Below are 72,089 nucleotides of genomic sequence, written 5' to 3'. Positions count from 1 at the left end.
AGTTTCCTCATCTCATGGAGGAGCTCAACGCAATGGGGACCATTGCTTCCTAAGGGGGGAGGAATGATCCAGGTGGATATTGGTGGCCACCTGCCAAGTCCACCTGGACCCCCACCATTGTCTTTCTCAGCATTTTCAGTTTCCTTAATTGTAGCACAACTTACTATTTTTAGCAGTTTTTCGGGTCCTGAACTTCCGGAGCCGTTTTGAGGCCCTAAACGACGTTTTTTGGGAAATCTGGGGGCAACATGGGTCCATGGACCGATGTTTCCCTTCCCAAAGTGGTAGTGCTCGGATAGATCTTTCTAACGAGCTATTGTACGCGTCAAACAGAGATCGTATGCCAAAGTTACGACCCCGGGAAGTTGATGTACCAATTTACCCAAACGGGGCCCACAGTTTGGCGTTTCATCTCCTAGGGTTAGGTTTTGGAATGTTAAGGGTTGTCCATTGTTTCTCAACAATAAATAGGCCTTCGAGCCTCATTGTAACACAGTTCAGAGGCATGTAGCCATCACATCTCTTCTCAGAGATAAGCTACCATCGCCCTAGCTAGTTTATTGCCATTTCTGTTTGTAAGCATATTTCAGTATTTTCCATTAATGAAATGAAGTATTATTTCCGCTGCATCTTTGTGTATATGGTTATCTCTGTAATTTGTTGCGTTCCTGTTTAAATCCGGATCACGCTTGGTTGAGACCACCTGGGCCTATAACACTACTTGGAAAACTACAACAAGTTTCACACCCTATGAGCTGGTCTATGAAAGAAGGCTTTTCTATCCATAGAATTTGAATATAACACATTGAGGGTTGCAGCTCAGTTGGACCTAGATCTCAGCCATGCACAACAGGAAAGATTGCTTCCGCTGAATGGATTAGATGATCAAAGAATGCAGGCCCTTCTCCACTCAGAGGTAATCCAACTTCAAAGAAAGATATGGCATGACTGATACCTCAAAGAAAAGCAATTTTAGCTAAGAGATTGGGCACTACTATATGATTCAAGATACAAGGATTTCAAGGGCAATCTGAGGACAAGATGGCTGGGACCATGTATAGTGGAAACATGCAATGACAATGGTTCAGTCCTTATTTGGACCATTGACGAAGAAGCCATCCCCATGCTCGTCAATGGGCATAGATTAAAGATCTATAGGAAGCCCTTTTCCAAGCAAGAGTTCATTGAGACTCTTGGTAAATCAGTATTGGAAGTGGAGCAGGTCCCTGTCTCCACTCCACCTACACCATGAAAAAACAAAAAAAAGAGAGAGAGAGAAAACAGAAAAAAAAAAAAAGAAGAAAAGAAAAAAGGAATAAAAGTTCCTTGGGTGAAAACCTCTTGGAGGTGCCCAGGGCAGACAATGAGGGTGAAAAACTCCTGGAGGTGCCCTAGCTATCTCAAACAAAAAAAAAAAGAAAAAGAAAAAGAAGAAAAAGGAGAAAAATAAACCTAATTTCTGTTAAATAAATTGCAGGTTGCAGGAAGCTCATTATAGGTTTTAGGAGGATCGCACAAGACAAAGACAGAGGACATGACCAGGATGCATGCATCCCTCACAATCCATTCCTCCATCATTGTTACCCTTTCCCAAGATCTGGTCTCATTTGGTCCGAAATTCCACATCCTACAAGAAGCTCTGTATCTTCTACAGGAGGATCCTGTAGAAACTACAAAAAAGCCAAAATCAATCTCAGAAGAGGACCCGAGGGTTTGAAATCTGTCTATGAGGCCTATGAACCTCCCTGCCTCCATCCCTGACCATATTTTATCGTTTTCCATCTCTGTACACCTCCATTACACTCATTTTTATGTCCCTGCACAGTCACACACAAAAATCCTGTTTTTTCATGTTGCAAACAAAATTTTAATGACAAATAAAAGCAACAGTTTTTTTGACTCACCATACCTGATACCCTCCATCTATGATTCCTTGTCAGCCAAGACCCTCGTCAGTAGTTGTAGCCCTACTTATTTTAGCTTGAATTTCAGAAGGAGAATCAGCTATAAGAAATCCTACAGGATTCCTGTAGCACCTGATACCTCTAAAAAACATACTACAGAGACAGGGACAACAAAGTATAGCATATGAAACATGCACGGAGCTCTATTTTAATGTGTGAACATTAGCAACAGCCTGAGGCCGAGCATGAAAAGTGCAAGCAGCAACAGCAATGAAAAAATGGGTTCCAAAATCCGTAATGTGCATAACACGGCCGCGACCACACAGGTAAGTGCCTAAACCTATTCCTCAATTACATGAATCATATTCCAAGGTTGCGTGACTATGGGAAGGGTTCGGTTTGAATGGAATCGGTGGCTAATTAACTAGCCACCCTCGGTCAGTTACACATCCTCGTGGAATCCAAACGAGCCCCGTCAAATTCAAAACTGCCAATCAGATACGCAGCCAGCACATGTGGAATGTCCATTCAGGAAGAAATATTCGGGACTGGTAGTGGTGGCGGTGGATAACGGGAGTAAGGGAGGTGATGGTGGTCAGACGACATGCAGAAAAATTATGACCGTGACGTAGGATCAATGGTCCGATCTGGCCACCTCATCTCCTCACCACGAATCACGCCCGCAGTTAAAAGACAGCTCAGTTAAGACATTCACCACCATTTGTTCATTTTGCCTTCACGACGTTCTCGACTAGAGTAGACATCTACCACTTCCAGAGCAGCTAACCAGTCGTCCTCCGCTAGATCTCTGCCTGTTTTTTGAAAATATCCCACCTATTGGGCTCTATAGGAATCATAGTTTCATTCTACAGGAGCTGAGTGACTTCTACAGGAAGGGTTCGACAGGAAAGGCAGAGAACAACTCTGCAGAAAGAGTACCCAGGATTTTCATCGAATTTCAAGCTCAAAATGAGGTAGGCTCAGGAAAACTTCTCTGTGCATGATTTGTTTGTGTAAGGTGGTGAATTGAATACGGCATTAGATTGAAAAATGAGAGTGAAAGTCTACCTGCATATTTCACTGAGTCTTACCAGTTTCTTTTTTTCTCTGCATCCAAAATCTCCTCATCATTTTTCAAATTCTCCTCTAAGGATGATACATGCAGCAATAGAGGCTAGCCTATGTGTGTGAAAAAAATAGAATTTGCATATCTATCTACGTGTTGAGAAAAGAACACGTGTCCTTATCCTCTGTTCTATAGAAAAAAAATTCTTTTCATAAACAAACAATCAAATTCCGAGTGACAGCAGTTTAAAACAGGGGAATTATTGCCATTTGATGTTGTAAGGAAGCACACGGAAAATTCCTTCTTGGGTTTAGAAAAAAACAAATGTGGCTATCCTCTGTTTCAGTGATTGACTATTTTATTTTTCCACCTGAGCATTTTCTTTTCTAGTTAAAACACAAACTCAACACCATGCTAGGAGGATTCATGAGGAAAGAACCCTTAAACTCTAGCAAATTATATGAGAACCCTGAGGCGGTGAACCTTTTCACCAAGGCAAACTGGATATCCTTCTTTGACAGAATTCAGGGTTATGATGAGGAGGTGACTGAAGAGTTTTTGATGTCCCTAAGACCACATTCGAAGACACATGCCATAGTTAGTTTTAGGGGTTTGACCCTAGAACTTACCCCTGATTTCATCAGTAGAATTACTGGTCTACCATTGGGGCTCCCTTGGAGCAAAGAGGAGAAATCATTGGGACAAGTGGCTAAGAAAACATTTTTTTTGTCTGAGGAGCATCCTATAGAAGACAAAAATGGGGTCAAAAGGACAAGCTTGCCTCCTCTTTGGAGTGAAGTTAGTTTTCAAATAATGAAGTATATCACATGTGGAGGGAGGTTTAGCATCATCCATGGTTATCATTTCAGGTTGCTACATGAATTGAGGTATGGAATGGGCTTGCCTCCAACTAAAAAACTGAGCATCCCATATTTCCTCCTTCAATATTTAATTGAATGTGGTACAAAGCTAAATGCAAGAGTCCCAGATCAGTTAGCCCACCATGGACTCATCAAAATGTTGGTGGAAGATGCTTTACACACTTATACTATCCCCATAGCTCGGGAAATCTTCAGAAATATGTCCAGGGATGATAACATCAGAACTTTGGCTGAGAACATCAGCCCATCCAGTAGTGATGAGGGGGAGAAAATTGAAGAAATTGAGAAGAATACTGATGGGGGAGCACAAGACATTCAAGCAGAGGGAAAAAAAGAGGAAGAATAGAAGGAAAAAGAGGAATTTGACAACACTGTTGAGCCTAAGATAGAAAAGGAGAAAACAACAAAAATAGAGAAGGGAAAAATGACAACGATTGGAAAGAAAAAGGCCAAGAAAGCCCAAAATAAGGCTACCACAGCCAAGGTAGGCACCCAACAAGAGAAAGAAAAGACACACCCTGAGATATCAGTGACACAAGCAGAAATAGGGGGCATAGAGATTTCTACAAGAAGTGAAGAAAAAGAACACCAGAAAGAGAAATCCCCTGAAATGTTGGCAAGGGAAGCAGTAGCTGTGCTTGCTACATTAAGCACACCTACAAAAAAAAAAGGAGAAAGAAAAAGGCAGACCTCCATGTACTTTAAAGCTAGAAAAAGCACAAGGATCAAAGTGGGAAAACCCTAGCCAACATCTAAGGAACCAATTATCATTGAGGACTCACCCACTAAAAAGAAGGAAGAGTCTTCTTCTAGGATATCTATCACCTATGAAAGAGGAAGCCCAAAAACCTCCACATGGAAAGAGAGAATTAAGTTGATGGACTCAAAAGTAGTTCTACAGAAAGTTAAAACATCTCTACAAGAAACTCTAGCCAAGTTAAAAGAGACTGAGAAATTGGAGGAGAAGGCAGCCAAACAGTCATAGGGGGAGAGCAAGGCTAAAGAAATACCTGAACCTACCCATCAGCCTAATTTGGGTTCATATTACAATCTGTTAGAGGGTGGGAAAATCATCCCACAGAAATTTATTGTACCATTATTTTTCGAATTAGAGAAAGAGAGGGTCAGAACACACACATGGATGAAAATCACCAAGTCTAAAGGAGTTGAGGACATAGGCCACATGGAGGATAAGCTAAAAGAAGTGAGAGGGGAATTGGCCATGGTGAGGCACATAGAAAGTTGCAAAAGAGCCCAGCTATAGGAGGAGAATGAGTTGCTGAAAATGCAGTTGCAGCTACAGGAAGTCCATAAGGAAGATAGGCTGTCCATTTTGGGAGGGCAGCAGTAGCAAGAAGGACCTCCAGCAAACAAGGAAACAACTGAGAAATAGTAGAAAGAGGGAGAGCTACAAGCTAATGTGGAGATGCTAACAAAACTGCTACAAGAATAGGAGTCTAAGGCAGCACAAGAAATACAAGTTTTAAAATAGCAGTTGCAAGAAAAAGAAGCACAATTGGTCTACATGGCCAGTTGGGCAGTATAAGACTTACAATGTAGGCAACCTACTAAAGCCTATGCATTATATCTTAAATACCAATGGTTGCAATTTCAAATTAACACATTGGCCCAAAGGGGCACCACTCCATTTCAGAATTACAATCAGTTTCTGCAATTGTGTGACAGTAGCTCAGCTGAAGATAAGGCCAAGTTAGCATAATTCTATTTACACAACTTGGTGCTTCCTAACATGAATCTATGGGACCCAAAAACTGTATTAGGAGATCTAAAACTCATGTCCATGGCTTCTTGGTTAACCCATGAGGAAAAGAGGGCAGTAGAGATTCAGAAGATTATGGCCAGGGAACTAAGTGAGCCACTCATGATCAGGGTAGAACTAGAAGATCCCTCAACTCTTATATATTCCCATCGGTACCTTGTAGACAACCCTCACATCGCACTTGACTATGTTGAAAGGCAAGCTCAGGCCATTTCTCACTTTGAAGACATGGAAAGACTGTTTGGTGATAATTGCATTCATGCTTGCATAAGGAGATGGAACACATTCTCCCATAGTCTGAAAATAAGAGAGTACCACTCCCAAACCAGAATGAGGGAGGCTATGAGAAGAGTACCCCTATACAAACAACCAATGCAAAAATTGAAAACCAATTGGATTGGCCTTAAGTTCAGCCCTCCACTAATGCTAGGGTTGTTAGAAGGGGCCAAGGAAGAAGAGGAGCAAAGACAATGGGAGGAAGTAGACAAAAAGGCAGGTTTTCATGATAGAGAAGAGGACATCACCTTAGAGGCCTGCGATGTTAGAGAGTCAATAAAAGCGATCAAAGATGATGAACTAGATTAGTTGCTCACAGGATGAGCAACATATTCAGCAAGGGGGTGATGATGAGCCCCGGAAATGGGTAACTATATGGGCTCATTTTGCCTATTATTCTCATTTAATCCACAATTTTCCATAGTTTTATGCATGCTTTTGAATATATTTATGTTAATTGTGTGAATGGGAATAGCCACTTTACCACAAAGCCTAATACATGCTTATTGCAGATTTTTGAACGTTTTTGGACCAAGACCAGGCATTTATGAGCAGATTGGTAGCCAAATACGAAGAAACAAGGCTGAGTATTTGTAGGAGGGGTGTTGATCCGGATTTAAATAGGAACGCAATAAAATATAGAGATAACCGTAAAGACAGATATGCAGCAGAAATAATACTTCATTTCATTAATGGGAAATACTGAAATATGCTTACAAATAGAAATAGAAATAACCCAGCTAGGGCGATGGTAGCTTATCTCTGAGAAGAGATGTGTCGGCTACATGCCTCTGAACTGTTCCGAACTGTGTTTACAATGAGGCTCGAAGGCCTATTTATTATTGAGAAACAATGGAAAACCCTTCACATTCCAAAACCTAACCCTAGAAGATGAAACGCAAAATTGTGGGCCCCGTTTTGGGGTGAGTTGGACAGCCAACTTCCCGGGGTCGCGAATTGGTTGTATTATCTCCATTTGATGCACATGATAGCCCGTTGGAAAGATCTCTCCAATGACTACGATGGAAAAGATGATTTTTATCATAAAAATCGCTTAGCAGTAGATTTCCAAAAAAACGTCGTTTAGGGTCTCAAAACGGCTCCGGACGTTTAGGACCCGAAAAACTGCTAAAAATAGTAAACTGCGCTATAATTAAGGAAACTGAAAAACTGAAAGAGATAGTTGTGGGGGTCCAAGTGGGATAGGTGGGTGGCCACCAACATCCACCTAGATCAGGTGTCTCCTACAATAAATGACCCCTTTCTCGAGTTCTCCACCATGAGCTCGGAGTTCAACAGCCCACCAAAGATGATTTCAAGGGGCATCCGAGCAGGTCTACTGAAGTGGTTGATTAACTGCAGTTTTGGGCAGCCAAGGTCCTAAAGTTAAGGAGTATTGTTGGGAGTCCTCGCTTGCATAAGGAGGAAGGCTTCAAGCCTTAGTAGTTTAGCATTTGTTAGTCTATTTTTGCACTTTAGTGCAGCCCTGTATCAACACATTTTCGAGCTTCTTCTTGTAGACAATTTTTGGGATGTAACTATTATTTTTTTATCAATGAAGATGAATCTAGCTTTGCACCAGCTTTGATCTTTCTTAGGAGGTTGTAGCTCTTGGGGTTGGGCCCAACCCAAGTGCCCAGTACCTCCTTTGTGTACTTTTATGTGTTTTTCTTGCATTCATAGAATAGTTTCTGTTATTTAGGTTAAATCCTGCTTTATTACTTAGGTTGTTTTTTATTATTAAGATAATTGTTCATGCTTCAGGTTCATTTGAAAATTTGGTAACAGAAAAGATCCATAAAAAGGCTACCAAGTAGTCCTTGATCTCATCTCTCCCTCGTTCGGACCATGAATTGAGATCGAGGCACACTCGCTGCCACAAAAACACTGTTTTTGCCTTCCAATGAAATTTCTAGTGTTAGATTTTGAGTTGGAATAGTTGATATTAGTTGTGTTTTCATGCTTAAATCTATTCTTGCTCAGTTTCCATAGCTTTCTTGCATTATTTTCTGTCTATAAACTTCTATTCATCACATTTCTAGTTTTTAGGGCAGATTAGGTCAAAATAGATAAATCTCCTTTTTTTTTAGTCTTTGTTTGGATCAGTTTTAGAAAGCAGTGTGCAAAGAACCTGTAAGACACTCCTACCTACCCCTCCTCCATCATACAACCTGCTCCAATCCTTTTCTCAAGATTTCTTTCCCTCATTCGCCACACTTTCCCAACTTGCCCTAATTTCTACATTTTTGTGCAACATTGCTTTCTTCATCCTTGAACAAATCCAACCATATTCATCACTCCTAAGCTTCATTTACCAGGTCATAAACCTCTTAAAATCCTTATCCATCCTTCATTTCCACTTTCCCACCATTTTTCCACCATCAACCCTCTAAAAACCACTTTCGGCCTGTTCCTGTAGAACTTCCTGTAGATCCCCTGCAACCTCCTGTAGAAGTTCACGCGAGTGATTTTTCGAGATATGAGCATGGTGGAAATCTCTAGAAGGGTGATAGGGACCCCTTAGGTCCTCTCCACACCTTCCCAACCTCCTGCAAACACCCACTCCATTTCCTTTCACCAATAAACCTCTGCACAGTAAAAAATAGTTAAAACACATGCATAATAATTCTGCATAAAATTGCTCAAGAATACAAAAAGATGATTTTTCAATGTTTACCTTTAGAAGTAGCTTAAACACATTCATTTTACCTTTTCAATAGTCAATGGCATCCAGTTCAATAGTCTTACATCTCTTTTCTTGCACAAGTAGGGTTAGTCGGTAAAACTAGGGTTTGCTAGGGTTTGCATTTCCTTTCAGCTTTCATCTTCTTTCTACAAGTAGACTAGCCTCTTTTGAGTTAGCTTTCATCCATCACAGTTAAAAGCTTCTTCTAAGAACTCATAGAGGTTGGATTAAGCTCCTAGTGAAGTTGTGCCAGCTGATCAAGTGACAGCCTACAGTAAGAGCTAGTACTTGTGCATATAGCACCGTCGCTTCCAAGTTTGTTACGAACTACCAGGTTGATAAAAATAAAGTAGGGAGTCCCAAGAGTTGCAACATCATTGTTGCAATACTGGAGGTCACCTAATGGTACATAAGATGATAGTCTATTGCTAGAAAAGAAGAAAGCCTCTATCCACTGACATTATTAATATTCATAGTCTTTGGATCTGTGTGGGGTAGTACCCAGCTAAAGCTGTTTACACATGTAAAATCTAGATATCTACATATAATCCTGTAAACCTGACCATTGGACATTGACATACACTTGTTGATCTTACAAATCTTCTTTGAAGGTTCCTGGTGAGAAATTTCATTCACCGAAATGGTAATCAGTAATGGGAAAAAACAAGAAAAATAATGCAACACTTGTGCAAGGTGAATGGCGGACCGAAGCGCTTGTAGAAGCTAATATACATTAAGACACCATCACCCATGAAAAGAAATAAGTAAAAAAACACTCAAAAAAGACAAACGACAAAAATCGACAAAAAAATGGTGAAAGCAAAACTCATCTGGAAAAGTGTTAAAAAATCTACCGAAGGCTCCTTAATCTACTTAGGAATTCTAGAGAAACGTAATAGAATATACAAATGATCTCTAGGGGTGTCCATTTTATAGATCTATATTGATTAGGGTTTATGACGGGTATGCCTAAAATCAAGGAAAAAGTGACACTTTGTGGAATGTTATATAAATAGTAAGTGTGCCAACTTCAGGAAACTAATTAGTGAATCTCTATTTTCTATGGATGTTTTTTTTTTCTTTTTTCTTTTCAAGAAAACTTGCATGCACATTTCAAAGAAGGATTACACAATTCCCGAGGACTAGAAAACTTCTTGACTCAATGCATTGCGTAGTTCCTCAACTCACAGGATGCTTTACTTAATTTCTGTCATCAAGGCTAGGCTGCCATCAAGAATTGTCCAATTTTCATGCTCAAGGTTGCCCTGCTAGGAAGAATTGCGTAGTTTCTAGGGGTAAGGCTAGCCTGCCTTCCAAGATTGCACATTTTCTGGAGGCAAGCCCAACAATGTTGCAAGGTCAAGTTAGAAGCTAGCTTGTGTTTAAAATATATCAAGTTAGGATCATTACATCATAAACGAAGCATGGAAAATAATTGTTTTCTCATAGAATTAATGCTTGACGACATTAAAAGATAATCTCTTGTGGATAGAAGGGAGGCTCAAAAATCAAACCATGGGCAGAATTTTTGAGGGTGGTTGTGGCAGTTACAATAATTTCTTCAAATACATAGGGAATGTGGCAAGGTGCATGTCATTTTCCTCTAGGGTCTTAATCCTCATCTTCATGGTCCTAAAAACCATCATTTCATACTTCAATTGATTGTTGGCCTTGGAGTAAAGATCTCGTGGCTTCTTGACCATAGAATTTGTCTGATGCATCTATTTGTGCACCAAATTCAAATCCATGCGATTTGTATAGAGAATGTTATCCACATGAAAATATATTTGATGCACTCAGTAGTCTCACATGGATATCAATGTCTCCACTTTGGATTGCAGCACAACTAGCTTGAAAATTCCCTTTTCATAAACCAATGCACTCTTAAGCTACATGGGAGGAGGTAGTTGGTTCTTCATCATTCATATGTTTTTCTTCCTATCTTTAGAGGCTTTCTTGGCTATTTCCATGAATTATACTACAATTGACACGTGTGCAGGATTGGAAAACTTCCCTAACTCTGTGTCCTTTGACGCAAACATGGAAGAGGGAAAGGTATTCATGCTAAATTCTTATTTCGATGGAGAATCCAGCTGAGTTTTATATAGTATTAGATCATGCGAATTTGTTTCTCATCATATTCATGATCGTAATCTCCCGATGATTTTACTATCCTATATTTCTTAGATCTAGGATCCTCTCCTTCATCAACCTCCATGGACTCTAAAGTGCCTTGTGTCTTGCGAGAGAGGTGAGAGAATTTTGACTCAACAAGACTCAAGATGGGTCTTACCTATTCCCATGTAGATTTTTTTTTACAATCATGTACTATGGAATTTGGATTGTGATTTTGGTTCTATTGATCCTTATGTTTTCTTAGTTCATAGATGATATTGTTTGGATCATACCTCCAGGCTCTACATTGTGGGAAATCAAAGCCTTCCAATACCTTCTCACTAGCTCCAAAACATTCCTTGACTTCATGTAAAATGGTCCCACCTAATGACAAAGGTGAAAAGTGATAGGTGCTTTCCTCTAGGAAAAATGTATATTATCACTGGAAAACCTTTGTCGGATGTACTCCAATGCAAAAACTGAAGGAGTCAAGAATGTCGACAACTGGTATGGTTGGCCCTCAAACCCATAAATTTTGATGATTTTGTAGTCCTTGAAAATTTACCAATCACCAACTCTAGTATCTAGAGTAAATTGCATCTTTTTCCTAAGGAAAGAAGGGACTCTTTTCATTGATTTACTGTGAAATATGGTCTATAGAACTAACATAAACGAGGAAATATAACCAAAAATCCCCTCACTATTTTCTTGTTTTCAGACCATGTCTAGCCACTCATAAACTAGTAATAAGGAATTGTGTTCATCAACCATTATGGGTTTCATATGGTCTAGGTGGGAGTGTTGTTGATGGACGAATAAGTGGACTAGGTATGCTTCGTAATGGAAAGACTTTCCTTCTCCAAACTCTACCATTTGAGAAAGAATTTCACTTAACAAGAACTATGGGAAATGAAATCTGGTGTAGGCCTTGGTGGCCAAATAACATAAAGATACAAAGAGATCAATATTTCCTCGACTATATTGGCATAAGTGTCTAAACCAAGAAATTGAGAAACCATGGAGAATTATTTATTTGACATGGAATAAAAAAAACATGATATGATAAGGAGGGTGAATAGAGGGAGGAACCACTCCTTCTTTGAAAAAACCAGTGATCATCCTTTGTTGGACCTCTTGTGTAAGGCTAATCCATTTCTCTTCAATTTCTTCCTTATTTAACCTTTGTAAGTATTTCATATTGGTGAATGATAACATGTTTGCAATGGAATATAGAGTTATTCTAATTATTTCCCTACCATGTTGGGATGAGACAGTCACTGTCTTGTCTCGTAAGTACCTTTGTGCACACCACATCACCATATCCAGAAAACATGACACCTACAATATAATGGCGAAGACTAAATTTGATGCGTGCATATTTTTTTGATCTCTTATCACTTCATTAGTCTTCAAAATTATCTAAATGGATTCCTTCATATCATATTAGATTAACATTGGGTCCCGAACATTTTCCTTTTCATTAATAAAATCTAGTTCTTTGTCTTTCCCTTTTTTCTGGACATCAGTGGAAATTTTAGCTAATGAGGAAACAATTTAAAACAGAAACTTGTTAAGAGTAATTGGTTAACTGATGATGGATAATAGAAAAAAAAAAATTCTCAAAGAATGAAGAGGACCAATGAGGGTGTGCGAATTGGTAGAAGAGGATTGGTCAAAGGCTAAAGGGAAAAAATTTTGAAATTTAAAGAACCATGGAAATGGATAGCACACATTAGTTGAAATGTGGGGCTTTCTTGAGCCAAATAAACTTGGATTTAGAAATTTTCAATGGGAACTCACATCATGACTATGCCTAAAGGAATAATTTGACCTGGAAAAAAGTTTTTTCCACAGAAATATGGGGTTTACTAAGTGAAGCATGTGCTTTTTGAGATGAGTGTGAAGGTTTAACCTTAGATTCCAAATTTCATGGCTTTCTCCAAGAGGGAGGGATTCAAAAAGTTGAATTCATAATCTAGGAGTGAGGTGGTAGTTATCATTTATGAATTTGTGCTTAAAAATCATAGAAACGAGCAAACTAGTTTGACAAGCGAATGAGATGAGATGGAGATTAACTTGTGCAAGATGACAATAACAACAGGCACATTGGACTTATATAGAAAAAAATGACATGCATGTGTGGCAGGTTCAGATTGGAGAAAATTTTGGCTCACGTTATCCTAACATCATGATTACATCAATAGGAAGCGAGCCCAACCATGTGGAAGGTTAAGTGTGTTGACTAGGAGTGGTAGGTTGGGTGGGAGGGTTTGGTGGTGATGTGGACATTAATGTCGCAGGGTACATGGCAAGCTTCATGTTTTTTCATAAAACTTTGGTTAAATTTATCTATGGTGTGAAATGCATGAGGGAGTGTCATGTTTCTCCCCTTATGCCCCTACATCAGGCTAAATGGCATGTAGTTTGGTGATGTGAAGGTACATGGGTCATCGGATCACCTAGTATGACCATTCTCCAATCTAGTGGTGCGCACCTCCTAGTTTTGGTGCTATGGTACCCATGAAATTGTGTGTCTATGCCAACACCCACTAGGACTTCATGCTTGAGCCTACCCACCAGTACTTGCTAGATAGTGTCCGCTCCTTTGAATTTTTTTTTCCCTTGAAACCTTAAACCTTACATTCTAGCACCCAAAAAACACAAATTATTTTGTCTTATTCTTCAATTTTTTACATATATTTCCATCAACTTACTTGATTGATGAAACAACCCCCAAAATTTGAAATCATCCACTTGAAATAGGCTACAACTCAATTTAGGCACCAACCTAAAAAATGTACACGCACTCACTTGCAATAGGCTACAACATGATTAAAGAAACAACCTAAAAAATGAGCAAGCTTTGACTTGTTGAAGTCTTGCTTTTTATTTACGTACTAACCTCAATGTAGGCACCCACCTCCTTCTTCAATCTAGTGTGGACCACATTTCACAATAATTCAAATTGGATCCACATGCACCACAAATAATATAGGTCTTCATAAATTGATCATGCTAATGCTAACAAAATGTTGTCATAAATTGTTTATCAATCTATTTCCCTCATAACTTGATCAACATAACAATTGGTTCATCAATTTTTCATCACCCTATTCATCACAACAACCTATTCGTCAACCTAGTACCATGAAAAATTTCCCTCATCTTGATTTCTTCATACATCCAACACCTACTCAAAAATCCTAAACCTATTCATAACCCCCAAAACAAGAAATATATATTTACAGTATCAAAAATTCATTTTCATGACTCTTCATAGGCCCTAGAAAAATAACCACTAAAATATGATCATTTCCCCTCTTCTAGAATTCAATTTGGCTCCAAAATCTTTCCAAACAACCAACAAAACTATATTAAAATTAATTAGTCAACAAAATAGAAAAAATTGGGTGCATTATACAAAATGACCCTTTACGATTTATCCATAATGTCATTTAAGGGCTCGACAAGATTTACTTACCAATGCACCAATAAATGTATAAAAAGAAAATTTCAACGTATATATATCATATCTCGAATGACCAATATCCCACAAAAAAACCACACAATATTCCAAATTTTGTTCTCATATTCCATGCCCTGATCAATATACCAACATCCAAAAATGGTTTTTTCAGTTAGAATAGTTGTCAAAAAGGGTCTCACCTACACACACCTCTCAATGATATGAGTCCCATAGAAATTGCAATGAAACCAATGAATAAACCATGAAGTATGCCCTTGGCTAGGCTCGACTATAGAACCTCAGACAAAACTTATTTTGTTGTGTGACTAAGGGGCATGGGGTCAACCTCGAGGACAACATTTAAATGAATATTCCATAGAATTCCCACATGACCTGTAATTAAACATATGACCTTGTCACTCTTCATACACCATGATTCTTTGGGCCTAGTTGTTTATGCCATGTGACCTGATCCTTAGGGGTCATTGTCATTTTTGTGCTAACATCATCATGACATCATCACACCATATGAAATTCCATGAGAGGCGCCACGTGTCACTTGAAATCAAGCCTATTGGTTACTCAAAAAATTTCAGCTATACCTACCATGTGGTAGTCATCTGTACTGCCACATCACCTTGCAAACATCATCATGCTGACGTGTTTTTCCACTTCATTTCCATGCCACCCTTTGCTTATATTTCATACTCCACTCTCATGTAACCATCTCTAAGCTTGTCACAATATGCCACATGTCATTACCATTCAACCAATCTTATCCTACCACCCATATTCACACTAAGTTTCTGCCATGTGTCACTACTTCATTGGTCTGGTTGGGGTGTTGGGCGTCATGCATCTTTACATACCATCCACCACACATGCTTTTTATCATAATCAAATCAGTCAAAAGGTGCAAGTTATCTAACAGTGTTAAACAATGCACATGTTTAGCACGGGGGCTTCACTCAATGAACCTCTAACCTATTATGTGCATTCATGACATATTAAACAATACCCTTAATTTGACTACATATTGGAAATTACCCCTAAAAATCACATTATTTAACCCCCTACAAATATGAACTCAATAAACCTTCCCAATTTAAAAAACCCCTACTTCCACTATATATTGTAGGTATCCATTTTTTCATTAACATTTTTTATACCCATTTATATTTTTTCATTAACTTTGAGCTCCATTTGTTATACTTGCCAATATAAAAACTCTTTGCCCCTATATATCCCCCAATACATTATGTCATTTTTTCCTCAATATATATCCCCCAATATGAACCCATGTGGTATGATATTTCTCCCTTGGTAAATCCCCCACAACATCTAGGAACCTAAAGCCATTAATTAATTTCCACTATTTGGATCAACCCTCAACATATGCAATATTTAACAAATTTGGTGATTTCAAATAATTTTGGTGTTTCATTCCTCATTACATCTTCCAACATCAAATGACTATAACTTCTCATCCTAGAGGAGTTTTTCCATGTGTTATATAGCATTGTAAAACTCTCAAAGAGGAACATCGAACCATTTCATCCATAGAAACATTTGAGGACCAGTGCTTTGATTCTTTTTAATTAAAATTAAGAACAATTTGTCTGTATGTGATGAAGGTATTCAAGGGATCAAACTAACATACTACTTCCTTGGATTCATGAATGATACTTCTACTTCCATAGACATCCTCGCTGACATCAATGACACTGGTTGCCATCAATGACAGCATTATTTCCAACAATATCCACATTTTCTGTTGATGGTAACACCACCATACATTGATAGTCATTGATGGAAATGGATTGATCTCCCCCTAAAATGTTGATGGGAACTCCCCCCAACTAGTTTTGAAGATTCTTCCTTCTTGATCCTTCTTTCTCTAGTTTCTCTCCTCTTACTACTTGTTAATCTATGCATTCTCTCCCACTTTGACATCAAGGGAAAAGAGATGTTAATACTCACCAATGCTCCATAATTTTTCCTAGACTTTGCTGGGACCTAATCTCCTTGTAAATGGAATATCCCCCTAACATCTGCTTCCTTTTATTTTGATACCAACCTATCAATTATTATTATTCTTGAAAGGACTTCATTATGTACGTCTTCCTTCTTTATCATATATCACTTCAACAACTCTTCATGATCGACTACATTAGTCCCAATATCTCTCCCTAAAATATTTGATTTCTTTTTTCAACAGATGTTGCATCAAGTGTTTTTCGACTATCTTTCGATTTCCTATTCTTATGAAAGAAATTATCCCCCTATGTATAAGTCTTCTATATACCATTTACAATGGTGTTTTCCACATTCCAATAATTACTTGACTGCAAATTATCATCCCGTGTACATAATATTTCTTCTTCAAGTTTATCTTCAAACAATTATATTCTTGGGAAGGCCTTCACCATTGGATTAGATATGAGGGATTATATATAACATAGGTTCTTCCGTTTTCAATCTCCATTCCTTGGTGTTCATTCTTCAGTTACAATACATTCCCTCTCTCTTGTGCCATCTCAAATTAATCATGCATTAACATGCTATGTCTCTTTCATTATGGAACATGTAACATTCTACATTTGGTATGAATATTGGTGGAAATTACCCATACAATATTTTGATTTGATCCACATATCTCAACCCGGGCATTTCACCATATCCTCTACACCTTATATAATCTCATACCTTTTGTCTAAGTTTTTTGCAAGAAAAATAATGGCCATAGAATGTATTTTGATACCTAGTGGCATTAGGTTGTCTTGATGTGACATACATTCTAAAGTTGTTCCTTGCAACTGATTCATTCCTTTGTTGATTGCTATGATTTTTCCATTGCTCATTATCGATCATTTGTGGATATTTTCTATAATCGGAGGCTTCATTTTCTGATTTCTTACATCATTTTGAGAATCATTAGGAATGTTGAAATGAACATGCATTTGATTCATCACTTGCCTAGAATCTTTGCACAAGTTTTTTTGGATCCAATGAAAGTATGATCGTGATTAATACGATTATCTTCAATTTTTTTTTAAAGACATTCATCTTGGGATGTCTTGCAACCTTATTGGTAACTAAAGCCTCCTATAATGAGAGGAAATATTTGAATGTTTGGAATATGATACAGAGATTTAGATCCTTTAAGAAGCTCAATGTTGTGTTTGATTTGTTCCGATTCTTCTTTCAAAATAACAACTTATTCTTCTAATGTTTCATAAACTTTTACCATTTTATTCAATTATTCTACCAAAGACTCCTTTACGATTTTGACTTCTTCTAAATCTACCTTGAGGGCGATAATGGAATCTCCATCTTGATCTCTAACTTGGATTTTCCACTCTAGATGTCCCACCCTCTTTCTAAGGTTTTTTATTTATTTCAGTGCACCTATTAGTTCTCATCCATAATCTATTTCTACTACAATTTATTCTACTTTAGTGAAGAACAATATTTCACCTCTTTCATCATTAGCCACACTTTCTTTTCTCTCATAATCACTTTCTTCTATTGAGGAGAAGTTCTTCTTCTTAGCATTCTTTTTCTTATTTCGATCATAATATTTGAATCTTATTTCATCATCACTATTATTCATTTTTTTATAAGGATATTTAGAAGAATAATTTTCTATTCTTCCATAGTCAAATCATTTGAAAAGAAGTTTTCCATTAAATTTTCTAGTTCCCCTCTTTAGCTTTCTAACAAACTTGGCTTCTTCTTTATCACATTCATGACTATATTTTTCTTCATTCTCATTATTTCTTCCTTGTTTAGATACTAAAAATGTTGCTTCTTTGATCATTGACTTGTCCTTTCTGTCCTTAGTTCATGTCTTGTGAGTGTTCTAATGAAGAATTTCCATGTTCAAATTATCAATGTTTTATATCTCTTCAGATGATGATACCTTGGGATTGAATCTTGAAGGTAGAGATATCAATATTCTTCGAATGACAACATCATCCTTGAATTTTTCATCAAGACCTTCAATAGAGTTGATGATTTTGTCTACTCAAAGGAAATATGGAGGCAATATCCTCATCTTCTTCCATTTTCAAATTTTCGAATTAATCCATGTAAGATTGTAGCTTAGCTTCCTTCACTTTACTGTTCCATTATTAACAATTCTTAAGATTCTCCCATAGATCATACGCTAATATGAAATTCATTATTTTGGTTACGTGGGGCCTGACCGACGTTCAGCAGTGAGTTTAGCCAAGCAAATCCCAGTACTACTGGCCCTTTCAGCAATAGTCCACGGAGGGTGGACTGAGGTCTCACCTGAAGTAGTATGGGAGGGTGCTGGAACCAGGTTTCCACACCCCAGGGATGTCTTGATGAGGGTTTTGGAGGTTTTTGATCCTAATATATGCGCTATGCTATTCTGCACAGCTTTCTATTCTTCGCAACCCGTGCGCACCTTTGTGAATTCAATATTATTCCATTCCAATCCTTACTGTGCTATTATATTAGTGCTTAACATAGTTTGTGTGGGCCCAATATTCTTATTATTTATTCACCTTTCAGATTAGTGTGCGTATTTGAAAACAATACAAATGCATAAAGATAACCAAAACATAGAAATACAGATCTGCAAATAGACACACAATATTCTGAATCAATCTTATCTTTGTTAATACACAAGTTCAGTTACAAACCCGCCTCTGCCCTATGCACTCAGCTGCAAGGGTTCGCGCACTCAGCTACGGACTCTACTAGGCCTCTGCGCACTCAACTGTAGAGCCTCTACCTACTACTACGACCCAATACATTTCAGATTCACTTCTCTCTTCTAACAATGCCTTCGCATCTATCTATTACTTCCTTGCTAAAAAAATTGTCTTTACACTTAGAGCCTAGCTCTATTTATACAATCCCATGGTCTGTGGACCATGGGTAGGCTGACACACTTTACATTAAATTACATTATTTTAGGGCAGACAACCCTAGACTCTCTCACTCTGTACCTGCATTTCATGGGGTATTTACATTACGTTAACAAAAACGCAGGCTGTAAGCCCCAAAAACATGCTATGGGCGGGATCTGCTGCCCAACAGGCCCCCAACACAATCATCGTGACTCGTCTCGAGTCACTGTTGGTGTGGCGATCTTTGCATGAAGCCCCTGCAGCTGTGTCTATGCTACGTGAAGGACCATAGTGCACTATTCTTCCGTCTGCTAGATCTGCTCTACTCTTTCTAGCAAATGCTCGCTTTCAGAGGCAAATCCCTATCTTAAAGCATGCATCACCTTCATTTGTACAAGCTTTTGTTTGACATTGGCAGTGATGTGGAAAGCCTCATCAATCCAAGGCTGGATGTGCACTTTAAATACTGCCTCCTTCTATCGTGTGGCATCCACCTGTTCCTTTAATGCCATCGCCTACTATAGCTTTGCGAGCCACATGCTCAAGACAACTGTCTGTGTTGTTCCACGCACACTGTCATATCGTACTTGAAGCTCCCGCACCTTTGTTTCCAGGCGTTGTATGGTAGGGTCCTCCTGTAAGGAAGTGAGGACCACGAAGGATTCTTCTAACATACCTGTACAGGTCTGTACTACCTATCCTATTTCCTCTAACCCTTTTTGGATAGCATTTGCACACTGTTCTCGAACTTCCAGAGGTGTGGACGACTGCTCCTTTAATCGTAATTCAGCAATCTGTAGGTTGAGGTCTAGCTAGATCCTCATAGCTTCCTCCTTTGCCTCGCAGAATCCACTGGCCAATTTGTGGATTCGTATTTTGATTGGCAGGTCTGTCGCAATTTCTAGCTCTAGGGTGTGGCGACATGCTTCCTCTACGATCTGCTCCAGCTACTAGTTCTGCACCACCACTTCATCGCGTTGTAGGCTAAGGTGCTCAATATTGATTCATTGTTCACTTAGCATTTGTACTGCGCATCCTTAGCACAGAGTTCTACTGTTGTTCCATCCTACAGCTGGTATAAAATATCTTGCAGAAGGGCAGCCATGTTTAGGCTGAGTCCCTTGATCCGTCCTACCATGGCTCGACCATCCATGTTGTCCATTGTCAGTGCTCCTTCTGGTAGCGTGACGGTGTTAGCCATTTTGGCCCGCAATAGCTACTCTGTTGCCGACGTTCCCGCGGCACTGTAGGTGACTACCATTCCTTCTTGTGGGGGCCACACCTGAAGTCCCTGGAGTTGTGCCTTGAGGGCCCCTAACACATTCTATTGCACCATCATTGCTTCCTAGAGTGCTTCCCTGGTGACCTCGCAAACTGTCTCACTGATGTCATATAAATCACCCTCTGTTAGTGTAGTAGGCTCCCCATCCAGTTTGGATGCCTTGGTCTTCTTCCATGGCCCTATTCGTTCCATACTGCGTGGTCATTTCAGTTGTGTTGATGTCATGCTCAAGTCCGTGCCTTCTGCCGTATCATCTGTCCCCTATCCTCTGGTCAGATCCAGGCCTCTTCCCTCATGCATCGTGGTTGCCCCAGTTGTCGGAGCTATTGCTGCTTTGTCTGCAGCCTTGGTCTGCTCTGCGGTGGCCTTCGCTACCTCATAGGAAGCCCTTACCTCCTCAACAAACTGCTCGTTCCGCTTCTATTGTGCCAGTAGCTTGGCGACATCCTTCAATCTTTGAATCGTCGTCTCATCGCGTGCTGCTAGATTTTGGGCATGCCAGTCAGGTGGCCATGAGTCGAGCACTATGCAAATAGTGTCATCAATCATGATGAAGTTGAGTTTGGTCCATTTCTACTCCAGATCCTTCCGCGCCCTGATATACACATTGTGCATATCTGCCTTAAAGTCTGCAAAGCTCTGCAGACTGTTGTATACCGTGGGGGAGAGGTGTGGCTGTTTGTCGATCCACATCCATATGCTCGCCTCCATGAGTATCCAGGAGATCTTGGTCTTGTAGACCCACGTGGCATCCTTGTCGCCCATAGAGATGCATATTTCACTGCCTCTGGTCAGTCCTGATCAAGAGGAAGAAGCTGACTGTCCTCCGGCAATTCCCCTGCGACCAACAAGATGGATAATAGCAACCGCGCATAGTGGAAGGACTTACCCTACTCTTGGGCCTCCTTACAGTTCGTCAGGAACTCCTCACAGAGGAACTGCACCCAGTTGAATTGTACCCCCTCAGCACATTTCTCTTCCAGCGCGATGATCGCTGCCAGTACCTCATTGCCACAACATTTTCTCATCACTTTTCCTACCAGCAACTGGGTGGCTATGTGCACCCCTTTGTCTTGAATGCTAGTAATGACATAGCCCCTCTGCTTCTTATCCAACTTGTATTTCTTATTTATGGCCTCTGCGAGCGCCAAGCCTCTGCCTTGGCTAGCTATTCCCATGGGGTCCCTTCCCATACAAGGAAGCCAAGAAATCCTATGAATAAGCTTTGCTGTGATTGGAATCAGCTCCTCGAGCCACAAGTACCCATCATGCACTAGGAAAATCAATTGCCTAATGATGAATATCGTGATTGGTGCCCAGTGAAAGTGTGGAATCCATAGTAGGTGGAGTAGCCCAACCTCCTCCACCCCGCGCAGGCATTTCTGTGGCTGTAGCGCTGTAACTGACCCTTCCTTCATTTGTTTCATAATTTGGCTAGTCTCCAAATGTGGGAAATTTTCACTGTCCGTGAGGTCCCAATCTTCAAATTTCATCATGGGCACACAACCCAGGACTGGATCCTCAAACAGAATTCCATCTGGGAGGAGTGGGGTTTCAAGTGCGTTTTTAACAACATCAACATCCTTAGGTACTTTTGCTTTCGCTCTCCATGGGGGGACATATTTGGGCAGTTTTGTTGTAGTGCGCACTGGCTGAATGTCTTCTGCCATTTCTTCATCTAGTTCAATCTCTTCTATGAAGGCCCGGAGACCCTCCTCCTCATCGTCTGTCTCAAGATTAACCATTTTGACCTTGTATTCCATAGACAGTTTACCAAACCTTGGATTTCGAGGGGACATGCGAACCGGTCCTGCTACCTGTGGATCCTTTTTGGGCCTCAGGATCTTGGGCGATTTATGGATTTTTGATGCATCCCCTACTGGCGGCATAGAGTTCTACCTGGCTTCCTTGGTTGTGGACATCATTATGATTAGGAAATTTTGTGTCTCCTTCGGCAATGTCTCAAACACTGAACTTGCTCTCAAAACCTCCAAATTCATCAGGTCCATACCCAATTGATAAAGCAACAATTGAATTCTCAAAATGCCAAAGGTTGTTTGGTGGAGAGCCACCTGTAAATTATAGGCCTTTTTGAATTCAAATTTGACCATTCCCCTCTTATTCGGCTCATTAATGCGAGATTGGTGGCAATTAGTCCCAAGTCTATTTCTGACTTCGTGTCTTAATTACCCATTGCGCGCTCCTCGTTGCCGTAAATTGGACATCTTGTCATGAAAAGTGACACCAATGGTCACTTCCCAACCTACCCGTGAAACAGCTCAGCCCTCTATGCACAGACAGTACCCGTGTGTCATACTAATCCTATGCACAAACCCCTTATCGTGCAGCTCCCATATAGACTCTTTTATAGTCCCACGCTCTCTTTCAACTACTTAGAGCACTAAGACTGTGCTTCCTATGGATAGTCAGGTGGTCGCACCACCGGTGCGAGGCTTCAAGTCACCTTCCAACCTGGTCCATGGGCCTCCTTAGTTACCCTTGTGCCATTCAGTGCCTTGCGTTCTTCCTTAGGTGGTGTGCTCCCCTAGTTACTTTGTCTGATCAGGTGCAGTTGCAACCATGGTAGTAGAGCCAAAAATTCTCGGTGACAATCTTCTAATGTGGTAGTATGGCTGCCCATATCTTGTCCTGTCCTTCTATTGACGTGACGTCCTTGCGTGATTTCAGTTTCTAGTTTTCTGATTTTTCCATCCATTAACATGCTTTTCTGCTTCAGTTGTACCTGATCTTCTTTGAGTTCACAAAGCTCAAGGTTCCCTTACCGAATGGCTTCTTGAATCTGCATATGTTCATTCTTGCACAGTTGCATAATCTATTCATTTTGGTCCTCACGTGTTGTACCCATTATGGGAGTTATTGCGCGAGGATTCTTTTCCAAAGCTATGGCCTTGACTCTACTCGTAGTCTTTAGAATCATTCCCACACTCAGGTTCCTGTGCATGGCCCTATAGGCCCATCAGACTGCTGGTACGTGCATGTCCCAATCAGGTTGTCCCACTTGGTAAACCCTATTAAGGATTCTGCATACCTTCTTGAATGCTTCTACATAAAACCTTTGTGGGGCGTGTCACTTTTCCTGCTGCTGCATTTGGTTCCGACTTTCGATCCTTAGTCTAGGGTGTGCTTGTGTGGATTGCACGCCACATGTTTGCACCCATCAACACATGTGGGCACGCAAGCTGCTTCGTCCTGGCTACCCTACTCTCGTTCAATGCTTGGGGCTTCCAAACTACAAGGGCATCTGCCTTCTACATTCACGCAAGTTTACAATGGCCTCCTGATGTGTACTGCACCATCGTGAGGGTGTTGTGCGCAGTGCCCATTCCAGTGCACCGTACTGCTGCTGTTCCGGTACTGCGCTTTCAAATTTTTCCAGGAATTCATCCACCGATGTCACTCCATAATATGTTGGTAGTTCCCTTGCTTTTGTGGTCACGTAGCATAGTGATCTAATCATCATGTTGCAGTTCAGCATTTTCACTTCGTGCAACCAGTTCTGTGAGCATTCTACTTCTTCGTCTGAATCTAAAGTACAGGAGCTATCACGCTCCCATGAGATTCTCCCATCTGCAGTTGGGTTCACCTGATCCTAGTCTCATGCCGTTATCTGGTAAATATAATCCAGCTCATCATCACACACTAGTTCAATGTAGCACGTTCCTTCGACTAGGTCTAGTGGGACTACTACGAGTAGGGACTTTTTCTCGAATATCATCTTCCACTTCTTTAGGTTGATGACTCCATTCATATCAGTGGCCCATTCTATTCCTAGCAATGCGGGATAAGGATCACTGTCATCAAAAATCTCTATTACTTCAAAGTCCGTCTGTGTGCTCGCGCCTTCGATATCAACTATTACCCCTTGCAACCTCCCCATGGGAAAAATCTTCTATTGGTTCACCATTCATAATTGAATAGGGGACCACTGCAACACGGGCTTGCCCATGCATTCCAATGTCTGCTTTCATAACACATTTGCGTCCGATCCCAGATCTAGGATGATCTGATCCATTTCGTACTCACCAACCTGCGTAGTCAATCTCATTTCCCTTCCGATGCGTAATGTGTGCTTTCCCAGTTTTTGGACTACGTGCGGCTCCCTTGACCCTGCACACCTGGTGATCAACTCCTGTAGTCCCTTAACTGCCTTATTGTCATGTAGCAGTTTCATGCATGTCTCCAAAAAGGTAGTAAGAATAGAAGGATCCATCCCTGGCTCTAGTTGATCCTTACTACTTGAAGTGGAGGCCTCCACGAAGCTCATCTTTGCTTCCATGAATGTCTCTGTTGCGCATTCTAAGTCAAACTTAGGTTCCTTTGTAGGAGCCTTACGAACCCAGGTATCTTCCTCGGGCTGCTTCCCCTTATCCTCCCATGTGGTCGCACCGCTTCTGAGCACCTTGTTCACGTGGTTCAAACCTCATCATTTAGATATTTTAAGTCGGAGAAGGCTGGAGTACCCCTTCCTCGTGCATCTGTGTGATCAAATTAGGACAATCTATCATTTCATGATCAAACTGAGAACAGTATGAGCAGGATGTTCTTGTCAAGTTGGTATAATGACAAGCATAGTGCCTTGATCCTCCGTAATTGTATCAAATTAACTGTCTGCGGCCCCTTCCTGGTCCCATTCCTCCTCTTTTATGAAACCATCTCAAGAAAAGATAGAAAAGATAGATCAATGCCTTAGAATTCAGCCTCTTCGAGGGGGCAACCTCCTTTACATTACATAAATGAACAATTCTTTGATCATACAAATGACAAAACCTCCTTTCTATATATAAGAGTCTAAGGAGTCACAATATAATCCAGCCAACCTAACAATAATAATATAAAGCCATAAAAATAACAATAGAGGGATTCTATGGGGCACATAAATAACAACATGGGGGTAATAGGGGCACAAAAATATAAATAAGGGGTATAACTACAATAGTAATGGGGTAATCACTAGTATTATAGGGACCCAACATGCCCCTCTCCTTCAAAAAAGTGTTGTCCTCAACGCTTGAGTAGTTCTGGATACTTCTGCATAAAATTCTCATCCTCCCATGTGGAATCTTCAGCGGATAAGTTCTTCCACTTGATAAGATACTCTGAAATTGATCGATTTCATAGCTGTCGAGTTCTTGTTTCTGTGACTGCTTCTGGTTCCAATATAATTTTTCCTTCCTCATCAAGTTCTGGCAATATTGTTTGAACTGGGAGCTTGTCACCTATAACCTTCTTTAAACATGAAACATGGAAAACTGGGTGCAATCGAGAAGCTGCAGGAAGCTCCAATTTGTATGCCATAGTACCAATCTTTTGCAACACCTTGTACGGACCATAATACTTTGGTGATAATTTATTATCCTTCTTAGCTTGCTTTAGGGACATTTGCTTATATGGTTGTAGCCGTAGGAATACCCAATCACCTACATCAAAACTTCTTTCACTGCGATGTTGATCTGCCTGTTGTTTCATTCTATTTTGTGCCAACACGAGGTTATCCTTTAAGAGTTGGAGGACTTGTTGTTGATGTTCGATGTGATGTTCCACTGCCTGAACCTTAGAATTTTCTCTTAAATATGATGTGATGGATGGTGGTTGATACCCATAAAGTGCCATAAATGGGGTCATTTTTGTTGCTGTATGGAAGGAAGTGTTATACCACCATTCAGCCAGAGGCAACCATTTGACCCATTGTGTCTGTTTATCAGATACAAAGCAACGAAGATATCCTTCCAAACATTTGTTTACTATCTCAGTTTGCCCATCAGATTGAGGATGATAAGATGAGCTATGAGCTAACTGAGTACCAAGACAAGAAAATAATTTTGTCCAAAAATTTCCAGTGAAAATGGGATCTCTGTCACTTACAATAATCTTTGGGTTTCCATGTAGCTTTTGAATTGTTTCCATAAATGCAGTAGAAACTGTACTGGCTTTAAATGGATGTGATAATGCACAAAAGTGTGCATACTTGGTAAGTCTGTCAACTACCACCATGATGACACTCTTTCCCTCAGACTTGGGTAAACCTGTGATAAAATCCATTGAAACCTCCTCCCAACGTTGGCTTGGAATGGATAAAGGTTGTAATAGACCCGGTGTCTTAATTGTTTCAACTTTATTTTGTTGGCAAACCAAACATTCCACCACAAACTTTTGAATATCTGATTTAAGGCCATCCCAAAAAAATTCCTTCTTAACCCTGTGGTAAGTTTTTAAAAATCCTGAGTGCCCTCCTAAGGGAGAAGTGTGCAATTCCATAAGAATCTTTTGTTTTAGCTGGGAATTCTTACAGAGGTATAAGCGATCTTTGTACCATAACGAATCATTTTGCCAGCTAAATGTATCAGACGTACTGGAATCTTGTTGTAGCTTTCGAATAAGTGCCCACACTTCTTCATCATTCTTCCATTCCTCCCTTGCTTCGTTTATCCAATCTGGTTGGATAATAGAAATGGCGCACAACAATGCTTCCACATCCTCATCCTTTCTTGAGAGTGCATCTGCCACCACATTTTGCTTCCCTTTTTTGTAGATGATTTCAAAGTCATAACCCAACATCTTTGTGACCCACTTTTGTTGCTCTTCAGAGGATAATCTTTGTTCTAAAAAGTATTTAAGGCTATCATGATCCGTTTTTACCTTGAAGTGTCTTCCCATTAGGTAGGGTCGCCATTTCTTAAGTGCATGGAGTATTGCCAACATTTCCTTCTCATAAATAGCTTTGCTTAAAAACTTTCCCTTGATTGGACGACTTTCAAAAGCAATGGGTCTTTCATCTTGCATTAGAACAGCACCAATTCCATTTCCTGAAGCATCACATTCCACAATAAAGGTTTTTGTGAAGTCCGGTGTAGCTAAGACCGGTGCTTGGCACATTGCCTCTTTAAGATGTTCAAAGGCCTTTGTTGCTTCCGGAGTCCATGAAAATGCATCTTTCTTCAATAATGTTGTTAGAGGTGCTGCTATTCTCCCATAATTCTTAACAAACTTGCGATAATACCCTGTCAACCCAAGAAATCCTCGCAGATGCTTTATGGATGTGGGGATTTTCCATTCCTTAATGGCTTTAATTTTGCTAGGGTCTACCTTAACTCCTTCATGAGATACAATATGACCCAAATATTCCACCTCCTGGACTCCAAAGAAACATTTGGATCTTTTTGCATATAATTGTTTCTCCTCCAATAGTTGTAGCACCCTGTCAACATGTTCAACATGATCCTTCCAAGACTTGCTGTAGATTAGTATATCATCAAAAAATACTAACACAAATTTTCTAAGGAATGGTTTGAAAATTGAATTCATCAAACCTTGAAATGTTGAAGGTGCATTGGTAAGGCCAAAAGGCATGACCAAAAATTCATAATGACCCTCATGAGTTCTAAATGTCATTTTTGGAATGTCTTCAATCTTCATTCTGATTTGATGATATCCCGAACGAAGATCCAACTTGGTGAAGTAAATTGATCCATGCAATTCATCCAGTAATTCATCAATGACAGGAATGGGGAACTTATCTTTAATAGTGAGCTTGTTGAGCTCCCTATAATCCGGACACATGCGCCATGATCCATCCTTCTTGTGCACCAATACTACTGGAGCAGAGAAAGAACTTTGACTTGGTTGAATTATACCAGCCTCTAGCATTTCTGCAACCATACGTTCAATTTCACTTTTTTGGACATAGGGATATCTGTACGGCCTGATGTTTGGAGGAACACTTCCTGGAATCAGATGAATAGCATGATCATGATCACGCATAGGTGGGAGACCTTTGGGAGTCTCAAATACCTTGGAATGATTGTCCAGGACTTTTTGGAGATCTGGAGAAATAGATGATTCCGATGTGGAAACATCTAGCGAACATAATTGTGCAATTACACCTCTTTGCTCCTTTTTTAGAAGCTTTGTCATACCATTAGAGCTGATTATCTTTCCTGGTTTCCCTGCAATACCCCTTAATTCAACTTCCTTTCCTTCCATAGAAAATTTGATGAAAAGTTCTTGAAAATTAAAAGCTATTGTACCCAAGGATTGTAGCCATTGGACTCCTAGTACAACATCAGCACCTCCCATTGGAATGGAAAGCATTGGGCTAGTCAATACATATTCTCCCATGGATAGCTTGATATTATGGCACTTTCCAGAGCAATTTATTGTTCCTCCATTTGCAATCATCACTTGACACTCTGGTGCTGGATATAGGAAGCAATTCAATTCTTTTGCTACCCTACAATGAATAAAATTGTGGGTGCTTCCTGAATCAATCAACACTATTACCTTTTTCTTCTTGATTTGTCCTTCTATCTTGATGGTTTGAGGAGTGGTAATTCCCGCCAATGCATTACAAGATATGGTCGGATTTATTTTTTCTTCATCTAGGCTTTGTTCCTGGAGTATATCTTCTTCTTTTGACCTTTCTTGCTCCTTTTCTTCTTCCTCTTCACAATCTATGTAGAATAATTTCTTCTCAGCACACTTATGACCTTTAGTGTATTTGCTATCACAACTGTAACAAAGCCCTTTTGCTCTTTTTTCTTCCAATTGTTGTGGTGTCAACCTTATAGGTTGTGGAAGACTAGGGGCAACAACACTTCCGTCTTTATAGTTGTGAGTGGTATGCTTCCTGGTTGCCATAATTTTGCTTTCCATTTTTCTTGCTAACCTGAATGCCTTCTCTAATGAATCAGGTTCCCAAAGGCGAACATCATGTTGGATATTATCCTTTAAAGACCCTATGAACACATCAATCCTATGCTCCTCTGGAATATCTTTTACCCTTATGTTCAATTTTTGGAACTCCTCAATGTGCTCCATTACTGAACCCTTTTGTTTGAGACTTATCAATTGGCTAAAAAAAGTGTTGCTTTTTGTATCTTCATAATGTGCTATCAATTCTTCCGTAAAAATTGCCCAAGTGATAAATTTTTACGAGAGCAAAGCCATTGATACCATACAAACTGATTTGGTTCCAAATATACAATTGCCATACGTACCTTTTGTGTGTTTTGCACATTATTGAGATCGAAGAACTGCTCCATCTGTAATATCCATGTGGCGGGATCCTTGCCATCAAACTTCCTCATATCGATTTTTGGAATATGGTGGGTCTTCAATCCAACATTAGCGTCTATGGAATCATGATTAACATTACTTTTGTTCACATCATGAGTTTCCTTTACAACCTTTTCACCATTAGTAAGTCTTTCTTGTAGAAAATTTGTCAAATCTGTCTTCAAATCTGCCATGTCTGTCTTCAAATCTGTCCTGAAATCTGTCTTCAAATCATCCATCTTAGCTTCCATGCCATTTATCTTAGATTCCACGCCATTTATCTTAGATTCCACGCCACTTATCTTAGCTTCTGTTAGCTTTTGTGAGAGTGACATTTGTTGCACTTGTTCTTGTAATTTTGATATATCATGTAGCATTTCTTCCTCTTCTTCATGAGTCATGCTAGAGCTTTCAGGTTCCTTACTAGGTGTTTGCATTTTCTTTCCTCAGGGCATCAGTTACCGATAATAATGCTTTACTATGCCCTTTGAATTCCGTTAAACCAAGCTTACACAAAAATTAAAAAAAACTACACACCTTTTTTCACTTTATAGAAGCCTGATATTGAATTTGATGTATCTCTATAATTTCGGATCATCCAGTTCTAAAATTGCGACCTATAGTAGCCTTCTGCATCCTCTTTCAAATGCCACAAGTCTGACTGAAATTGGATTCTCCAAGGAAGAGTTATGTGAAATCTCCCACAGTGACTTGCTTTTAGACTAGTTTAGTAGAGCGAACTTGTACGATGTGCCACGAGTCACTGTTTCAACCTTTGAATCTAAAACACACATACAAGAATCTACAATCCGTCCTCTTTCTGTAACTTCTTAAAAAATTTCAATCCGATCCCCAGAGAGAATGTTATGATGATTTTCCCCAGGTCACATGTTTTGAATGTAATTCAGGAGTCTGCAAAAAGACCAAATTCCTCAGATCATATCTCCGCAAATATCACGTGAAAAGATCTGAAATTCGGACCCAAGGTTCAGCGCGCGTTCTTCTCAAATGGGTTTTTTTTGCGACTTCTGAAACGTCACAAAGAAAAAGTTATAGCGAAAATTCCACAATGACCTGTTTGGCGCAGCGAAACCCTAGAATATAAAGCTCTGATACCAAATGTTATGAAACCAGCTCAAGAAAATATAGAAAAGATAGATCAATGCCTTAGAATTCAGCCTCTTCGATGGGGCAACCTCCTTTACATTACATAAATGAACAATTCTTTGATGATACAAATGAAAAACCTGCTTTCTATATATAGGAGTCTAAGGAGTCACAATATAATCCAGCCGACCTAACAATAATAATATAAAGCCACAAAAATAACAATAGAGGGATTCTATGGGGCACAGAAATAACAACATGGGGGTAATAGGGGCACAACAATATAAATAAGGGGTATAACTACAATAGTAATGGGGTAATCACTAGTATTATAGGGACCCAACATCTTCATCCTCGACCTCACCCCTGAAATCCAACGCGTACCATCCCCGCAGTTGGGTCAAGGCCCCACGTTTCTATCTACATTCTATAGGCTGGGGTCCAGTCCATCATTAACTCGTAAGCGACAAGTGTGATCCTCGTGGCCTACCGACCTGCAGAGATTACAAAACAACTATTGTGGAGTCTATGCATACTTCTACAACAAATGAAAATTATGCGTCATGTGTTTTCCTCCTATCTGACAGATAGGGCACCATAGCACAGGTGTTGCACTCGGCCCTGCCTGTGCCTTTGGTCTCAATGGAATTGGTCCCCCTCCTACCATGTAGTTCACCAATACTAGATAGTGATCCTTATCATGGTCCTGGCCTTTGCATTTTATGCAGCATACTTCCTCATGCGCCTCTGGGCGCGGTGCCCTATCCTACTTCAAGCTCTACATTTCCAGGCAGAGATTCTGTAGTGGCGCATGGATTTGTTGAACTCCCAACCCAGGATCTTTTATCGAGGTCTCATGCAACCTCATCGCCATTTCCAATGCTTCAGCCTGGGTTGAAAGCTTCTATTGTGACAGTGCCATCCTCAGGTGCGGTGTCAGAGATGCCACAAACCATGTGTGGTGTTGTGCATCCGTTAGCGTCATATTAGCCTCACATATTGTACTCTTCAGCCGCTGATCTAGATCCTAGGGGGTCTCACCTACAAGCATCACGATCTCTTTAAACCCGATGATCGACTGTGTTTCTGATTTCAGACAGCTAAATTCTCTGTTCAACGCATTCTGGATCTCTGCTATCCTTGCGTTTGGGTGGTCATTAGATTGCTTGATATACCACATCAACACACGATCTTGGAGTGCACTAACCAATGTAGCCTTCTTAATGTTGTCGTCCATAACCCCTTGCGCTTCCCATACTACTCTTACCACGAACCAGAACCGGTTCAAATCCTCATTCCCTACTCCTCTGAATATGAGTAGCTTGATCACGCTCACCATGCTGAACTGTGGGATTGGTGGGGGTGGAGTGGGTGGATATGGAGGTGAAGGAGGTGAAGCAAGTGGTGGCATGGGTGGAGGTTGTAACTGCGGAATGCACTGCCGTATAAAACTGACTACGCCCCTCAGGGATATCCGAGCAAGCTCTTCCTCGGTCTCTCACAAAGATGAAATTAAGGGACTGTTTCCTAATTCCCCGCTACCTTCATAGATCTTTCCACTCCGCGTCGTTCCAAACATTAATGTATTCACATAACCCGCTTTTCACATAACAACATCCTAATCCAATTATTCAAAGATTTAATGTACTTACCTCATGGTCCCTTAAGAAAATGTCGTTTTTCTTCGTTGTAGCTCATGGTAGTTTCTACCACAAAGTCAGTGATAAGTCTCCTTATTATCGGGTCAAGCCAATGGTCCACAGCTCGCGTCATCTTATCTTCTAATGCCTCTAGTCTGCGCACTAATTCTGGAGTCCACACTATCAATTGATCGATCTTACCCCTTCCCTTGTTGTCAGCTAACCTCGCGATCCACTCATACAGTTGAGAAGGAAAGGATGCAAATAAAATCTCGTGGATTTCCATATACGCGTAGCAATCCAACCAACTCTTCTTGGATACCTGCAGAGTTCTCTTTTCCTATGTCGCGAACTCGTGAATCTTTTTGTCCACCCACTCTTCAATTTCCTTCTTTGTTTGGTTCCAGTGGCACAACATCAGACATCCCTTAGGAAGATCTCGGTCTCGGAAATAGAACCATTTGTTGGCTATGTGGGGCCTAACCCAGGTTCAACGGTGAGTTTAGTGAAGCAAATCCTGGTACTACTGGCCCTTTCGGAAACATTCCACAAAGCGCGGACTGAGGTCCCACCCGAAGTAGTATGGGAGGGTGCTAGAACTAGGTTTCTACACCCTAGAGATGTCTTGATGAGGGTTTTGGAGGTTCCCGATCCTAATCTATGCATTGCACTGCTCCGCGTAGCTTTCTATTCTTCGCAGCACGTTCGCACCTTCATGAACACAGTATGATTCTGATCTGATCCATACTGTGCTATTATATTAGTGCTTAGCATAGTTTGTGCAGGCCCAATATTCTTATTACTTATTCGACTTTCACATTAGCATACGTAATCAAAAACAATACAAATGCAAAAAGATAACCAGAACATAGAAATACAGATCTGTAAATAGATGCACAATATTCTAAATCAATCTTATCTTTCTTAATATACAAGTTCAGTTCCAGACCTACCTCCAACCTGTGCACTCAACTGCAGGGTTTTGCGCACTCAGCTGCAGACTCTACTAGGCCTTTGTGCACTCAACTACAGAGCCTCTACCTACTACTATGACCCAATACACTTCAATATCACTTCTCTCTTCTAATCATGCCTTCACATCTATCTACTACTTCCTTGCCAAAAAAACTATCTTAACACTTAGAGCCTCACTCTATTTATACAATCCTATGGTCCGCGGACCATGGGTAAGCTGACACACTTTACATTAAACTACATTATTTTAGGGTGGACAACCCTAGATTCTCATGCTCTGCGCCCCCATTTGGCATGGTCTTTACATTACATTGACCAAAACTTGGGCTTTAAGCCCCAAAAACATGCTATGGGGGGGATCTAATGCCCAACACATTACTATAACAAATTATATATCTCATAAAACATTCAAAATGGCATGCTTAGCTATTGAATTTGATGTATAGAGGGATTTAATAGCTATAATAGTAGGAGGAGAACCAAGAACTTAATAATAATTCTCTATAACTACCCAACATCATCTCCCAAGGATATGAGATAGGTTTCCATCCTCATCTTCCATAAGTTATAGTTGGTCGATCATACTAAGGAGGATTTCTTTTTTATATGATAGTGGTCATTTTTAGTGGGACCGACATTCTAGTAATTATTACTCATGAAGGAACCTAGTTGTAACACCCCACCCCACATTAACCCACTTGTACATGCTCTCTTGGGTAAACATGAGATGAGTATTACTATGACATGACCCGACATCCAAGTTCAAGTAATGGAAGTGGGACCTACTAATTGGAACACTTACTACCACCCCTCAAGGATGTTAGATCACTCAGGAGTCTGAAAATGGCCCCTAATGATTAATATCTGAGTTGGAACTTCTTTTCACAAGATTTACATGCCGACCACACCCTTCACACACCTTGCATGTAGTTGGAAGGTTCCAACCATACCCACAACCCTTCATGCATGTGGTTATGACCGAAATCTTCCATTTTTGTGCCAACGGTTACGATATTTGTGCCACTCTTTTAGGTTTAGCCTACATGCCAATGCCCATAATTTCCTAGAAATTTCTAGAATCACGTGTAAGATGATAGCAAGTCTAAATAATCAATACTAGGGCTAGATCTTGCTCAAAACATGCCATAAATAGAATAGACATCCTGTCAAACATGTAGTAAACATAGTAGCTACAGTTCATTAATGCATATCTGATCAAGGTCTCTTTAACTTCATCAGAGAATCATTAAGAAGGCCCAATGTCCTCTCAATCTAGCTACAACAAAATTTGTTAGCCCTTACATTCATAAATCATTCAATAAATTATAAAATCATCAACAAGATTTGTGGCAAGAACATATAATATAACCATGTATATAACCAACATATAACCATAATAGAATCCATGACAATTCATCCATAAAATAAACCTAATAACCAATGCATGTTCTCATTTATCACTATAAAGAAATAGATCATATTAACATATACAAATGCCAACCTAGTTAGGGACTTCCGCATTCTACCCAACCATAGATTAGGCTAAATCAACTCTCTCTTTCATCCAATAACCCCCATGCTATACTCCAAGAATGAATTTGGGATCATATGGTTTGAACCAAAATAGAACCAACCAGGGATTCCAGAGGCCAAACCACCTAAACCATCTATCATAGTGATTTCACCTAAACCAGTTCTTTAATCACTAACATAAAAACAAACTTGGATGCCTCTAACTTGCTTCACTAGTTCCAAAGGAATTTTCCTATCTTCACCCATCCTTCTAGAGTTCCACGAGAAAACCCATCTCCACCCCTAGCCCTTGGAAATTTTCCTGGGGCCACCTCAACCAGGATCCAAGTGTACCATGCATCTAAAGCTTAATCAAATAGACAACCCACTACATCATGGTTATCTAGGAAATTGCAAGGCAAGGTTGAAACAAATATCAATCAAGGAAAATACCATCCCAATGTTATCAAAATAACTAAAGAACAACAAGTGTGTACCATGCATCCAAATCGTAGCAAGGAAATTACACATGCAACCTTTTACCAACAATGTCCACCTGTTGTTGTTGTTCATCCATCCCTCCATTCTGCTTCCCACCAATTCCTTGCTTGTACTTTTCTTTCTTATCTCTAGCAAGTCCAAGATAATATTGTGATGCTCCAAGAATACTCTAAGCGTGCAAGAGTTTAAGAGGGCTAGAATGAATAAGAGTTGAGATAAAAATGTCAAAAGTTGAATTGATAAAGTGAGTTGTTCCTCTGATGCCTTTTGATCATTCATGTCTAGTATCTTCCTTTCCTTCTTTCTTTTTTTCTTCATTTTCCTTCATTTTCTCTATAATTTCCCTTGCATGCATATTTGTGTCTCTTCATGTCCCCTTTCTCCTATTTTATTTTATTTCCTTAATTAAATTTCATTTATTGCCTCTTTTCCTTTGCCAATTCCTTTGTTAAATTTCCACTATAATGTTTATCCACCATTAAGCTTGGAATCTATGTCCCATTACCTTAGTTTTATTTTATTTACATGAAAAATCAACTAGGGACTATTACAAACACCTCCCCCTTAGAGAAACATTGTCCTCGGTGTTCGATGACACTTATGACCAAAAAACATACTATCTATGGATATTTATAGGACAACTTGATCTATCATTTAAAATAAACAATTGCTAAACACCATGACCAACATGATAAACATGACACACTTACCACTTATTGGAGATTTATAAGACAACTTGATGTTGATACAAACAAACAACACACACATACATTGAATTCTCATTTCCTTCAACCAACAAATAAAGAAGGATAAAATGCATGCATCTGACCAGCCATGTCTCATGTATATTCATCAAGCCCCATGTTCTTACATTTCAATTTAACTAGATCTACTGATTTGTTCTAGAGCATGGTTTATCTGCACTCCAATATGCATTGTGGCTCTAGATGGAACTCTCCCTCTAGCTCCACCTATAATACAAACCAATTAATGACATGATCAACATCCTACACATATCTCTTAAGCAATGAAACATGGAAAACATCACGGAATTTCACTATTGGTGGAAGTGTAAGTCTATAGGCCATTGGTCCAATCCTCTCCAAGATCTCAAAATGTGCACAATATTGAGGTGTCAACTTGGCACATGACCCAATCCTCAAGGATATCCTCTAGGGCTTAATGCACAAATATACATGCTCCCCAACCTGACACTCCTTGAAGAATCTATGTTCATCTTCATAACTCTTCTACTTATCTTATACTACCTCCAAATTCCTTTTAATAACCTACATCTCCTGCTCCATCTTAACTAACATATTCGGTTCAATCAACAACATATTCACTAGATCACTCTAGCTGATAGTAGTATTACAACTTTTCCCATAGTGAGCCTCAAATGGAGTCAGATTCAAGGATTCTTGATACCCATTATTATAAGAAAACTCCACTAGTGGAAGATACTCCTCCAACCTCCTATGTTGATGCATGCCATACATCCTCAATATATCCTCAAGAATCTTGATAACCCTCTATGTATGTGCATCTTTATGTGGATTATAAGTATTGCTGAAAACTAACTATGTTTCTAAGCCTACAAACAACTCCTTCCAAAACATGTAAGTGAATTTGTCATCTATTTCTAATACAGTATTGATGGGAATTCCATGGAACCTCACTATCTCCATGATGAAGATTTGAGCTAACTCACTAGTTAAATTAGTATACTTCAGTGTAATGAAGTGAACTACCTTACTCAACCTTTCAACCACAACCATGAAGGAATCAAGTTTCCTCGATGTCCTCAGCAATCCTATAATGAAGTCTAGGTAAATGAACTCCCATTTCCATTCTAGAATCGAAATAGGCTACAATAGACCAGTTGGGTGCTTACACTCATCTTTCACCTCTTGATAATCCAAACACTTTTCAACAAACTCAACCACCTGTTTCTTCAATTTCATCCAATAGTATAACTTCTTAACATCTTTCAAATTCTTCTAATATCGTGGGTGGCATGAATACAACTTGACATGAACCTCTCTCAATATAAGATTCTTCAACTCATTTTTATCTGGCACATAAATCCTACTCCCAAACCTGACCAAGCCATCTGTTATGAGGTCAAACTCCTGACCCTTATCTGCTTCACCCTACTTTTGTAACCTTTTCTTAAGTTGTTGGTACTTCTCATCAAGTCTCCCTACATGAAATATTCATTCCTGCAAATTTGTGCCATAAGAGATCACAACTAAAATATGTTTCACCTACACTCTCCTATTGAGAGTGTTTGCAACTGTGTTCTCTTTGCCTTTGATGTACTTGATCTCAAAGTTAATCTTAGTGAGGGTAGCCAACCACAAGCTTTCCTCGCATTCAGATTGGGTTGGTCAAACAGATACCTCAATCCACTGTGATCACTCATCATAATGAACCTCCTACCAAGGAGATAATGTCTCGACATATTCAATGCATGAATGATGGCTTCCAAACCAATATGATGAGTCATATAGTTCTCCTCATGCTCATTCAACTTCCTTTATTCATAGCAAACCACCTTTTCTTCCAACATCATGACTCCACCAAGTAATTCCTTACAAGCATTTGTACAAACCACAAACTCCTTATCAGGATCTGTAATATTCAAAATTGGATATTTTGTAAGAAAGTTCTTCAACTACCCAAAACTAGCTACATAATCCTCAGTCCATTCAAACTTCCTCCCTATTCTCTAGAAATATGTAATAGGATAGTCAATCTTAGAGGATTTCTCAATGAACTGCCTATAATAACCTGTTAGTCCCATGACTGATTTGACCTCATCCACATTCCTATGAGTTGGCCACTTCATGATATCTTTAATCATTTATGGTTCCTATTTTATCCCTTGCTTGGAAACAACATGTCCCAAGTAATGAATCTGAGCCTAAAATAATTTACACTTATTAAGCTTGGCATACAATTGATGCTTTCTCAACAACCTCAACACCGGTGCCAGGTGTTATACATGCTCTTCATCATTCTTTCAATATACCAATATGTCATCAACAAAGACTATCAAAAATGTATCCAAATAAGGGTGAAACACATTGTTCATCAAACTCATGAAGGTCACTGGAGCATTAGTAAGACCAAAAGGAACCACCACAAACTTATAGTGTCCATACCTTGTGCGAAATGCAGTTTTGTAGATTTCATCTTCTTTGATGTGTACCAAATGATACCATGATATCAAATTAATCTTTGATAATATTGTTGCTCCTTTCAACTGGTAAAATAAGTCATCAATCCATGAAAATGGATGCATGTTCTTGATAGTCACTTTATTTAGCTACCTATAATCAATGCACAATCTGAGAGTACCATCCTTCTTTGTTACAAAAAACATTGGTGCACCCCAAGGGGTACACTTGGACTAATGTACCCCTTTTCAATAATTTCTTTAAGCCACAAGTTCAGTTCCACAAACTTTGGAATACTTATCTTATGCGGATGCTGATTCTGCTCCTAGCATCAACTCAATAGAAAAGTCCACCTCCCTATGAGGAGGCAACTTTGGAATCTCTGCAAGAAACACATCCTAAAACTTCTACAAGATAGGATACTTCTTCAGGACTTCATCATCCTCATCCTCTTTCTCTTTGTTGCTGTAAATACGAAATGAAAATAACACACATCCTTTCTTTCAACTTCGGTTTTATTGCATAGTGGTAACCATTCTCACTGATGTAGGCTTCTTATTTCCTTGCACAATTCTATTTTCACCATCATCATCCAGGAACTCAATGGCCTTTTCATAGCATTCTACCTTGTTCCTATGAATGAATAGCTAGTCCCTAGCCATAAGCATGCTATATTATCCCTAAGGAAGAACATTTACATGTGCTAATGTAGGCATACCATTAATCTCACCCAATGATGAACTCTTCTCTTGGTTCCTATAGCGAACTATACCAACCAAGATTTTGCATGCAATTCTTTACTCAATTGACATTGATCCAACAAGTCAAGACCAATATAGCTATAATTAGATCCAGGATCAATCAAAATAGAAACAACTTGATCACTTACCTTCCATCTCGATAATAGATGGTTGATGATATTCCTTTGTACTATCCACCATTGCGTACATCCAAGGAATACTCTAGCCTACATCTCCAACTATTTATTTCTCCTGAGCACTGTAAATCTGAGACTTGTCGCTCTGATGTGATGGAAAATTGCTCCTCAATTCTCTCCACTACAAGACCAACACATCAAAGGTTTCTTTCCTCTCTTAGCTACACTAAATGTTTTATGAGGTCCCACATTGTCCTTATCACCTGCATCCTGAGATATTCCTCTCTTCTTATGCCATTTTTCCTTTTGTATTCTCATTACCTTTCGATTCATGCTTGAACTTAGACTACTCATAACAATGCTTCATCTTCCTGATGACTTCCTTCAATGATTGGGGCTCATCATACTTAATCCGATCTTTGAATTTTAATGGAATCCACTGATGAAATTTTGGACCTTTGTTTTCTCATCCTTAAGGTAGGGCACATACCTCAACAACTCCAAAAGCTTGGTCGCATACTCTTTATCTATCATGGAAAACATATGGAGCTCATTGAATTCCTTGGTCTTCCCGTCATAATATCTCTCAGACAAGTACTTCTTCCAGAAGAGTCTTTTAAACTCATGCCAATTCAACTCCTCTTTTGTTATGCCTCTAACATTATTAACATCTTCCAACAAACTATATGATTTTCCCTTGAGGCTGAGTATATATATCTTGGCTTTCATGTTCTCTGAATAATCATTTAACCTGAAGGACTTCCTCATCCTAAGCGTCCATTGTTTTGTATCTTCTTATTTATTGACTTCCCCAACAAAAGTAGGAGTCTTAGCCTTTCTAAACTCATCGATAAAATATCCCCTCTAACTCCTCCTATAAGGATGTTGATGATAATGATGATGATGTCTCTCAGAACCAAAGGTAGAATAAAATACATGAGTGATAGCCCACCTGTCAAGTGTATCCAAAGATTTACCACCTCTGATTGTATCATCTTTGTCCATCATGTGTCTCGTCTAAGACTTATTACCGTATAACCCATTGGTCTTCCCCTCCTACCTATCTCCATGATTGTTCCCCAACTATCCCTACTTCTGCAAATCTGTAAGGCTTTAAAGAATCACTCCATTAACCACAACTTGCTTTTCTTGAGCTCCAACAAGTCCTTCCTATTTCTCAATCAACTTTCTATTATTTACCTTACAACTTCGAATATCTACCCTCAGAATCCTCAATGTATTTTCCAAATCAGTAGAATACTCTTCTCCTTGCTTCTCAACTGACCTTTCCCATTCCATTAATTTCACATTATGCCTGTAAGAGGAGTCTTGCAAACTATATTCCACCACTCTTCTCTTCATCTATGATATTCTATTTCCTAAGAACATACCATGTTAGATAAACCAAATAGAAGACATAATCAAAATCATTCCTTAGTGTATCTCACGAAAAGCTATTACATCTTCATAACTCAGTCCAGATTAGCATGATATATATATATATATATATATATATATATATATATATATATATATATATATATATATATATATATATATAAATATATAATAGCAACACATATCAACATTATGATGCATGAACGATAAAATCACAAAGTTATAACAATAAATACACACATAATAACCATAACCATCTACATGTACCCCGAGGTCCAATGGTGCAACCTCGCTCAGATGCCACCCTGTAACACAGGTATCAAAGGAAAGGTTGTGGGGAACGGAATCACCCTAATAGCACCCTATAACACCCCACCCCACACTTACCCGATTTTACAAGCTCTATAAGGTAAACATGAGATGAGTATTAGTATTACATGACTAGAACTGCAAGTTTGAGTTATGGAAGTGGTGCCTACTAACTAGATAACTTACTATAACCCATCAGGGACATCAGATCACTCAGGAGTCTCACAATTGCCCTGGTGATTAATCCTTGAGCTATAAATTCTTTTCAAATATTTAAATCACAACCACACCCTTGACACACTATGCATACAGTTGTAAAACTCCAACTACACCCACAAGCCTTCCTACCTGTGGTTATGACCAAAAGATGTTATTTTTTTTCTAGCAATTGCAAGGCTATGGCACTTTTTAAGGGCTAGCCAACAAGCCACTTCCCAGAATTTCCCAGAATTTCCCAAAACTATCTAGAATCAAGTCTAAAATGATAAAAATTCCAAACAATCAATACTAGTGCTGTAGTTTTTTCAAAACAAATCAGTCACAGAATAGACATTCCATCAAACATGTGGTAAACATAGTAGTTGCAGGTCATGAATGCATAAATGATCAAATTCTGTTTAAGTTAATTAGAGAATCATAAATAAGGCTTAATTCCCTTAAAATATAGTTGCAATAACACTTGTTAGCCCTTACATTCATCAATCACTCAATAACTTATCAAATCATGAACAATATATGTGGCAAGGACACATCATATAACAATGCATATAACTAACATATAACCACAATAGAATCCATAACTATTCAACATTAAAATAAGCATAATAACTAGTACATGTGGTCATTGATCACAATAAGTAAATAGCTCATGTTAACATTGTTAAATTGAAACCAATTTGGGGCTTCCACGTACCACCCGACCATACATTGGGTTGAACCAAATATCACTTTCAGCCAATCAACTTTGTACCATATTTCGAGCATGAATGTGGGATCATATGCATTAAACCAAAATAGAACCAACCAGGTCTTCTAGAGGCCAAACCACCTCAAACCTCTACCAAATCGATTTCACCTAAATTGGTCTAGAAATCACTAACATCAAAACAAGCTTGGATGCCTCTGACTTCCTTCACTAGCTCCAGGAAAATTTTCCTATGTCCACCAATCTGTCAAGAGTTCTAGGAAAAAACTCATGTTACGTCCCTATAATACTAGTGTATTCAACCTATTTTTATTAGTGTAGCCCCTTATTATTATTTTTTTGCCCATGTATCCCCCATGTTGTTATTGTTGTGCCCCATAGAAGCGCACTATTGTTATTGTTGTGCCCTTACATTATTATTGTTATGTAGCCTCTTATTATACTGTGACCCCTTAAACTCCTATATATAGCAAGGAGGTCTTATTATTTGAATCATACAATAATTATTAATTTATGTAATTAAAGGAGGTTTCCCCCTTGAAGAGGATATTTTTTAAGTCATTAATCTATCCTTTTTTTTGAGCTAGTTTCATAACATTTGGTATTAGAGCTTCAAATTCTAGGGTTTCACTTCAAACAGGACATCATGGGATGTTCGTTATAACGCTTTTTCTACAAGACTTCAGAAGCTGAAATTTTTACCACATGGAGCTGAAATATTGTTGAACTTCGTGCAAACATTTCAGAGCTTGGTTTTCTATATTTTCGAAGATATGATCCGAGGAAGTTAGGATTTTTGCGGGCTTTAGAATTCAATCTCAAATAGGCGACCTAGGAAAAAACATCATAACTTTATGTAAAAAATCGGATTCGAATTTCATTAAAAGTTACTGCAAGTGCACAGACTCTAGTTTCTGGTGTATTATTTTCAGGGCCGAAGGTCAAGACAATGACACATGGCACTCCATAAAATTCGCTCTATTGAATCATTCCATAATCAGGACATTGTGGGAGATCTGGAATAAATCTATATTGAAGAAACCAATGTTGGTCTAACTTATGGATTTGGAAAGAATATTTATAGGGATACCATAGGATTGAAGTTCAAACCTTAAAGATAAGAAATTACAAAGTTACAACCATTTCAAGATCGACCTCCTAAAAGGAAAACAAAATTGTGCTTTTTTTTTTAAATTGCATAACTTTTGAAAAATAAGGTTGAAGTGATTCTAAGGGAAAATTGAAGAATAGATATCAGTATTGGGTTCTAAAATTCCTACCAAAAAAATAACTCTACACCCATTAAGCCCTCAGAAATCTCTACTATGACGCATGAAGACGAAGAATTGCAGCATGATATATCAAAATTACGGGACCAAGTGCAACAAATTTCGATCTCATAAAGGATAACCAAAGATGACATGGATGGTTTAAAAGCATAAATAAAAGGTGGCATGGATGGTTTAAAAGGTGACATGTATGGTTTAAAAGGTGACATGAATGATTTGAAAAAATACATGGAACATTTGAAGGAAGGTTTGACAAAGTTATTGAAAGAAAGGCTCCCAGTGGTGACAAGGTAATCCATGAAACTCATGATGAGGAAAAAAGGAATATGAATTATGATTTTAGAGACTCTAGTGTGGGGTTTATGAACCACCACATTCCAAACATAGATATGAGGAAGATTGATGGCAATGATCTGGTAACATGGATACTACAGATGGAGCAATATTTTGATCTAAATGATGTGAAACACATACAAAATGTACGCATTGCATCTTTATATTTAGATCCCAATCAATTTGTATGGAATTGATGGATTCAAGGAAGTGTTCCATATTTTGGATGCTATTCATTTTATTCGAGGAAGTGTACCTCCAAACATCATACCTTACAGATATCCCTATGCCCAAAAGAGTGAAATTTAACATATGGTTGCAGAAATGCCAGAGATTGGTATAATTCAACCTAGTCAAAGTTATTTGTCTGCTCCAGTAGAATTGGTGCAAAATAAGGATGGATCATGGAATATGTGTCGAAATTATAGGGAGATCAACAAGCTCAATATTAAAGATAAATTTCCCATTCCTATCCTTGATGAAATGTTGGATGAATTACAAGGAGAAATTTACTTCACCAAGATGGATCCTTGTTTAGGATATCATCAAATCAGAATGAAGACTAAAGACATTCCAAAAGCAGCATTCAGAACTCGTGAGGGTCATTATGAATTTTTGGTCATTCCTTTTGGCCTTACTAATGCACCTTTGACATTGAAAGGTTTGATTAACTCCAATTTCTAACCCTTCCTTAGAAAATTTGTGTTAGTATTTTTTGATGATATACTAATATACAACAAGTATTGGAAGGATCATGGTCAACATGTTGACAAGGTGCTCAAATTATTAGAGGAGAAACAATTATATGAAAAATACTCCAAATGTTTCTTTGAAGTACAGGAGGTGGAATATTTGGGTCATATTGTATCTCATGAGGGTGTTAAGGTAGACCCTAACAAAACTAAAGTCATTAAGGAATGGAAAATACCTACAACCGTAAAGCATATTCAAGGATTTCTCAAGTTGACAGGGCATTATTTTAAGTTTGTTAATTATGGGGGAATAACAACAACCCTAACAACACTACTAAAGAAAGATGCATTTTCTTGGACTCCAAAAGTGACTAAGGCATTTGAACATCTTAAAGAGGAAATGTGTTAAGCACTGGTCTTATCTATGCCTGACTTCACAAAAACATTTATTGTGGAATGTGATGCCTCAAGGAATGGAATTGGTTCTATTTTAATGCAAGAAGGAAGACCCATTTCTTTTGAAAGTCATCCAATCAAAGGAAATTATTCACATAAATCTATTTATGAAAAGGATGTGTTGGAAATAGGCTACATGCACTAAAGCAATGTAGACCTTAGCTAATGGAAATACACTTCAAGGTAAAAATGGATCATGATAGTCTTAAACACTTTTTGGAAAAAATATTATCTTCAAAAGAGAAGCAAAAATGGGTCACAAAGATGTTGGGTTATGACTTTTAAATCATCTTCAAAATAGGTAAGATAAATGTTGTTGCAAATGCACTGTCAAGAAAGAATGAGGGTGTGGAAGAATTTCTTTGTGCCATTTCTATTATCCAATCTAATTGGATAACCGAAGCAAGGGATGGATAGAAGAATTACAAAGAGGTGTGGGAACTCATTCAAACCTTGCAAAAAAATCCTAGTAAATATGACACATTTAGCTAGAAAAATGATTCATTATGGTACAAATATTTGTTATATCTTTATAAGAATTTCCAACTCAAGAAAAATATTTTTTGGAATTGCATACCTCCCCCTTAGGAGGGTACTCAGGATTTTTGAAAACTTACCATAGGGTTAAGAAGGAATTTTTTTGGGATGGCCTTAAATCTGATATTCAGAAGTTTGTGGCAGAATGTTTGTTTTTCCAATAAAATAAAGTTGATACAATTAAGACGTCGGGTTTGTTACAACCTTTAGCCATTCCAAGTTGGCATTGGGAGGAGGTCTCAATGTATTTTGTCATAGGTTTACCCAAGTCTCGAGGAAAGAGTATCATCAATGGTGGTTGTTGATAGAGTTATCAAATATGCACACTTTTGTGCATTATATCATCCTTTTAAAGCAAGTACAATTGCCATTGCATTTATGGAAACAATTCAAAAGCTACATGGAAACCCAAAGATTATTTTAAGTGACATAGATCCCATTCTCACTAGAAAATTTTCAACATAATTATTTTCTTGTCTTGGTACTCAAGTAGCTCATATCTCATCTTATCATCCTCAATCTGATGGGTGAACTGAGATATTGAATAAACATTTGGAAGGATATCTTCATTGCTTTGTATTAGATAAACAAACATAATGGTCCAAGTGCTAACGTCTAGCTGAATGGTTGTATAACACTTCCTTCCATATTGCACCAAAAATGACCTCATTTATGGCACTTTATGGATATCATCCACCATCCATCACACCATATTTAAGACAAAATTCAAAGGTTTAAGTAGTGCAAGATCACATCTAGCATCAACAAAACATTCTCTAACTCTTAAAGGATAACCTCACTATGGCACCGAAACAAATGAAACAACATGCAGATCAGCATCACAGTGAAACAAGTTTTGATGTAGGTGACATGGTGTTGGAAATAATACTGAGAGGGGGGCTGAATCAGTATTAGCAAGTCAATAATATTTCATTTCCATATTCTAATTCATATACTCTACTTCAGTTAATGAAACTTGCATGTATATGCAACTGTATATAAGGAAACTAGCGTATACCCAGTAAACTTATAATTTAGTTAATTCTTCATTTGTTGATCTTTAATCCGTGCATCGGAACCATATAAATAGTGATCAGGAGCAGTAAAAAAAAAATAGGCAGTCACACACATGAACACAAGATATAAGGTGGAACCCAATGTGGGTGAAAACCACCTGCTGCAATCGTCTTTATCTTCCTTTTAGTAAGAAACTTCTTTCTACAATATTTTGTACTGGTGCAGTCTTATACCAGTACGTAGGCTTCTACCTACAGAAGGCTACAACCTTCTCTCATTCTCCAGCTTCTCCTAGAAGGGAGCTACATCCCCCTAGCTCTTATACTAGCTGATGTACCAGTACATAGGTGTTGACCTACAGAAGACTACAACCTTCTCTTTTCTTCCAGTGACCACATTTCATAAATTTTCAGATTGGATCCATCAATAACATCAATCAAACATCAAATATATCTACATCAACCAATCTTCTTTGCACCAATCAAAACTGAATCAAACAATCACTTCTCTGAATGTTGTAACCAGAATACAGTAATAGTAACCAGAACCCAAGCCAAAACCAAGAACACTGCAACAACAATCAAAAGTAGCTAAAGCATATTTTATGAGGTGTACACTACTTCAATGTTACAAACCTACGTGTATACGCACTTGTATCAGGGAAAACCTGCGTATACACACTTTTGAAATGTCAAACCAGTGTGTATACGCGCCTTTGCTATAATGAACCTGCGTACAGATCTGTAAATGATGATTTAACCTTTACAATTATTCAGACAACGGTTATACCCAGATCACCATATTTATAGATTACGACATGCGCCAATTAAAAAGATCAAAACCACAAAAAGATACCTCTCTTCAAGCCTTAATATCTTGACCCATCAATAGAACTTATCCTTCATCAAGCACTCAGGTTCAACCTTGATTCAGATCCAGCTGTGCACCATAACCCAATAACCTATAATCTAGATCTTGCTCTTCATTAAATATTCAATTCATGAGTGCATTTGCCTAATGATCTTCTCCTCCTTTTATAGTCTTAGGCCTTACTCAATACCATGGTCCAAAACCACTTAGAATCAGTACCCTAGACAAAATACCTGGGGTCAACACTTCGGACAAGATACCTTGGACCAATACCATGGACCAAAACCAAGTTTTCAAACACATACGTGCCTTTCCTTTCGTGAAAGCGCATGTGTACGCTAAGCGTGTCTTTTGGTCTACTAACCTACGTGTACACACGAATTGGTCAATGGGAACCTGTGTATACCTTTCTTTCTTCATTCTGTGAGCTTGAACTGTGATCTGTCATTTGTGAGAGTTGCCATCAAGGACAAAACCTGTGTCATAGTGCCAAATCTGTGTGATAATGCCAACAATCTTCCCCTTTGGACTTGATGGCAACCCCAAGTCACTCTCCCCCTTTGTCATCAAGGGCAGAGGGTTATGCTCCCCCTGAGCGCATGCTGAATTCTTTGATATGCTGAAATGTGTTGTCCATGCTCCCCCTGACTCCAAGCAAGGTTTGCAAAAAAAGATGTTCTACAAGAAGAAAATGACTCTATACATCGTAAATGACCTTCCTATCACCAAATACTCATACATACATCCATCTTCAACCAAGTGGGGATATACCAAGTGTTTATACATGACAAAACAAAAACATTACATCATCCATCCCATGCATAGTGGGGAAACAAAATAGGTTGTTTCATGACCTTGATAATAAAAGATATACATGACATAGAGACAAAATATCTAAACAAGACTATGATAGATATCAGCAACATCTGTCAATCACCATCCAAATCAGCAACCATGATCTCTCTCTGCACCTGTTCCACCTAAATCTATGAATTTGTACCAAGATCTTCTAAGATAATGCCAACAATGCATTATTAGAAGTATATGCTCCCCCTGAACCTATACCAGATGATCACTGTCAGACCCATATCAGACTCTTTTCATCCTAAGTCTGGCCCACTATTTTTCTTCAAACCAACATATATGCGACTGTATCCACAGCAACCAACATATGTACACGGATACGCTTCATGAAACTTGTGTACAACCACTTTTCTCTGAAACAGATAAATTTCAATAGCATGATGATGCATCAACTACTCCCAACTTCTGTCTGAGATATTCAAATGTTTCTCTGGGCAGTGATTTGGTGAATATATCAGCAACTTGTTCCTTGGAGGGAACATACTCCAATTTGACCTTTTTTTCAAGCACTTGTTCACGGAGAAAATGATATTTGATAAGTATGTGCTTGGTCTTGGAATGCATGAATAGATTCTTTGAAATACTAATTGCACTTGTATTATCACATATAATGGAGATGGGTGGAGTACATGTGATTTGAATGTCTTGCAATGTTTGCATCATCCAAAGGAGTTGTGTGTAGCATGATGTAGTAGCCACATATTCTGCTTCAGCTGTAGATAATGCAATTGAACTTTGTTTCTTGCCGAACCAAGATACTAATCTGGAGCCCATATAAAATGCACCACCACTAGTGCTTTTTCTGTCATCCATGCTTCCTACCTAATCTACATCTGTATATGCATGAAGTGTAAGATCTATATCTCTAGGATACCATAAACCAAAATTCTGAGTTCCTTGAAGATATTTGAAAATCCTTTTGACTGCCTGAAGGTGTGATTCCTTTGGATTTGCTTGAAATCTTCCAACTATTCCCACTACATGCATGATGTCTGTTCAAGTACCTGTTAGATAGAGAAAACTTCCAATCATGGATCTATAGGTTGGTTGATGCACTGCTGCTAATTCATCATTTGAGCTGAGACTGCATCCTATTACCATAGGGGTACATACTGGTTTAGAATCTTCCATGCCATATTTTTTCAAGATATGCTTGAGGTACTTGGTTTTCTATAGAAAGATACCATCTTTATTTTGTTGAACTTGTAAACCAAGAAAATATGTGAGCTCACCAAGAAGGTACATTTCAAATTCTTCTTGCATTACCAAAGCAAATTTTTGACTCATGGCTTCTTCATTGCTACCAAAAATGATATCATCAACATACACAACAAGTATTATTAGTTTATCATTATCAATCTTTATATATAAATTGCTATCAACTTGATGGAGGTATTTGTCAAGACGGTAATACCAAGCCCTTGGAGCTTGTTTTAGACCATAGAGAGCCTTTCTGAGTCTGCATACAAGTTTTGGATCATTTCCCAAGATGAATCCATCTAGTTGCTCAATATATACTTCTTCTTCTAAGTCTCCATTAAGAAAGGCAAACTTTACATCCATTTGGTATACTTTGAAGTTCTAAAAGCTAGAAAGAGCAAGGAACATTCTTATGGCTTCAAGTCTAGCAACAGGTGCAAAAGATTCTTCAAAATCTATACCTTCTTGTTGAGCATATCCTTTACAAACAAGTCTAGCCTTGTTTCTAATAACTTCTCCATTTTAATTCAGCTTGTTTTTTAATATCCATTTGGTTCCTATGATATTCTTATCATGAGGTCCAGGAACTAATTCCCAAGTATTGTTCTTTTCAATTTGCTCAAGCTCTTCATTCATGGCCTTGACCCAACATTCATCATTGTGTGCTTCATGTACATTTTGAGGTTCGATGGTGGAAAGCAATTCCAGATAGCTTGAAGCTTCTGTAATAGTTCTTCTTGTTTGCACACCTGCCTCTTTCTGTCCCAAAATTTGAGTCTCTGGATGATTTTTCTGAACATATCTAGATGGAGTCTTTTCTTCTACCATTATCTATTCTTCCGGTGCTTCATTAATTTCTTCTTCAGGATTAGTTTGATTTGATGTGGAAGGATAAGCCTCATCTTCTTCATAATCTTCGGTTTTTACCTGCTTTGGATTTTGGCCTGCTTCATCAACCACAACATCAATACTTTCAACAATTTTCCATAGTCTTTTATTATAACACTTATATCCTTTACTTCGAGAAGAGTAACCAAGGAGAATGTCTTCATCTTCTCTAGGTTCAAACTTTCCAAGTTTTTCATCAGTCCTTTTGATGTAACATTTTCTTCCAAAAATTTTGAAGTAAGTAGGAGTCTTTTGATTCAGTTTCTGGAGAATCCATAGTAAGAACCGTTTTCTGCCAACGTTTCAAATCCCAACCGGGATCCATCATCAGGGCTTCTTGAGTTCATGTGGAGTTTGAGTGATGTTTACCCGAACGTTTGTTTTGTTGAGAATAGTGACGGCAACAAATGCAGCTTCACCCCAGAAGGTTGCAGGAGTTCCAGACTCATCTAGCATGGCATGAGCCATTTGTTTAACAGTTCTATTCATCCTTTCTACCACTCCATTTTGCTGAGGAGTCCTTGTAGTAGAGAATTCCCTTTTTATTCCATGTTCTTCACAAATGTCAAAGAATTCATTTGAGGTAAATTCCCCTCCTCGATTAAACCTGAGGCATTTGATTTTGCGATCTGATTCATTTTCAACCAACGGTTTGAAGGCTTTGAACTTTTCAAATGCTTCATCTTTATGCTTTAGAAGTCCTATCCAACACTTTCTAGAAAAGTTGTCAATGAACAATATAATGTATTCTTCTCCACGAGGTGACTTTTTCCTTGATGGACCACATAAATCAGTATGAACAAGTTCAAGAGGCTTACTAGCTGATCCTTCCTTCTCAGGGAAATGAGCTCTGGTTTTCATACCAAATTGACATGATTTGGATATTGTATTTTCTGGAATGCTGATATCTAGAAGATCATGAACAGCCTTGTATCTGCATGCTTTTCTTATTTGAGAAAAGCTTAGACGCCCCAATCTTCTGTGCCATAGCTAGTGTTCATCATTTTTGCTTAAGTAGCACTGTTGTTGTCCTCCCTTGAGTATGTATAGGTTATTTGGAGTTCTTAGACCTCTTATCACTGTTTCTCCTGTATCAAGCTCATGAACAACACATCCATTTGATCAAAATACTACCTCATTTCCTTGATCACACATTTGACTGACACTCAATAGATTATGCTTTAGACCATCAACATACATAACATTCCCAACTTTAACCTTTTCTTTTAAGAGAACAGAGCCTTTACCTTTTATGACTGCAGGAGTGTCATTTCCAAATGAGACCTTCTTTTCCTTTTCTAAGGCATTATATGACTGAAGTTTTTCTTTATCACCTATCATGTGTTTCGAGCATCCACTGTCGATGTACCACTGATTTTCTTGTCCTTCTGCATACAAGGCTATACCACATATTTCTGTTTGTGGTTCTTTCTTTCTCCATGTTTTGGGACCTAATGAAGTTTGCTCCTTCTGAGATGTTTGTCGAAATTTACTCTTGCATTCAGAATCTTCATGACCGAAGTTGTTACAGATAGAGCATTCTATTTCATTTTCAAGAGCAGAAAAGTTATTGTAGGTCCTTTTCATGATCCCAGTCACATTCCTTTGATTTCTTGTTTCTCTAATCATGATGGTCTTGTAAGCAACACATTGAGTAGCTTTGTGTCTAAAGTTATGACATGAAAAACAATGGCCATTAAAGAAATTCCTACGATTATCGAACCTATTGACCTGGTGATTGTAGTTTCCATTGACATTCATTCTTGAAGCAAATTGAGTATGATTTACCTGAGATTGGTTGTAGCTTTTGTTCATCCTTGAAGTAGATTGAACCTGATTTACCTGGTGATCTGTTTTATGCCTTTACTGACAATTTTCAAACTATTCACTTCTCCTTGGTACATCAAGATAGCTTTTGGAGGTTAATGGCTTCTATGCTTAAGATGCTTCTTCAGTATATCCAAGACCTGTCTTTATCAGAGGAGAATGATGCACTTTGATAATTTCATCTAAAGTTTCTAATCCTTTAGAAAATTTGAGATTGAGAGCTTTTGTTTTCTCAATATCTTTTCTTAGACCCACAATTTCAGATTCTAATTTTTCATTGTGTTTTTCCCTTTCAGTAAGTTGGAATGTCAGAGTATCTATAATCATATTCTTTTCTTCTAAACAAATTTTAAGTTTAGAAATTTCTTCATAAAGACCATCTTCATCTAAAGCATCCAAGAAATCATCATCTTCAAAAGCCATAAGAAGTCTATAGTCATTACCATGTTCATCTTCATCACTATTTGATAAACCATCACTATCTTCATGCGTATAATAGCTCTTCTTACTTACATTCTGTTTTCTATTCCATTTTGTTGATTCCTTACCTTTATCAAGCTTATCTTTATGAGGACATTTGGCCACATAATGACCGACTCTTCCACAAGCAAAGCATTTGAAAGGTAGCTTACCTCTGAATCTTCCAGAACCTCGTTGAAGGTTCTTGACAAAGTTTGCTTCTTCCTCTCCTTCTGAAATATGTCCTGATTCATTGAGTTCTTCTCTTCCTGAAGCTTTGAATGCAACTTCTCTCATATCTGATGGATCCCCTTTTCTCATTTCAAAAGCAGTTAGGATTCTGTGCAGCTGTGTCATAGTAATACTCTGAAGATTCTGCTTTTCTTCTATGGAAGAAACTTTTGATTCAAACTTAGAAGACAAGGATCTTAAAACCTTTTCAACTACAGTAACTTCTTTTATCTCTTCACCCAAGTTTTTCATGTGATTAACAATCTCATCTATACGCGAGAAGTAATTAGCTATACTTTCATCATTGTGCATTTTGAGAGTTTCATATTGAATTCTGAGAGATTTTGGTTTTGCACGTTTTACTTGATCGTCTCCTTCATAGCTTAGAATGATCTTGTCCCATATTTCTTTGGTAGTTTTGAGCTGCATAACCTTGACAAATTTTGATTGTGACAGACTCCCCAATAATGTATGGACAACCTTGCCATTTGTTTCATACTACTTTTACCGTGTCGTATCTGTAGGAATTGCTGATGGAAATGTATATCCTCCTTCCACGATTTCCCAAACATTTGTTCCAAGAGATTGAAGATAGGTTGTGGTTCTTACCTTCCAATAAACGAAGTTCCTCCCATCAAAGATTGGTGGTCTAATGGATCCCTCTCTTTCGTAGGTACTCATGATGATAGATCTTCCTTCAAGCGATCAAGCTTCTTCTAAAGGACCTGCTCTTAAACCAATTGTTGGAAATAATGCTCCGGGGGCGGGGGGGTTGAATCAGTATTAGCAAGTCAATAATATATCATTTCCATATTATGATTTATATACACTACTTCAGTTAATGAAACTTGCGTGTGTATGCAACTGTATATAAGGAAACTAGCATATACCCAGTAAACTTATAATTTAGTTAATTCTTCATATGTTGATCTTTAATCTATGTATCAAAACCATATAAACAGTAACCAGGAGCAGTAAAAACAAAACAAAAAGTCACACACATGAACACAAGATATAAGGTGGAAACCCAATGTGGGTGAAAACCACCTGCTCCAATCGTCTCTATCATCCTTTTAATAAGAAACTTCTTTTTACAATATTTTGTACTGGTGCAGTCTTATACCAGTACGCAGGCTTCTACCTGCAGAAGGCTACAACCTTCTCTTGTTCTCCAGCTTCTCCTGGAAGGGAGCTACAACCCCAAGTTGTTGTACTAGCTAATATATCAGTATGTAGGTGCTAACCTACAGAAGGCTACAACCTTCTCTTTTCTTCCAGTGACCACGTTTCATAAATTTTCGGACTGGATCCATCAATAACATCAATCAAACATCAAATATATCTACATCAACCAATCTCCTTTGCATTAATCAAAACTAAATCAAACAATCACTTCTCTGAATGCTGTAACCAAAATACAGTAATAGTAACAAGAACCCAAGCCAAAACCCAGAACACTGCAACAACAATCAGAAGTAGCTAAAGCATATTTCATGAGTTGTACGCTACTTGAATGTGACGAACCTGCATGCATACACACTTGTATTAGGGAAAACCCACGTATACGTACTTTTGAAATGTCGAACCAGCGTGTATACGTTCCTTTGCTATAATGAACCTGCGTACAGATCCGTAAATGATGATTTAACCTTTACAATTATTCAGACATCAGTTATACCGAGATCATCATATTTACATATTACGACATGCACCAATTAGAAAGTTCAAAACCACACAAAGATACCTGTCTTCAAGCCTTAAGATCTTGACCCATCAATAGAACTTATCCTTCATCAAGTGCTCAGGTTCAATCTTGATTCAGATCTAGCTGTGCACCATAACCCAATAATTTGTAATCTAGATCTTGCTCTTGATTAGACATTCAATTCATGAGTGCATTTTCCTAATGATCTTCTCCTCCTTTTATAGTCTTAGGCCTTACTTAATACCATGGTCCAAAACCACTTAGAATCAATACCCTAAACCAAATACCTAGGGTCAACACTTCAGACAAGATACCTTGGACCAATACCATGGACCACAATACCATGGACCAAATACCACAGACCAAAACCAAGTTTTCCAACACGTACGAACCTTTCCTTTCATGAAAGTGCATGTGTACGCTATACTTGTCTTTTGATCTACTACCCCGCGTGTACATGTGGCTTGGTCAATGGGAACCTGCGTATACCTTTCTTTCTTCATTCTGTGAGCCTAAACTATGATCTGTCATCTGTGAGAGTTGCCATCAAGGACAACACTTGTGTCATAGCGCCAAATCTGTGTCATAATGCCAACACATGGTATTTTTATGGCTATACCCATATAAAAAAATGTCCCTCAAGAAAGATAAGAAGGATAATAAATTATAAACCAAGTACTATTGTCCTTACAAAGTTTTGAAAATATTGGTACTATGGCATAAAAATTGGTGTTTCCTACATCTTCCCAAGTACACCCAATTTTCCATGTTTCATGCTTAAAGAAGGTTATTGGTAACAAGCTCCCAATTCAAATAGTGTTTCCAGAACTTGATGAAGAAGGAAAAATCATATTTGGGCCTAAGGTAGTCATGGAAACAACAACTCAACAACTACGAAATCAATTAATTTCAGAGTATCTCATTAAGTGGAAGAACTTACCCACTGAAGATTCCACATAGGATGATGATATTTTTATATAGAAGCATCGAGAACTACTCAAGCGTTGAGGAAAACGCATTTTTTAAGGAGAGGGGCATGTTATTTCCCTATAATACTAGTGTATTCCCCTTATTTTTATTAGTGTATCCCCCTATTGTTATTGTTGTCCCCATATATCCACCATGTTTTCATTTGTTTGCCCCATAGAATCCCACTATTGTTATTGTTGTGCCCTTGCATTATTATTGTTATGTGGGCCCTGATTATATTGTGATCGCTTAGACTCCTATATATACCAAGGAGGTATTATCATTTTAATCATCCAAGAATTATTCATTTATGTAATGTTAAGTAGGTTTCCGCCTCAAAGAGGATATTTTTTAAGTTCTTGATCTAATTTTCTGTGATCTAGATTCATAACATCCCATCTCCACCCTTGACCCTTGAGAATTTTCTCATGACCACCTCAACCAAGATCCCAGTTTATCGACCATCCAAAGCTTAATCAAATAGATAACCCACTACATCATGGTTATCCTGGAAATAAAAAGGAAAAGTGAAAACCAATGTCACTCCAAGGAAATTCCATGCCAATGATAACAAAATAATCAAAGAACAGCAATCGTGTACCATGCTTCCAAATCTCAGCAAGGAAATCACACATGCAACCTATTACCTACAATGTACACCTATTGTTGTTGTTGATCCGACCTTCTTTTTCGCTTCCCACCAATTCATTTAATTTTGTTTCCTTGCTTCTCTCCAAGTGCAAGATAATATTGGAATTCTCCAAGAATACTCTAAGTGTACAAGAGTGTAAGAGAGCTAGAATGAACAAGATTTGAGCCAAAATTGTCAAAAGTTGAACTGACAAAAGTTGTGAACTATTTCTCCAATGCCTTTTTATCATTGACATTTAGTCTCTTCCTTTCCTTTTTATTTTTATTCATTCTCCTTTATTTTCTCTCTAATTTCCTTTACGTGCATATTTGTGCCTCTTCATCTCCATTTTCTTCTATTTTCCTTTATTTCCTTAATTAAATGTCATTTATTGCCTCCTTTCCTTTTCCAATTCCTTTGCAAATTTCCATATCCATTAATAATCCACAAGTCATTCCCACTACAATATTTACCCACCATTCCACTTGGAATATGTGTCCCAAGGTCTTGGTTTTACTTTATTTACATGAAAAATAAACTAGTGGTTGTTACACTAGCTCTGATACCACTTTCTAAAACAAAAATCACATTCCACTTGGAATATGTGTCCCTTGGTCTTGGTTTTACTTTATTTACATGAAAAATAAACTAGTGGTTGTTACACTAGCTCTGATACCACTTTCTAAACTAAAAATCACACTAAGGGGTGGGGGAGCGGGGGGTGGGGGAGGGGTGGGGTGGGGGAGGTGGGGGGAGGGGGGGAGGTGGGGGGAGGGGGGGAGGTGGGGGGGTGTGAGGTGGGGTGTTGAATAAGTGTAATCACAAATTCATTATTTCAAAATATTTCATCAATAGTTTACTATGTTGTAGCATGAGGAAATAAATTGCATCATACAAGGAATATACGTATGCTTCAATAAAGCATCATCACATCAACACATGAGAACACTAGATTCTACGTGGAAACCCTTGCAAGAGAAAACCACATGATTATTTTGTCCTCTTCTTCAATTCATTTACATATATTTTCAAGAACCAACATTCTAGAGGAATTGATCCCAAATATGTGCAAGAACCAACTTGTAATAGGCTACAACTTGAATGAGGAACCAACCACAAAAATGTGCAATAACTCACTTGCAATAGGCTACAACCTAATTTAGGCACTAAACTTGAAAATATGGAATCTTTGACTTGTTGTAGGCTTCAAACAAATTCAAGCACCAATATTAGTGTAGGTACTAGGAACCCACCTCCTTCTTCAACCTGGTGTGGAAAACTTTTCATAATACCTCAAACTTGATCTACATGCACCACAAATAATATAGGTCTTCAAAAATTTATCATGGTATTGTTATCACAGTGTTGTCATAACTTGTTTATCAATCCAACATCATCATATATTAATCAACATAAGGATTGGTTCACCAATTTGTCATCAACTTGTTGATCACAAAAACCTGTTCACCAAACTGGTACAATGACATCTTTCCCTAATCTTGATTTTGTCATTCATACAATGCCTGCTCGAAAAGCTTGAAACCTATTCATAACACCCAAAAAAAGAAACATAGATTTACAATATAAAAATTGCATCTCCGTGACTCTTCATAACCCTGGAAAAATAACCACTAAAATATGATCCTCTCCTCTCTTCTAGAATTCAATTTGGTTCCAAAATCATTACAAAAACCATATAAAACTATATAAAAATTACTTGTTCAAGAAAACAACAAAAATCAGATACATTATACAAAATGACCCTTTACGGGTTCTAAAGAATTTTATTCTAAGTGTTGGAGAAAATGTACAAATTGGTGCACCAATATCTGTGTAAAAGAAAAGTTGTCTTATATATATATATATATATATATATATATATATATATATATATATATATATATATATATATATATATATATATATATATATATATATATATATATATATATATATATATCATAGCTCGAACTGCCGACCTCCCACATATAATCTACATGATATGCCAACTTTTTTTTCTCGCATTCCTCACTCTAATCAATATACAAACTTCCACATATGGCATGTTAGTCAAAATGGCTATCAAGAAGGGTGTCATCAAAATGGACCTGTCAACAATATGATTTACATCGAAACCACAGTGAAAACAACTAATAAACCATGAAGTATTCCCTCAATAAAGATCAACCACAAAACCTTAGATGAAACTCCTTCACTTGTCTATAAAACCATCAAAATCATTGTTTCAAAGTTGAATAACAATGGAGTTATCAGCATGTACATATATATGTTTCTTAATGTGAATAGGGATACATGGGGGAAATCTTGGGGCCAACATTTAAATGAATATTTTAGAGATTTCCCATATGACCAACAAGTAACTAAACAACCTTGTACTTCATACACCATGTTCCTTTGGGCCTAGGCCTTTAGGCTATGTGACTTGATCCTTAGTGTTCATGGCAATATTTTTGCTAATGTGATCATGATTTCATCATGCCACATGGAATCTTGTGACAGGTTTTGTCTAACACTTGAAATCAAGTTGATTGGTCACTCAAAATGTCTGACCATAGATGCCACGTGGTAGTCATCCATAATGCCACATCACCCTTCCAACATCATCATGCTAACATGTCATGCTAATTTATCCTTCACTACCACATCACAATCTTTGAGCCTGTCACAAGCCAGCATGTGTCACTACCATTTGACCAATCATATCTAGCCACCTGCATACCCACTAGGTGTCTACCATGTTTATTGCTTCATTGGTCTGCTCGGCGGGTTAAATGTCATTCATCTATTCTTATCATCCATCATATATGCTTTTAACCATTTTCATATCAGTTTCAAGGTACATGATACTTAACGACGTTAAATAGGGTCCAAGTTCATGTGCCTAAAGTTGTTGGTTAATTGTCAATGTTCAGATCTACCTTAACATGGGTGGTCTTCAACGAATTTGGTGATTTTCAAATAGATTTAGTGTTTTCATCCTCATTATAGATATGAACTCCAAAGGATCATAACTTCTCATCTAGGAGGAGATTTTCCAAATGTGATATACCATTAAAAATGAATTAGAGAGGAATCTCTAACTAGGCCATCCATGGATTCATTCAAAAATCATGGATTTGACAAAAACATAATAAAATTCAAATCATTTTGGATTTACGTACTAACATGATACTTCCTTGGATTCGTGAATGACACTATTTCTTCCTTAAAAATCCCATTTAACATCAATGGCAATGGTCATCATTAATGACAACATTATGCCCGACAATCTCATGCTTTATCATTGATGAAAATACCACCATACATTGATAACCATTGATGGAAATGGATTGATATCCCCGTCACATGTTGTTGGGTACTTCCCATAACTGGTGTTGATGGGAAATAATGACCTCGATAAATAAAAAGAACACCACCTGTTAAGGGCCCCAAATCAGACCATTTTCCCTTTCGATTTTTATTTGGTTCAGTTACGCTATCAACTAAGACTAGCCTAAGGTTAACCTAGCCTAAACTAAGTGTTATTTTAACCTAATCCTACTTATCCTATGCCAAGATAACACTAAATGTTAATCCTATTTGTTATTATGTTACAGAAATCTTAGTATTACCCTAACACTATTGTAGTGTTAGATACTAGTCTATCTTTATGTAAATCCTATATTATACCTATACTAATATATGTTATGTAATATTATATTAGTATTACCTAATATTATATGTAACTATGTATTAACACTCTCAATATCATATAAATCTAAATAACCTATAATATAATTCTAACTAACTATACTATACATATATCTAACTATGGATTAATGATAAATCTAATGAAATATGTAATATTTATAATGCATAACACTATGCTATCACTATTATATAGTACTCTAATATATTACTATAGAATACTATAATATTATTATTGACATTAACATAATATAATATAGTACTATTTCTACCTTCTTATACTAAATGTATATCACTATACTAATATTTTATAATTATCTAGATATTAATCTTACAAGAATGTTGTTATTCTAATATATATGGCTACTACGTTAATGCAAAGTCTCCATAGCATTAGATATATTACTATGATAATATATCCATGATATTTCCTATTATTATACTAACATATAACTATGTCACAATTCTAAAATAATATATTTTATACAATGTTAATCTATGTAGAAAAATGTATACTATTAGTTCTAATTAAAATGAATTATACAATTGAATGTTACAAAAGAAAAATGTCACATGTTGTTAAATGTCAATTAAATATCATTGAATTCAGGCTTCTGTGATCCATATCAAATTTTTTGAGATAGGTTTTTGGTGATAATCACATCAAAATACATTTGTTAAAGATCGTTAATACAAATCTATATACAAAATTACATAATTCCTTTTGATTGATCTTGAATGGTTTAGAAAGAGGTTTTAGATCAATCATGGGAATTTATCGATTTGCGAGCTTGATCAAACCACTAAGGTGTTTTCCCTATACGAAATAGGAATTTCATGAAAAACGAAAATGAAAATGTAGATGCGATTTTATTTTATAATGAAAGTGAATGAACATGACTGTAGTGCCAAGATCCAACATTTACATTAACAGATGTCAAAAAAATAATGAAGACAATATGTCAAAAAAAAACTGCAAAAGAACTGTAAAATCGTATAAAATTTGAGCAACAAAACAATAGAAATTGGCAAATTGGGATTTTAGTTATATCATCATTAACATTCCTTTTCACTTGAAAATCGATGGTTCTTTTTCTAGCTAATGAATATTTTCTTTTTGTTCATCATTGATTGAAGGATTCAATGTTGACATCTCCCATTTTGGGACCATATGGTGGATTATTCCTATTCTTCTCCCTCCACCAGTTTGACAATTTTCCCATCTGCATTGTCCATGCCACTATCCAAAGAAATTTCATAATCCTTTATGACACATCTCGTTCTGGTAAGAAACTTTGATCGCAACCGTTGAGATATACTGCACTCAACCCTCTTTCTTCATAAGTGATGAGGCCGATTTCATGCTATACATACTCCTTTGACAAAGAATCGCATTTCTTGCAATCAAGAAGAAAACCAGTGATCAATTTGATAATATGTAAAAAAAATAAAATTGCAACGCATAACCAAAAAATTATGAGGACTCTTTAAAGTGGATCCGGGGTATAGTGAGATCTGGAGTGTGTATTTTGGCATCTCCTCATCATTTCACCACCCTAATATGAGAATATTTGAATTTCATCATGTGATTCTTGGAGACTATGGAAAATTGGTTCTATAATTATTTTCCATGGAGGCATTATCATTAATCAAACTTGTTTAGGAATCTTGCATTCATATGACTCAGAGTGGATTTTGGGATCGAAATTGCTATATAAATTTGTCAAATACACCTTTCAATTAATGTAATTATATTCACTATATGTTGTTTACATTGGGACACATGTTTTGTTTTTTATTCGTAGCTTGCCACCAAACATACATCAGAGCCACGACACCCTTGCAAAAATAACACACAATTAATCACAAAACCGAGGAAATTTGCAATTGATAATCGTGCATGGTAAAGGAAAAAACATGATTTTAGTTTTATGGATAAATATCACTAAGACCAATCATGCCATTTGATCACAAATCAAATGAATAATCCCATATTTATCGTGTAGAACTTCAATAGGTGTGACTATTAAATCTTTATCGAGGATTTTGGTATATCCCATGATAGTTAGTCACTTTTTATGGAATGTTAGTCGGCATTTGTGTTATTGGTTTTGTTAATCCGAATGGAAAATGGCATCCACCTGTTATCACTCAGGTTGTTCCCTTTGACTCCTAAGGGAATACGGCTGAGGTAACCACAAACCAATCTTTGGACTGCAGGTCCTAGCCTACCTGCAGTCAGAGAGGGCTCTCTCTTTAGGATTTAGCTTTGTTTAAGGGATGATTTTAGGCTAGATATGATGCACATGGGTTTTGTTTGAGTTTGGTGGGATGGTTGATCTATGCAAGCAGAGTTGGCATGCAAAGTGTAAGAAGTTCAAACCATTGGGCATGGAGTCAATGAATGTGAACTGAAGGGTGTGTTTTCCTTGGCAGAAGAGGGGAATATGGAGTAGGATAGCTACACGTGGCACAATGATTAAATGCTGGAACAAGGATGAAATGGAGGTTAGGGGATGAGAGGAAATTAAGGATCTCTCATCCAACCAAAGAGGGAAAGTGGATGAAGACTATATAGGAGCAATGAAGGATTCCTAAACAGCATTCATATGTGAAGGAAATAGCTTAAACATGATCAATTAAGTATGCATATTCATCACTAATTCGGAGGAAAACATAGAAAAGTTACAAGAATTGAGCACAGAGGGTATGAAAACCATTTCTGAACTATTCCTTCTTCCTGCAACTTAGATTATGATATATAGATGATACAAATACATATAAGCTGACAACAGAGGGAGGAAAGACTTATTGGACCATGAGCAAGCATGAGAATTCCATATCAAGCTCTTCAGCCATTGAAAGCACAACCAGCCAATTCAGATGCAAATATTCCAGCAATCTTTGATTACAGAAGTTCTTAAGCTTATAGCACAAGTCTGGAATGAGAAATACAACCAACCAACCTTTTACACTATCCAGAGGGTGGTATAAATAGAGAAAATATCTACAAAATATCTACAACAGCAGATCTGATAGCAGATCTGGAGAACTCAATGCTTCTAACCTAACATTTATTGCAAATAAATGAAAGAATGCCTATCTACCAACTGCGCAGGGACAACAGCCATAAGAATGAATAAACATGGCCCTTTGGAGCTCTGCGCTGGCAATTTGCCATAACTGCGCCTTGGGAACTTGCAGCACTGCCCTCAGGTGTCTTTATACACTGTTCTAGCAATAACTGGGCTTGGTTCACTTGAACTACCTCTTTAGGCGGTTCTACTGCAGCTGAGTGGCTTTAATGCTCATTAATCTGTTCTGGTGAGCCTTAATGGCTTTTACTGCTCCACTGATACTCTTTGGCTTGGATCGAGGCTCTTTAATGTTCAGCTGCTTTGGCTTTATGTCTTTCACTGATACACTTTAATTTCTCGGTCGAACTGATACTCTTTCGCTGAATCGGGACTCTTTATCACTGCTGATACACTTTAGCTGTCCAATCGCCCCTTTCTGCTCTTTGAATGCAAAATAACTGCTGCAAGTGCTTTCCGTGGCCTTTGGGATGCTATCGGCGCATGGCCGATCAAAATAATGCCCTTAAAATGATAAATTTGCAAAACTAGTGGTGAAACAGGGCTCTGAAGGCATGCCGAGGAAAAATCTCTGTACTGGGCACGCTCTGGGCAACGAGCGATTCCAAAAATGCCCCGGGAACCATCCTTTCCTTCAAACCATGGGCGGGCGCGGGCACAGCACACAAAACATTAAAAAATGGCCCTTTTGATTATAAACAGGCGAAATGCCCAAAAACATGAATTTTATTGAAAAATTGGAGCTGGGCGGACACTGTGCAAAATATTAAATCCTGGCCGTTGGATCCGGCGCGGGCCGATCCAACGGCTATCGCTAAATCGCATCGGGGCGGACCGGGGGGGCGGCTCAAATAGAATCGCCGAAATGCGCGGACCCGAAATGCTTTGAGGCCCTCTTTATTTTGTTTCGGGTCCAGCCCATCGGAGGAACCCAAATCGGCGCTTTTACAATGGACATGGGTCTTCAGACCCGAAAACCCTTCAAAACTGTGCTTTAATTTATTTCGGCTCCGCCATATCGGGAGCCTTCCCATTCACTGTGCAACGGGCTCCTTTCGGACCCGAAAATTTATATGCTCTTTTTTTATGGAGATCGGGTTCAGTCCGTCGGCGATTTCATATCGGCGGATTTTAACAAAATTGATATGCGGACCCGAAATCCCTTTAAACTGCCCTTTATAATCTTTCGGCTCCGGCCATTCGGAGCGATACATGGGAGCGATGCGATTAAATGCGGGCCGTTGATCTGGGGCCCTGATGGATGGCTGCGATTAAATCGCTATATCGCAATCGGGGAAACCCGGGGGCGGGGCTTTCTATGTATAATGCGATGTGATATGCGATAAAGCGGGGTTTACGTTATAACTAAGTTTTATGAAAAACTTAGTTTAACACGATAAAGCGGGCTTTTTTTCAAAAATGCGGAGATATATATATACAAAGGGAAATATGATGGGGGCATATATATGGGTCAACATTGATCGCTGCCCCCTCTCGACTGCAATATCGCATTGGAGGGGGACGAAAAAGACTTCTTTCTCATCGGAGCAATTTATTATGAAAAAAGGCAAGGTTATTGCATTCGAAGGGGTCTTCTTTATGCTTTTTGAATGGTTTATAAGCCATCGGAAGGGGTCCGATGGCCCGAAAAGGAGGAATTTATGCCTTAAGAAGGTAAAACAAGGCCAAAAGGATGATTTTTATACATGTGGAGGGAAACTATGCAAAGGAATGAGTCCTTATGCATTTGGGAGATGGTTTGGGAGGAAAATGAGGGTTCTTACTAAGTTTCAGATGAACTTAGTAATTCCCAAAGATATATATGGTTATCTTTCAACCAGGGGGAGGGGATAAGTATATAGGGGAGTAATATACATAGTTTAAGTAGGGGAAGGGGAAATAAATAGGGAGCTACATAGTAAAGTTAATAGTTAATATGACAATGATGAGAAAAAGCACTAAGAATGATGTCTTAGGCTATCAATGGGGGAAAATGACTGATAGAAGAAGTGTGAGCATTCCTTGAGTGAAGCAGATCTTCACCAAGGCAAATGATATGGAGAATGATGAAACTAAGAGGTATCAAGCAGATCTTGACCTCTTTAGGGGAAGTTAGTGAGTGACTTGGGGAAAAAAGGAAGAAGGGGGGAGTTAGACATGCCTCGCTTGAAGTCCTCCAACTGAAAAACTGCCTCAAACCAAAATTGAATTGCTTACCAAAAATTGAAACACATCAATGGCATTTAGACTAGCACACTTTCATGGACAGTTCTTTGGCCGTCTGTAGCAAATATGGAGCATTGCGGCATGCATTGTACGACATATTTGGCATGTAAAAATGTCGATCAAGAAAGATGATTAACCTACTGCAGCAGGAGGCTAACACCACCAATGGAATTTACCCATGGTATTGTAAGTGGAATCCACTCATGATATTCATTCACCCATGGTATTTTCCCATCGTATTGTGACATCGACCCATAGTATTCATTCACCCATTGTATTTACCCACCCATGGAATTTACCTATAGTATTGTAACCAAAAACAGCTATAAGTAACAAGTCACATTTTGTAAAAGGAGATGATCCCAATGGAAAATGGCATCCACCCATGCAATTTACCCATGGTATTGTAAGTGGTATCCACCCATGGAATTTACCCATGGTATTGTAAGTGGCATCCACCCATGATATTCATTCACCCATGGTATTTTCCCATGATATTGTGACATCGACCCATGGTATTCATTCACCCATGGTATTTACCCACTGATGGAATTTACTTGTGGTATTGTAACCAAAAAATGCTATAAATAACAAGTCGCATTTTGTAAAAGGAGAGATTTTCCACCACAATGTATCTTTTACAGTTATTCTCTATTTTAATAAAATACTTTCTTCGTGGTTTTGTTTATTGGGTGTTCTCCACTTTTTTCCTGTCATTTCAATATTTTGGACCTTGGGGGCCTCCTCCCAAGATCTGGATCAATGGTATCAGATTCAAGTTATGTTTCCATGGGAATGAGGGCTTAACACATGTTTCAGTTTCAAATTTTTGTAGCAATCTTCAACAAACTTCATGCATGTGTTACGACCTCCACAATGGGAAAAAAATTTATTTTATTTTTATCTATTTGCAGTATTTTTTGTGGTGGAGGGTTTGTAGATCAGATCTAAAAATTTTGCGACAAAATATTGAAAAAAAAAAATCAGATATGAATTCCTTGTGAAAAAATACTCAAATTCAAAAAAAAATCAGTTGAATCAATGTTCAGATGAGGGAGATATTGTAATTTAAAATCAACGTTTTTTTCAGAACCTTTGTGATGATGGGACAGTTGCTGCGTGAATCTAAGTTTCCAGAGTGTCCATATAGGGATTTCAATCACATGGGAAGATGTCGAATAGTCATTATGTTTCCAAACATAGGCTATGATAAAGATTCTGAGTTATATTGACTGGTTTATGCCCATTTTAAATCTGGAGCAACATTCAGAGTGGGTTCCCTTTCGAGACGTGCCCTCCCACCCCGCTTTAGTAGGCACCTGCTTCACATTCACCAATTTCAGAATAGAAGAATCCAGCTTGGGTTCTTTAGAGATGTTCCCTCCCACTCCAGGCTATGTAGGCACATGATACTTCATCAACAGTCAGCATCACTGTTATGGGTCAACCATACAAACTCCTTAACATCGAAGTCCATTTTCTAGGCCACAAACTATTAGTATCAGAGTTGGTCACAATCATTATAAGGTGTCTCTATCCTCAAATCTTTGTTTATCATGGTTATGGGTCATCCAAAAACCCACACTTCATCGAAGTCCATTTGCTAGGCTGCACACTGTTAGTATCACAGTTGGTCACAAGCATTGCAGGATATCTCTATCCTCAGATCTTCCTTCATCATAGTTATGGGTTAACCATACAAAGCCCTTCTCTTTAGTGGCTCTTCATATTCAACAAAGGCTTCGTAGGAGGGAACTTTGGGGACCATTTCTTCTTAACAAGGGAGGAATGATCTGAATGGAAAATAGCATCCACCCATGGAATTTACCCATGGTATTGTAAGTGGTATCCACCCATGGTATTCATTCAACCATGGTATTTTCCCATGGTATTGTGATATCGACCCATGGTATTTACCCATGTAATTGACCTATGGTATTGCAACCAAAAAAGGTTATAAGTAATAAGTCGCATTTTGTAAAAGGAGATATTTTCCACCACAATGTAGCTTTTACAGTTATTCTCTATTTTAGTAAAAGAGTTTCTTTGTGGTTTTGTTTACTGAGTGTTCTCCACTTTTTTCCTGGAATTTCATTTTTTTAGATCTTGGGGGCCTCCTCCAAAGATGGAGATCATCTGTTGTGTGCGCATTGTAGTAAAACAAAAACTTTTTATTTTTTAATATTTTTTCGCCTATAAGAGATATCCCACATGCATCACATCAAGAAAATGTTAAATGATTATATAGTTTCTTCATTGTACTGTATAATAAGTAATAAGTTGGTGTCTTGGTTAATAAACACATTTTGTGGTGTGATAGCGCTCTTCTTGTGATTGCGAGGTGTCCCAAGGTGTTAGTGAATCGAGATTTATGTTTTACATTATAAAAGATATATATTTTTTACTTTATTTTATTTTACACAAAACATTAATACAATATATGTATAATAAAATATTCACAATACCATATAATAATATATTGTAATGAATATATTTACGAATATTTAAACTATAACTATTTTAGTTCTAAATATATGTAATTTTATTTACATATTCATATATACATATATATGTGTGTGTGTGTGTGTTATAATAAAAATATATTTTTTCATGCCATTACCACATTGTATTAATGATTCGTCCCTTTATTATTGCAGATGTTCACCAAGTGAAGTGAAGGAGGTAAATAACATGTGAAGCCCAATGTGTAATGCGAGGTGATGTGGCAACTGAGGGTATCACATCATTTCATCACAATCCCTTTTGAGATGTAGGTGTCAAACCAAGAAGAGAAGACAAATAACCACTGAGACATAATGTGAAATGTGAGGTGATGTGGCAACCAAAGGTGCCACATCACCTTCTCGTGAAAATCAAGAGAATGTCGTCAGGAAAGAAAAAGATATCAAAGAGGTGCTAAGAATTCAACAACCAAAAGGGATATTATATTAGCCATAATAAAGGATGTACAAAAATATCAGGAGCCAATTAAAGGAATCGCCATCCCCTAACATGCAAGGAAGGAAGGGAGTTCCTCAAAATGAAAAATGAAGGGTCCCCATGATTAGTGAGAAAAAAACATGGGGGGATTGTGGTCACAATAATGGCAACTAACGGGAAGAGGCAGTTGTCTCTGGTTTAAAAGAGCAATAGGTTTAAGTTGATCAAAAGGATGAACTGATGAATTCCATCAAGCCCTCAAACATTAAAACATTTCCCATGGGTACCACATTAAGGGATTAAGTGTTATAGGTTTTGAGAATATAAGTAATCAACACAAACTTAAGTCTAAAACCATGAATCCCATCTGTTTTTAGGAAAATTTTAAATTTTAGGTTCACCATACATGTGTGATAAAATAATTACAAGTACGGACTTTAGAGAAAATATCCATCCATTAATATAAATAGTTTCGTTTATTCAACATTGCTTCATTGCCAATGGGCTTGTTTAGTACTTCGATGAAGTTGTCTTTGTACCGCACAAGCATAGCCCCCCTGCCAACAAGGTTGTTCAGTACCCTGGCGGGTTTGCTTTCACTTCCCATGTTTTCTTCCCCATTTATGTCACCCTTTTGATAAATATATTTGTGAGTTATGTTTATGAATTTGGGTGAAGGGGTGGGATGGTACAGGATTTTTTTAAAGGAAATGGATATAATAATTTAAAAAAAAACTCTCCCTTATCTTTCCCTACAACTAAGTTAAGAGGTTATTATGTGAAGAGGTGGGATGGGTGGGATTCATTGATATAGATTCAAACTAGTCCTTTCCTTAAAAAAATGAACCCTTTCACTTAGAAAAGATAAACGTTTAACCAAAAGAAAATATTTAATGTGAGTGAACTCAATATTCAATGAAGATGTACCTTTAAGGTAAATCAAAACCCATGAAAATAAGAGTGAAAATTCCATTGAATCACTTTTAGTATTGGACCAATAAGATATTCCCTATAGTTTTATTAGAAATAAAAATCAAAGATGAAATCAAATCATACTAATTGAAAGGTCTAAAATAAAATCAAACACTGACAAATCACAAAGAAAGCAATCAAGAAAATGAGCCATGGGAAACATTTTACAAGATGAAATAAGAAGGGCTTAACATAAAATTCTATAAATGATGATTATGTTAAGATTATTAGATCTTTATCTTGTAAGAGATATTTCAATAAGGCTCTTATTCTAAAGCATAGTTGTGATTTAAAGTTTGCATTTGATTGCTTTAGTAGGAATTTTCTTTATTTCACAAATCTTGCTTGAAAACTAAACTTGCAAGTCTTAAAGATCAATTTTTAGGAATAAGACTAACAATTAGTTTCAAAAGAGTATAAATAAAATAGGAAGAAAAATTTGGAAGAGGAAAAGGAAAATCCATAAATGCATTATGACGATTGTTATTCACAAATTCTTTATTCTAAGACTAATTTAATTTGCTAGAAAAGTCAAGTCCTCAAATCAAGCTAATGAAGACTCACAAAAGGAAGAAAAACAGAAATAAGAAATAAAATATAACTAAAAGAGAAGACAAGAGCTGAAACTAAGGGTAAATGAAGATCAACACATGTACACATACCTAAAAGAATATGAATACAAATATACCAGACAAATTTTGACATCCTCTCATGAAGGGTATATAAAAATAGGAAATACTGGTAGCATTTTCCTCCAAATTTGGATACGTTGAAAATTGTCAAATCATTTCATCTAAATACTAAGCAATGTGTCATAAGGATTCTTCACAAGACAAAAAAAAATTACATAGGAATAGAATATATGATATGATATTCTATGCCATGATTCAAAAAAAATTTTTCTTGTAAGCCCCCTTATTAATTAAACCCTTATTTAAAATATAAATACTAATAATGGTGCAATTATGATTACATAAAATAAAATGAGCTTTATATTTGAGTTAACATATTATTATATGATTTTTTCTGTTAATTATAATGACCAAATATAGGACTTCACAGATGCGAAATCCACAATAAGGAAGATGATAATTGTTTCAATTGTAAAGACTCATTATTATTTATAAAGATACCATAACTACTTTATTTTAAAAGATAAAAGAAATCAAACTAAACTAGGATAAATATACTCTTACTCCAATTCTATAGAGGAGTTATAATTAGGTATGGTCATATTTCAAGTGCAGCTAACGAAACTCCTCATTATCTGCACAAATATACACTTCATACATTGGTAAAAGTATTAAAACAAATACCAAATTATTTAGAAGAATTATAAAACCATCATCCATATTAATTCCTGAAAACAAAGGCCTAAACAAATTTGTAATTAGAAAAATTTATGCTAAAAGAATCCTCAAATTCTAGATAAATTCTATCGTCATATGTACAACCTAAAGGATCATAGTATCACCTTTAAGAATCCAATAAGAACTTAGTTCTGAAGCCTTGATGAGATTGAAAGAATTAGAGTTATTTTTCCTCAAAAATTTAAAATAACCATCCTTTTCCCACATCAAATGTTGATCATTATTCAAAAGAGGAAAATAAGTACGATCCTTATAGTTATATGCTATACATACATATGAATCAAGAAAATTGGTTAACCCATGATTATTTAAAATGGTAAGAGGGCCATCTAATGGTTTTGCGAACAAGTCTTTTACATAACAAGTTTCTGATTTAGGATTGACATGAGTAGTATTGCAAACTTGTGATGAAGGTTGGTGATCCAATTCATAATGAAAACAATCAGGTGTGTGCTTAGAAAATTAATCTGATGAACTTTCCTCTTTATGTTCATTATTAGTCATTTCATTATGTTTTTGAACAGTAGAGGTAAAATTTTCAATCAAATTTTCTTTAGTTGATAGATGATAATGATGAAATTTGGAGCATAATAACATAAATCTATCAGAAAATTTGCTAACAGATTCATTTTCATGAATGGTCAAGCTCTCAAATTCCAATCACAATTCCTCATAACTGTAATTGTGATGATCTAATACAAATAACTATATAAAGTGTTCCCAAGAATGAATTGACTTGGATGGTAATACATTTAACTATTCCTAAATGCTTCCATGAAAAGTGAGAGGAAAAAGTATGCAAAGTTCATAATTATTAATAATTCCAAAAAAAAATATCATTTTTCAATAAATTAATAAATATGATAAATGCAAGAAGATACACTCTCACCATCAAAATGTACTTTAGGTATGGAATCAACCACCTTCTCAACAATGCTTCTAGCCAGTCAACATGAGCTACAAGCACAATCCATGTTAGCAAAAGAAACAATAGCCTTTAGTAAAAAAAATGAGTTAAGTTTCCACCTATGGCCACTTACATGAGGAAGGAATTCATTCTAGCACCATTTGTTGATGGGAAAAAATGACCTCCATCAACAACAAGGAGACCATCGGGTCATGGTCTCGAATCAAACCCTTTTCCATTTGGGATGGTGGTTCTGACTAGAGCTATTGGGTCGAGTTACCATATCACCTATGACTAACCTAAAGTTAACCTAGCCTAATTTAAATGTTAATCTAACATAATCCTACTTTTCCTTTGTAAAGATAACACTAAATGTTAATCCTATGTGATATTATGTTACATAAATATTAGGTCTACCTTAATACTAATGTAGTGTTAGAAACTAGTCTATGTTAATATGAATCCTATATGATACCTATACTAATATATGTTATACTAATATATGTTATATAATATTATATTATATTAGTATTACCTATGTAACTATGTATTAACACTCTAAATATCATATAATTCTAACTAACTATACTATACATATATCTAACTATACATTAATATTAAATCTAATGGAATGTGTAATATTTATAATGCATAACACTATGTTATCACTATTCTATAATAATCTAAACTAAGTGAAAATATATTACTATATTATAATAATATTACTAATATTACTATAATACAATATAATACTATTATAGTAAAGGTATATCACTATACTAATATTTTATAAAATTAGATATTAATCTTAAAAGAATGTTGTTATTCTAATATATATGGCTACTACGTTAACACAAAACTTGCATAGCATTAGATATAGTACTATGATAATATATCTATGATATTTCCTCCTATTATAAAAACCTATAACTATGTCACAATTCTAAAATAATATATCCTATAGAATGTTAATCAATTTAAAATGTATATACTATTAGTTCTAATTAAAATCAATTATAAAATTGAATCTTAGAAAACAAAAATGTCAAATGTTACTAAAATGTCA

The sequence above is a fragment of the Pinus tabuliformis genome, chromosome 9 (assembly GCF_031772625.1).
Source record: "Pinus tabuliformis cultivar Carrire ecotype Pingquan chromosome 9, CPIR1, whole genome shotgun sequence".
Taxonomy (NCBI): Eukaryota; Viridiplantae; Streptophyta; class Pinopsida; order Pinales; family Pinaceae; genus Pinus; species Pinus tabuliformis.
This window is presented reverse-complemented; position numbering follows the sequence as displayed.